This window comes from Xiphias gladius, chromosome 21 (assembly GCF_016859285.1).
Source record: "Xiphias gladius isolate SHS-SW01 ecotype Sanya breed wild chromosome 21, ASM1685928v1, whole genome shotgun sequence".
Lineage (NCBI taxonomy): Eukaryota > Metazoa > Chordata > Actinopteri > Istiophoriformes > Xiphiidae > Xiphias > Xiphias gladius.
In genome coordinates, this window is record NC_053420.1 from 30,767,556 (window position 1) to 30,820,268 (window position 52,713).

The 52,713-nt window shown below is 38.5% G+C and overlaps 2 protein-coding genes across 4 annotated transcripts; one reads left to right on the forward strand and one right to left on the reverse strand.

The window, feature by feature from the left end:
* Positions 1-9,533: 9,533 nt before the first annotated feature.
* On the reverse strand, positions 9,534-26,994 carry si:ch73-267c23.10 (serine incorporator 1). Of its 3 annotated transcripts, none has more exons than XM_040159729.1 (10): positions 26,723-26,994; positions 21,335-21,496; positions 20,551-20,744; positions 17,632-17,711; positions 17,363-17,500; positions 16,975-17,144; positions 15,323-15,413; positions 14,797-14,998; positions 12,995-13,222; positions 9,534-11,274 (listed from the first exon to the last, which is right to left on the reverse strand). In XM_040159729.1, exons 1-10 carry the CDS (start codon positions 26,759-26,761, stop codon positions 11,139-11,141), a joined length of 1,440 nt encoding a protein of 479 aa, XP_040015663.1. In that variant the 5' UTR covers positions 26,762-26,994; the 3' UTR covers positions 9,534-11,138. The 3 variants fall into 3 exon arrangements, with proteins under 3 accessions (XP_040015663.1, XP_040015662.1, XP_040015664.1); XM_040159728.1 differs by having other exon boundaries at positions 9,534-11,286; XM_040159730.1 differs by having other exon boundaries at positions 11,140-11,294.
* A 15,798-nt stretch (positions 26,995-42,792) lies between these two features.
* On the forward strand, positions 42,793-44,781 carry LOC120806969. The gene is made up of 2 exons (XM_040158540.1): positions 42,793-42,933; positions 44,014-44,781. Exons 1-2 carry the CDS (start codon positions 42,793-42,795, stop codon positions 44,779-44,781), a joined length of 909 nt encoding a protein of 302 aa, XP_040014474.1.
* Positions 44,782-52,713: the final 7,932 nt, after the last annotated feature.

Consider the following 52,713-nt stretch of genomic DNA (forward strand, 5'->3'; position numbering starts at 1 on the left):
GTATTTTATTTAGGGAAACTTTAGGTAACATTTTATTTTTATGGGTCTTTAATTTCTTACCATTTTTCTAATTATGTCTTAAACCAGGCTCAGACTACAGAAGTTTTAACATCTGATTTTGAAATTGGGTTGCATCACACACATAAGAAGAAACTTCAGTCTTCTCTCTAGTAAGTTTATTTAGTATAGCACCTTTCACAGAGCAAAGTCACAAACTGCTTCAAAAAGTTAAATTATCATATCAGCACTATAAATGTAGTAAAAAAAAAAACAATAAAATATAAGATTAGAAACAGTAGACCATACAAAATTGAAACAAAGGCCAGTTTGAATAAATGAGTCTTGAGCTGCCCTCTAAAGGCATCGACAGAGGCCGCAGAATGTACATCTATAGGAAGAGCATTCCGCAGTGTCGGAGCTACGACTTCAAAGGCACAATCACCTGTTGTTTTTAGTCGAGCATGAAGGAAAAACACGTCAGAGAGATACAAGTGCCTTAAATGAATCCTAAACTTGATAGGAAGTCAATGTAAAGATGATAGGATGGGAGTGATATGAGTAGTCTCGCTGGACCATGTCAACAGTCTTGCAGCAGCATCGCAGAGCATTTGTAGTGAGTCAAGAGATGATTTGCTGTGGCAGGTGAAAGGGGAATTGAACTCTAAACCATTCAAACACAAAACCCAAACTGCTGCTGCAGCAGCCAGAAGGTGGAAGAGAGAGAGAGAGCCAGGATCCCTGCCCCCTCTTTTTTTCCCCTCTCAATCAGACCAGACCACATACACCTGAGGGAAGAAGACAAGACATCATGAGTCAAGAATCATTTACACATCATAAAAAGTAGGGGAAAAGAGTGTAACACAACTGAAGAAAGGGACCCCATAGGGCAACCTGGGAAGTCATGCTATTTGAGGCAATGATAAGCACCTCAGTCATATCTGCAACTCAAATATCGGAAAATAATGGTGCATCACCCTCTACAGGTTATTATTAAGCTTATCGTGCCAGAGGGAGCAATCAGGAAGCAATGCACCACTTCACCTGATCTTACCTCCTAGTGTTGCCAAGCAACGGTAAACATTCTAGTTTCCTGGAAATAACTATGAAATTCATGGGGAAAATCTAGACCCAAAGAAGTACTCATTATTATTGATTTATTAATTGAAACGTTTTTCTTCATTCTATGTTGAATTGTGTGTTGTCTTGTAGGAAGGAGCCAAGGTGTAAGAAATGTATTAAACAGTACATTACCCACAGTTAGCAATCAAGCATGGCTTCCAAGGCCAAGGAGCATAAAATTAGCTAACTACAGCTTGTGGGGTTACAGGTTACGTTAGAAACCACGGCGCATCCTCTGAGTAGGACCTTCCCACAGCGTGGGAGCTGGTCGTAGATGCTACTTTATCAGAGTATAGCCTAATGTTAGCGGCTCTGTTCCGCTCTTTATTGGATTTGGGGAAATGTACACTCCAGCCACTTCAGCCAAACTCTTCCTCAAAGCTAGTGCCATGCTCAACAAACACACTGGTTAATCCTCATCCTAAAAGCCTTTTCCCATCTAACATTAAAAACTAAACATATTGTACTCTGAAAAATCCAAGCAATGAAGCAAAAATCTAACCTCTAGATCTAATCTAATCTAATAGATTTATGTTTGAATGAAATGAGGAAAAATGGAAGATCAGACTCTTACAAAAAAAGAACTAGCTTTACTGTGTTCTACATGGCAATACAAGAACAATGCTCTTTCTTTCCATGTCTTCTATATGGATCATGTTGAAGATGTGTATTTTTTCCTGGAACATGTAACTTCAGCCTTAATCTTTTAGTATGAGACCATATATGTAGCTATCAAGTGCATATTATAGAGCGCTTTAAAAGGGTTCTTGTTTTTAAATGTCAGCTGATGATTGCAAATTTTGGTACATCTGCCAGTTGTTATTGTGAACTTAATATTTGCTGTGCCAGAATGGAAAGCACTCCAGGCATAGTAGTAACCAAGGAAGGTAGGGTTTAGCAAACGGTCTACTGAACACTGTCTCTTGTTTTAACAAATTAGATAGTTCTTTCCAGGAAACATTTATTAGGATTAATTAACAATTATTAGGAAATTATTCAAAATTATCCACCCTGAAAATAAAACATCACCACTTTTTGTACAGTTTTTATGTGATTGTGGCTTATTTTCTTAGATATGAAAGAGTTTTCAGGAGAAAAATGTCTTTATACTAAGCAAAGCAAGATATTTAAAAAAGTTTTGTTTTGATGTCAATACAGAATGCCAGGCATGTACTGTCCAGACCTTAAGTAAGTATTCAGTATTCATTCCATGTGAAATAAAATAATGGATACTAACCATTAACGTGCCATGTCTCAGCTTTATTATGATTAGGTTTACATCAACATAGAAAGACCTATGTGGGAGATATAGCCCTTTTAACCCAAATTTTGGATGTTCAAAAGTAATTGGACACTTGGCTACTAAGTATTTCTTGGGCAGCTGTGTGTCGTTTCAACGTTAGTTCATGTAAGAGCTCACATGAGAGAGTCTAATAGACCACTTGTCATCAAACTCAGTTTGATAGATCAAGATGAAAGGTCATCCAATCAGAGCCTGAGTTTTGAACCGGAAGTTCCAAACCCCTCTCCTGGAAGCTCACGCCTCCCCGCCCCCCACCACTCTTCTAATCTCTTTAACCCCCACCAACTCCGCCGCAAGTCCTCCTCCCAACTCCAGTCCCAGAGAGTCCCCTCAGAGTATATTACAAGGTTCTCCTCCTTTTAGGCAGAAAAGAAAGGGTGAAATACAAAAAAGAAAAGAAAGACGAAAAAGGCAAAGAGAGGCGTCATTCCCAGGTCTGAGATGCCTGTCACAACGATTCAAGAATCACCACTGTGGCAAGCTCCCAAGAAATGCGTCCTGTATTTGTGCGGAACCCAGATGCCTCCATCTCACTCGCTTCAGGAAAAATCTGGGGGTTTTGTGTATAACTATTGCACCATCAAACACCAACTCTCATCAATTGAGTTTGTCACCCTGTCTTGTGGGATGTACCCATGAAAAACATCATAAACAATGGAGGGAGAGGGAGACAATGTCTTTCTCAACAAACAGAAATAACACAACTAAGAAACATCTAATAAAACAAATGCAAGAATCATAAAAAAAACATGAGATAATAAAGTGTTAAAATATCCAAGGGGTATGAAGGACTCTAATTTGAGGGCAGTTTGCAGTTCATTCCATTTAAATGGTGTACAGTGCCTAAAAATCAGTTCTGCCAAGATTAGTGGGTACAATATGGATGTCTATGGTTAAGAAGTTGCTGGATGGTGTTCTGTACTTACAAGATTTAAGGGGGGTTTTAAGTTTTAACAGTGGAGCTGTATAGATGAATATCACCAGATGATTATTTTCTTCTTGTCTGTAAGGAAGTCCATCCAACCTTGTGGTAAAGAGACCAAGAAGACTACGAAATTTGTCATTAGGGATAAAGCGTAAAGCACTATGATATACAGGATTTAGGTGCTGAAGTAATGATCGGGCAGCATGACAGTGCAGAATATCTCTACAATCAAGTACAGACATTAAAGTTGAAAGCACAATAGCTTTACAGTTTGAAAACAACAGCCTTTAATTCTATACAGGAAAGAGAGCTTGATTTTTAATTCTTGGGTCAAATGTTGAATTTGAATCTTAAATGACACTCTGATGAAGTAGTTGTATATGACTCAGCAATGGGGATGTAGGCACCATTTAAAGTTTTAATGGGGGGATAATCAGAGACTCTGGTGGAGGTTGAGAAAACCATGTACTTGGTCTTTTCTGTATTTAAAACAAGAAGTGGTAACTGGAAGTCATCACAGACCGACTAAAGACGAGCCAGGGCCTGGGCTGGAGCGGAGCCTGGGCCCTATAAAATTGTGTCATCTTCAAAAAATGGGTGTGGAAGTACTGAGTAGGAAGAAGGATGTTATTTATGTACAGTATAAAGAGAGGACCAAGGATAAGCCCCTGTGACAGCCCGTTTCTAATGGTAACCGACTTGACTGAGCTTTAGTGAGCACCTTCAGCAACAACAGTCTGAGTTTTCTCTGCAAGGTAAGAATGGAACTAACAGAGTTAAAAAGCATTATGCGATCAACTGTATCAAATGCTTTAGGGACGTCAGTGAAGAGAGCTGCACAAAACTGCTTGTACCCAGGGGAGAGAAAATTTTTTCAGTTACTGATACTGCAGCTGTTATGGTGCTGTGACCCTGGTGAAAACCAGACTGCTGTGGGGGGGGGATGAAGATGGAAAAATCACCTCAGATTCATAAGGTTCTACCTAAAAATTGTGAGTAGAGTAAATAGGACAGAATAAAAATTAGTTAAGGAGTTTGACCTAACACAAACCTAAAGGACGTGGTAAAAATTGTTTTTTAAGGTCAGCCCTTGTGACGGGATAGCGGCATGAGAAATTTCAAAAAAATTTTATTCTCCATTTTTGCATGTGGGTTATGCGTCTCTCTGTAAAAAAGTTTTATTTTAACACTGTGAAAGTGGCTGCCTTTTTATTTTTATTTTCATTATTATTTTGTAAATATTATTTCCATTGGTGCTCTCATCAACAAAGCAAGAGGCAGAGGCATCAGTGGTAGGCTACAAATGTTTCTCTAAAAGACATAAATTGTTTCTAAAGGTAAATCGCCGTTGTTTTTCAGACATGAATTCCCATAACTGGGAATATGCAACATTCTCTCAACTTCCTAAGGCTGATTACAGTGAGTAATTTTTGCTTTTTAATTTTTTCCTTCATTAAATGTTGTTAATGTATTAGATTTAGTTCTAAATCTAACTTCTCTATCTCTTTATGCGGCAGAGTGCTTGGGGGATCTCGAGGCATGCCCTACACCCTTAGGTCAACCCACTCGGTTGTCTCTAGTGGAAACTAACAAAGATGCAAATTGGATGCGAGGAACCATGAGCCACGGTCCAAACCGGGGGAAGAAGCCATGGAAAGCTGAAGTCAATTGATGTCCTGATTATCCTGCAGGTGAACTAAAGAAAGTCTTGAGGGAGGAAGGCTAGCACTTTTGTGGGAGGTGAAGAAGAACCAACAGTTGATTAAGCACTGGAAAATGCAATTTTGAGAGAAACTGCAGTGAGATTGCTGGTTTCTGGAAAAGCTGACACTAAACTGCACTGTTGGCTGCTAAAAAAAATAGATTTTTTTTATCGACATGATATAGCTGCACAGTTACCAACATTTATTTCGGTTTACATTCTGAAAATCTACTCAAATGGACTGGAAATAACATAGAAATAGTACACATATACAAATATAAATATACAAATGATTGTAAGTCAACATAATATCCTCTGAAGTGATCTCAACATGACTGTGTAGGTGTGTGTGTGGAGTCAGCTAGAACCCACCAACGGAAATAAACTGCAGAATGTCTCCTGACTAACATTGTACTAAAAAATATTTCAAGTTAAAACTGTTCAACTGAAATGTGTGTCTTGTATGTAGTGTGGAAACAGTATGTAGCAGCACTAAGATCTAACAAGACGAGTACAGAGACAAGTCCTTTGTCCGATGCAGTAAGAGGGTCATTTGTAACTTTCACCAGTTCTATCTCTTTGCTATGATGCACTCTAAATCCTGACTGAAAATCTTCAAATAAAATATTATCATGTAAAAAGTCACACAACTGGTTGGCAACAGCTTTCTGAAGGATCTTAGAGAGAAAGGGAAGGTTCGATATGGGTCTATAGTTGCCTAAAACATCTGGCTCAAGAGTAGGCTTTTTAAGAAGAGGTTTAATTACAGATGTTTTAAAGGACTGCGGTACATAGCCTGTTAATAAAGACATTGATTATATCTAGAAAAGAGGTGCTAACTAAGGGTAAATCTTCCCTAAGCAGCCTAGTTGAGACGGGGTCTAAGAGACAAGTTGATGGTTTAGATGAAGACATGAAGTTAGTTGGCGAAGGTCGATGGGAGTAAAACTGTCTAAGTATATATATCAAGTTTTACAGCTGTTTCTAAGGTTTCTGCGTTTGAAGATAAATTGGTGCCGGTTGAGGGCACGAGGTGTTGAATTTTGTCTCTAATAGTTAGGATTTCATCATTAAAGAAGCTCATGAAATCGTTACTACTGAGAACTGTGGGAATATATGGATCAATGGAGCTATGACTCTCTGTCAGCCTGGCTACAGTGCTGAAAAGAAACCGTGGGTTGTTTTTATTTTCCTCTATTAAAGATGAGTAATAGACTGCTCTGGTAAAAGCCCTGATGAAAATACATTAAAACAAATTTATAAAAAATAAAAGAAAGCCTTCTCTCCATCCCTCAGGGGGTCTGCAGTGTTGAGTATTCCATCGAGTTCCGGACTCTAGAAGCTGATTCCAGCTGGAAGGACGAGGCGCTCCAAGGCATATTCTTAAAAGGATTAAGTGACTAAATTGCCCTCCGTGATGAAACCATTAATCCTGGTGCTCTAATTTCTTTGGCAACTGGATTGGGTAACTGCCTCTGTGAACGGTGCAGGGAGAGATCGAGCCCCCCTTCAGCTCTCTCCTCCCCTGCCTCCACTAGATCTAGCCGCAGTCCTCCTTCTGCAGTTCCAGCAGCTCCCGGCGACTCCAGCCTCCTCTGGTGTCATCAGAAAAGCAAAATAATACAGATGGACTGTGGATCGCAAAGGGGAAACAAAATGCCTGCAAAAAAATACCCTATATAGAGAATTCATGGTATACAGAAATACATATAATAAATATAAATAAATTCTATTCACTTTCGAATTATATCTGAACTTTAAACAGGATGTGACGTGGAATGAGAATGACATTGATTTGTGTAGGTTGTTATTAAAAACAAATGATTAAGCTTATTAAATTAATTATCTTGATGTTTGGTAGTCGTTTTAAGTCGGCCATCTTCAACAGTGCGTTCCCGTAGTGGGGGTGCTTTTCACGGTAGGGGCCGCTCCACACGGCCGGAGCTCAGACGCTGTCGACTCGTCATGTTCACAAAGTTATGGCTCTGAGTGACTTTTCATAAAAAATAAAGTGTGAATAAAAAACATCTTCACGATAAAAAAGTACATTATGAAAAAGGCAAGGAGAGGACATACTCCTCCATGGTAGCAACTAGTCAGCTAGTTAGCTAGCTCTGCCTCTGCTGCCCCTTCCACAGGGCTCGGTTTGGTCTTCTTCTTCTGTTCAGTTTAATAGCAGTTGGCATTTGTGAATTTTGTCTGACACAGACAAAAGTAAGTTGATGTACAAAGTCTACCTGTTCAGATTAAAGCTGAGACCTGTCACTTTAACGTAGTATCCATTATTTTATTTCAAATTGAATGTGCTGAAGCTCAGAATCTGAAGAACAAAAAGTCTGTCCAAGTACTTATGGCCTGGACTTTATATTTGCACTGTACGGAACATTTTGAAAAAAATGTCCAGCTCTGCCCAGTATGCGTTCTCATGAGTTCTCATACCTTCTGTGACACATTTTATTCAACATCAAACTATTTCTACCGCACAATGTGAGTACTGAGGACAAATAAATGTCCTCAAGGTTTCTCCGAACACACACTAATGGGAAGCTCTGAGAGTCAGTGTGACAACGATGTCGACTAACATTAAAGCCATTTGAAAAACCTGGGAATTTAAACTGCTGCGCTTGTCTGATTACATATTTACAGTACACTTTCAGTATGGAATGTTGTCTACCTCTGACCAAAAACATCACAGACAGTAAACTGTGACATTTTCCCTCCTGTACCAGAGTCCTGTTGTGTCTCTGATGCCCGCCTGTTACATATCCACCGACTGTGGTACCTTCAGAAAATGTGCTGTGAAAACGATAGGTGAGGAGTTGCACCCGTAAACTAACTTAGACAAAATTTGGTTACTCGCGCTGAACATTGTAGATGGGCACATTACTAATGGAATTATACGATTCATGTTACCAGTTCCTTTTATGGCCCCGCCATATTTGTGAAACTCAACATTGATGTTTGAAAGATTGTGACAGTTAAATGAACTTTTTCATATGTCAACAGTTTTAGAGATCATCACTGCATTTACTCAAGGACTGTAGCTATACTAGTTGGAGGCACTTTACCAGAGTGTGTCAGTTTCATGTTACTTTATACTTCTTCTCCACTGCAGTTCAAAGGGAAGTATTGAATTTTCATTTCACAGGTTTAGTTACTAGTTGCTTCACAAATTAAGTATTCAGAAAATAATACATGTCCTTATAAAATATGACGCACCACTATAGATTAAACAACACAACAGTATAGAAAGTGGTTAAAATTAGCTCTACTTCAACCATCTACAACACTAAATGCTACTTGCACATGAATTAATCAGTAATAATAATAATAAAATAATATATATAACAGCATAACACTCTCTGGGGCCATTTTTATGTATGACTATCTTTACTTTTGATGCTTTGAGTACATTCTACTTTTGTGCTTTTACTTAACGTACAGGTAGTTAAGTACTTATTTTTTAATGCAGGACTTTGACTTGTGCTGGAGCATTTTTAAATTGCTGTATTGCTACTTCTACCTCAATAAAAATGATCTGAATACTTCCTCCACTGCTGCAGATCATTAAGAATGCAGTGCAATCACCCATTTGATCAACAAGACTATCTCAGTCCATCACTGAGTAATTTTAAGACATTTGTACTGTCAGAAATCTCGATGAAAGCAATAAGAAATACATATACTTTCATGAGAAAATGAACAGTGGATTTAGGGATTGTACAGTTTTGAGAATCATGATATTCATTTAACAATTGTGCCATAGCGACTGAGAAAAAACAACCCATTGTTAACAGTGGGTCAAATTACTATGTGTAATGTGAACCAACTGAATTTTCACCAACTCTAATTTCCTTCAGTTCTACCAAATGTTTTAGAGTCTTTCAGCTTTTGATTCGATTTTTTTGTGTTTCACAACTTAACCATTTTGCTGTAAAAAGCAACTGTCCACTACCTGCTCAGCAGCAAAAAGCAGACAGACACCATCAGAGACTAGCTGGTGGACATAGTGGAGCATTTAGCAGCTAAAGACCCAGATATTTCCCTCAAGAGCTGGTGGAGACCAAAATCCGAGCTAAAAGAGAGGGAATACTGCAATAGTTTGCTAACACATTAGCCATAACAACTCAACAAGGTGATAATATGTCAGCTGTTGTGTTTTCAGCTTGTTCTGCTGCCCCCAAGTACCTAAAAAACCAAAAAAAACCAAAACACTCCTTTAAAAACAGATTAATGAATTTGGATTTTTAACTGGAACATTAGTTTTATTCCATTTTACAATAAAAGTTTTAGAATTTTTTGTTTAAATGCAATGCAAACTTACATTCAAGTAAAAGTAATATTGATTCATTTTTAATGCATCAATGAACTACTGCTAACTATTTTTTTTTTTTTAATTTCTTGCACACTTCAGCTTCCACAGTCAGGATAAAATCAGAAAGACAGTTGATTAAATCATGACAGAGGCCCAGCTGTAAATCTGCCTTTATTCTTTAGAGTATTTGCACGATCGCTCTAAATCACAAAGTTCGATGTACAGACAGCCTCGCAAAAAGCCAAACTGCCTTATTAAATTCTTTTATTTACAAATAACACATACACACACAAAATTGTAAAAGAAAATATCATTAATTTTCAGAATACAGACATCTAATATTACTGTTCAAATTGTGTTCAAAGGTTAATTACTGGAAAATGCATTTTTTAAATGTAAAGTTAGTTTTATGAATTGTGGTTTAATATATTCTTCCATATGATATAATTACAATAGCTGACTGTTTTGTGCACTTATTAATACGTCTTTGTTCAAATATTTTAATCACTTTTGTCTGAATATAAGGAAACATACACTGCATTCTGTTTTGATGAGAACTAGTTTGATTGAAAGTATCACTTGATAATAACTGTTTTAACAGGCAACAATGATTACATTTCATTATTGAACACATAAAATAATGCTCTGATAAACATGGTGCATGATGAACTAGCTCATTTCTTTGCTGCAGAAGCATTCCTGAGACCTCGCATCCTGCAAGTAACACACAATAACGACAGCAAATCATGCTGACTTAGAAGGCATTTGTCCAGTGTTGGTGACTCATATAAATCCAGTTTGATTCATATTCTAAAACATATTTATACATTCAATTAACAGCGACATTTCTTACAACGGACTTTTTTTGGATTAGAAAAGATAACATTCATCACAAGCAAAATCAGAGAAAATATTAAAGCTTTTCCATGCTATTTGTCATACAGTGATGCACAGAAAATAAAAAATCATCACCCATATTAGCTAGAACCAAATATTTGGATTGTATCTGTGTGTTTAGTGACATTCTGTCACTGTATGGGTTGATTTTATAAACCGAAAATCAACTTTCACATCTTGAGACACCTTTACATTGATCAGAAATATTTGGCAGAAATTTAAATACATATTATTTTATTATTCAGTCATATTACCGAAATTTCTCATGTTTATCAGCTATGGTTTAATACACTCATGTACTTATTACTCTCAGTATATCCAAATATCTCAAACCTTTTACAGACTTATAAGGCATAGGAAGGCACAGCAGCAAACTATATCAGCTTACTACTGTATGCAATTCACAAACCAACCATCATTATTAATACTTGAATGAGGATGGTCGTAATACTGAAATGGAACATTCATATTTTTAAGCAGTGAAAAAAAAATGTATTTGATTTCATCTGAACAATCTTTGTTGTTGCTACAGCTTAAATTAAAAAAAATTAAAAATGGAATGCTTTTCTTCAAGGTGTGTTAAGAGCCTCAATACAAAATACGTGATTGTCATGGAAGTGTAATTAATGAGCAGCTGCTACTGACTGGTATAAAAGCAATCCAATAATTACCTGTACCTGAAGCACCTGTTATGGCACCTCTGAACCAGACCCAATTTTTTCAGTTAACTGAAACCAGAAATAATAAAATGAAACTCCAGCTAAAAGTATAAAAGTGAGTATATTCTGACAGTAATACAGAATATAGGCAATATGGCCCAAGTCTCTGTAAAAGAAAGAAGAGAAGAGGTTGGTAGAGGATAAATCGGAGTTGTTGATCAGCTGAAGTCTCGGTTGGTGAGGATCATGGGGGCCACCAGGGTCCAGATGTACAGGGCCAAACACAACCAACTGGAGGTGATCTTCACCCACACTGCTGGCCACTTGCTAGTTATGGTGTAGTCTGCATCAGGGCTGTCAGGGAAACTTTAAGTCTTTAAGTCATCATTAATTATCTATTCATCATGGAAAAAACATCTTTCATCTACAGCAAAATATGATGACAGAAAAGACAAGCTTTCAATCCAGGTATTTGATAGAAAACTTTACATGACTTTGCTTTTCTTTTTTTTTAAAAACCTGGATCTTAAGATCTAGAGATGCAGTAACAATGCTACAACAATCCAAAAGGGCAAGGAAAACCACAACCACAGCAAGTAGGTCAACGGGAATCCATGAAATTGGTCTGTAAATTGTAAAGGATTTTTAATAATTTTAACATTTGCCGTTTGCAACTTGAAAAACAGGTTAAAAACCTTTTTTACATTTTTACGTTTTACATGTGTTTTTTCATTCAGATGATTAGAGGAGTCTCTGAGGGCTTTGTCTAAAGGCCCTTTGTGTTTTTCATGCATCGCCGGCTGTTCAGTTTTCAGAAAGACAGATGCTTACCCTTGTGACTTAAGTGGTAATACAGAGGCACAAACTAGAACTAATGGGTCATGCTAACTTTGCACACACCACCTCTGTTGCAGATATATACATATATATATATATATATATATATATATATATATATATACACATATACATATATACATACATACATACATACATATATACATATATACATATACATATATATACATATACATATATATACATATACATACATACATACATACATATATACATATATACATATACATATATATACATATACATACATACATATATATATATATATATATATAAAATATACATACATGTGTGTTCACACACACACTAAAACACTTAATATACACTTTATTTGTGATATTTTTAAAAATTTTGATTTGTGCATTCAGTAAGAACTGAATGCACAAATCAACTGAAGAACTGCATCTACAAAAGACTTCAACTAGAAGAGATTCTACAAGCATCCTTACCAGGCAGAAACTCTTCCACTGTGGCCTGACAGGGCTGCCAAATTCATGAAAAGACCAACAAAGGCCACTATGTCCGTAGACATGGGACTTCAACGAAATTTGATGATTCTTCTACATATCATCTGACATCTACAAACTATCTGGAGTCTTTGAGATTTTTGGACAGTTTCTGTAACCAGCCTTACTCTTCAGAATCCAAGTTGGTTGTGAGTAGACACGTTTATAGGAATTACGAGAGGGAGTTGGTGTGATAGAGTTGACTGATTGTTGAAGTACAGCATCTGTAGTTAAAGCAAGATTTTCCTAGTCTTCATCGTATTCTCTCCAAGGCTTTCTTTGAAGTATGTAGTAGTAGATCGTGTGTCTCTAAGCCAGGTCCATAGATGAAGAATCCTGTTGGTCTAGACTCTGAAATCAACATTTCCCTAGCAGCAAAAGTATACTTGCAGCTTAAATAATTTCCAGCAACTACAACAGCTGTTACAAAAAGAAGGTAGCTGTGACTAACTAAAGTGTTTTCACTTAGTTCCTTCAAGTCAAGCCAATAAAGGTGCTAGTGAAAAGGTGGTGAGGAAGACTTTAAGAAGAAGACAGTTAATATCTGTACTGATCTCCTTCACCTCACCGTATTCCTGATTAAAAACTTGTTCTATAACCCAACACACAGGCTAATCTTTACCACTTTAATGTCAGGGCTGAACTGGACTCCTTTATTGGACCCAGAGTAACAAAAAGTATGTAGCATGCTGGGGGGGGGGTGTACTGACCTATACCAGTTGGTGAGGGTCATCATGATGTAGAGCGAAGCCAAGAAGAGCATGAAGTGGAAGAAGGAGTAGCTGTACTGAACCAGGTCCCGCTCATTGTCCTCCACCCGCCTGGGCCCTGTCGACTCCTCTGATAAGTCGGGGCTGCTGCCGCCCTCAGCCAAGATGGCTGAATCTTTGGAGGCCATGGTCAGCTTGTTCACTTGACTGGTGCTGGATGAACGAATGCTGTGGGAAAAACAGGATCAAATAGATAACTGTTCGTCCAGTTAGAAATAACAGAAATTACAGTTTTTTTTTTGTTTTTTTAACAAAGACCGTAAAGCACACACCACAACAATATATGAGAAAACAAAGTGACAAAACAGAAAAAAAATCTAAATTTTTCACACTGATAGAAAGATTTTATATACCTACCTAACTGTTTTACTTCTAATAAACTGAACTTCATTTCAAATTTCACCTTGAAGTCCATTAAATGGCTGTTTTGGAACATATAAAAGGTGGAGATGCCAAAAAGATGGAGAAATGTGAAAAACTACTTTTCCAGCATGAGACCTTTTGGATCTATTTTCTCAATACTTATTTATTTATTAGATTTATTAGTTTTGGAATGTTTTCAATTTTCTTAAAATATTTTCTAATAGTGTGATGTGGCTAGTGGCTAGTCTTTATATAAAGCTGCATTTCTCCCTCCTTCGAATCAGTGGGGTCTGTCCATTTTTGTCTACTTACATTTCGCCTATAAAATTTTGTCTATTTTGTATTTTTTTGTATTTTGCAATTTTGTATACTGTTGTTATTCGGTACCTCTCTTTTTTTTAGGAATATACTTCTTTACAAAAGATTCTTGTGCTAAAATAAGATAAGGTATACTTTGTGTGGTTTTTGGGATTTTTTTTTCAGGCACGGATAATGTATTTAATCTAAATAATTTATCGAGTCCTATCATGAATTGTACATATGATGACATCAGCATGATATAAGCAGTTTGGTGTCTATATACTTTATACCACGGTATACTGTTTTTGGGAGGTAAAATCCAGTGTGCAGATACTCTACTTTTTTCTACCTTTGATCATATCTGAAGAGCTTCCCTGGCAAACTCCAACTGGAGATAGAGTTTGCTTAGTTGTCATGGATTAGTAGATGTATAAATTTTAAATGTTCTTGGCTTAAAAGTAAAACTTCAAAGTTAATTGTTGACTTTCAAATCAGTGACTGGCAGATTAAGATCATGCACCAGAATGGATACTAAATGACTTTGGGTTGAGACTTAACTCAATGTCAATGCCTGGCCAAAATGACAACTCAACCAGAACCAACACCTGCTTACATTATTGCCATGTGAACATTTCTGGACCTTGTAGTTGACGGACTGAACTTATATAGCACTTTTCTAGTCTTATCGACCATCATCGACCGAAGCACTTTCAACCGAAGCACTTTACACTACTACCACATTCAGCCATTCGCACACACTTTCACACAAAGCTTTTCTATTCAGCGCTTTTCTATTCAAACGCATTCACATGGGAGTAATTTGGGCTTCAGTTTCTTGCCCACGGACATGTCGACATGCGGACTGGAGGAGCCGGGGATCAAACCACCGACCTTCCAGTTAGTGGATGACCCGCTCAACCTCCTGAGGCACAGTTTGTGGTGAAGTCTGTACCTGTGGCTATCCTGTACTCTGTCCTGTACCTGAAGTTTGTGAAGACTACCCAAATAGACTGACCACAGGATTGTTTGCAAGTGGTAGTTGTAATTTTTCATATCTTACCCAGGCGCAGTATGCCCACCTGGAGTAAAGGATGCACAGGACAAATATGACAAGCCCCACGATGCTCTGGGCGTCCCACCACTGCAGGTACGGGGACGTCAGGACAGGTTCCTCTGTACCAATGATCACTACAGCTGTCTGGTTCTCCATCTCCATAGGGGCCAGTGTGGGGGCTGCGATCTGCTGGAAGATACTCAGCAGGCTGGGGTTACAAGCTCGGTCTGAGTGGAGGAAAAAAAAACAAGCACAATGTTTGAATCTACAGCTTAGTGTGAACACAGGAGTGGTAACAGAGATTGACTGTGAAAATATGAGACCTCAGATGCAAATATGTTTCTGACTTTCACATTCTTGGGCAACAATTCTTGCAAACACAAGACATAAGATCCATGAAAGTAGCTTTAAAATTAAAAAAAAAAAAAACGCAAAGACTGATACATTGTCCTGTTTCTTGTTTAGGTCTAATAAATGGCTGTTATTTCTGCAATCCATAACTGCATCATTATTGTTATTACAGGAATATTTCAAGCAACCAACAGTCTCACCAGGCTCATTGGTCATGGCAGACCAGGTCAGAAACATGGTGTACAGGGTGATGATGGAGGACTGTAGAAGACCTGAACGTGGCTGAGACTCCTGGGGATACACACAGATAGAATAGTCAGAAATCACTTGCATGTTGAATTGGCAGCTTATATAAGCATTATTTCAAAAGGAAGGATAAAGAATAATATTTGAAGATTTTGGAAATAGTCCCTGACAACTGGGAAACTCCATTCTCCAAAGCCTGTAAGTGGACTTGTTTTGGAAATAAGTTGTGATCTAATGTTCATTGGTTAGTATTTGGAAAGAAAGAGATGACTGCATCCACTACAATGTCACAACTTTAAACACTGATGACTTGTGATAACTAATGTGTCGATATACAGTACATGTATTAGTTTTCTTTGTTTTCCTTTTCAACCAATTCAATTCAAGTCAAGTCTATTTTATTTATATAGCACCAAATCATAACAGAGGTTATCTCAGGGCACTTTTCATATAGAGCAGGTCTGGACCAGAATCTTTATAGTTATATTTACAGAGACCCAACATTCCCCCATGAGCAAGCACTTGGCGACAGCGACGAGGAAAAACTCCCTTTTAACAAGTAGAGACCTTGACAGAACCCGGCTCATGGTGGGAGGCCATCTGCCCCGGCCGGCTGGGTTGAGAAAGAGAGAGAACTAGTAATTCGATTGAAAATGAGACTGTGAGTTCATAAGTGAAGTTTAGAAATGGATATGGTAATTTATCCAACTTTGGAAGTCCAAAATGAGATATCACGTCCAAGCATAAGTCAAGTCAGTTTTATTTATATGGTCCAAAATCAAAAGTCAAAAATTTGCTTCAATGGGCTTTACAATGTGTAAAACAACACCCTCTATCTTTAGACCGTCAACTCAGCAGGCCTGTCAGTCTTTGGATTTTTCTGCATTTTTAAGCATTGTGTATGGGGCTGTAGTAAGAGTGACACTTTGTAAATAAAGATTTTGGAGTGTGGTGTCTTGTTTAATGCAAGAACAAAAGTGTAAGGAATTGATTAACAATCCGTAAAATGTGTCTGTTGTATTTGTCTTCTGTAAGACCGCTTTAAAGAGTTCCTGTTTTAAAATGAGTCACCTGAAAACATACACAAACTGTTTTCAACCAACTCACAAAGCCAAGGTTATCTTAAATTGCTAGCTAGGTACAGCTGATAAAATATTCCAGTGACAGTTACAATTTAATCAACAGTTGCTGTCTAGAAATGAGAACCTGTTGTTTACTTTTGTCTGAAATCAGGGACCCATTGTTTCAAAAATTACTAGAAAAATTTTGATGGTAAATCTGCCACTGTTATCATCGTAAACTGCATATGTGGTTTGCAAAAATGGAAAGCTTGACAGATGAAGCAACAGTAACCAAGGGGGGCAGTCTATTATTATTATTCTGTTCTTTTAACCTTTTATTCTTTTGTAAAGCACTTTTTGGAAAGGTGCTATATAAATAAAAATGTACTTCCTCACTGTATTGTGGTCCCTGTACATATGCTAAATATTACCAGACTTTACACGTATTCAGGATATTGTGCATGTCACATTTTTGCGTCGTTGCATCAGGACTGCTTATGCATGACTGAATATTTGACACTGAAACACCATTTTCTGTCACATACCTGTACTTTGTGCAGTACAGAGACCACAGAGGCCACAATGCAGAACAGCATGTTGAAGCTGATGAAGAACTTGTTGATGAAGCATCCATCAGGCTTGGTGTAGAAGATGAAGAACAGCACGACAGCAGTAAATGACAGGATGTAGCCGAGGATTGTTACCACCAGCAAAGCTAAAAATAAAGACAGGCAGAAATGGTCACTATTCATAAATAGGTATACAAGAAATCAATATATCTCACATCTTTGGTGTTTGGCCTGTGCATCAACAGGTTTTAAATGTTTTTGCTTATTTCAATTGTGAGTAGTTGTCTTTTTCCATTGTATATTGCACTGTGTCTGCATGTTTTCATAAAGAGCATGTTACTGGGCAACAGCTTGAGTCACTTACCTGCATACCAGCCCCTGGAGTTGCCAGTCTCCATCTTGTCTACCCAGGACTCATTCCAGGAGTGGGCAAAGTCCACCAGCAGCACCAGCTGGATCAGAATGAAAAAGAAAGCTCCACCAGAGCCCACCACAAACCATGCTGCAACAACAAACGCACATCGCTCATTTAATTACTCATCTATCGTATAATTATCAAACCTCTGTGTATATTGGATGTCATGATCTGAGTTACCAAATATATATAACTTTATATCAATATAAAGTTCTTACTGTAGGTAAAAGGCCCATCTGGAATGTAAAAGGCACCGACTGTAACTGCCACCAAGGCAGCAAACTTAAAGAACCAAAATCTGAAAACAAAATGTTAACTGACAATTATATTGTATACAAAATGCACATAGACATATCTGTAATAAAAAACTGCTTCTGCCAGGCAATTATAATATTTTTCTATTTTAAGAGTTGTATCAAGAGCATATCTGATAGTGATCCATTAAGTCAAACAATGTCCAAAGTGTTTCTTCTAAATACAACACAAAGAGGGTCACTTGATTATCAAATGGCAATAAACAGAAGAATTAAACAATTTCAAAGTTTAATGTGTGAATGTGTCACACATCATTGATCTAGCAGACGGACGGCAGGTCTTAATGTAACTGCAGATGATATTTGCTGAGGTTTCAGTATATTGGACAGAGAGGAAAACATGGAACTCAGAGACATAGAAAAAAAAAAACATTGTTTCCTCTCTGGTCTGGTCTCTCACTGTTTAACAGAGTGCATGCAGGAAAATAATGGTTTAGAGTCTGATACTTGCATTCTTACGCTCATTTGAAAGATGTGATTGACAGCTCCTCATTTTCAGTTTTCAATGATGATCTAACTTGTCCTGTGTAGTGGAAATGTACTAACCAACTGACTTCCTGCCTTATATGTCAACAGCATAAAGTAAATAGAATTGTTAGATTGCATCTCAAAAACCCATGTAACTGATTTACATAGGAATTCATTTAATGGCTGTTTTTCTGTTAGACATTTTATGCTATAATCAAATGAATGTATTGTTTTATCTTGTGAGGGCGAATTGTGTTTCCATTATAACCTGCATTATAAGAGCTAAAATAACAAAATGCCTTGTTTTACTTTAGTACAAAGAGTGGAATGCTAGTGGTCAAGATAACCTAAATAAAACAGAAACTACCTCATTTCAGATGGGAATGGTGAGAATAGTTTTGCCATGTCTTAACAAGCACTAACAAAAGGCCAAGAGTACAGTATACAAGTTCCTGTTCCTCTTTGCAAGTTTCAAAGAATAAGTGCTTTGAACCTTGCATTGTTGTACTGCTTCCGTTGCTCCATGTAATGAAGGAGTCTTGAACTCAGAAGTCTAGATTGAGACTTTGATTTAATTCAAGATTTCCATTACACTTGTCGTCACTGTGATTGAAAAGGAAGGTTTAGCCAGAATGCAAATGAAAATTCTACACACATTTATGTGAAAAATATAATGTAATTAAATAATATTATGTATAGGTTTTGGATTAAGCAACTACACTTACAAAGAAGCAAAAAAAGTTGAGCATGTTTCTTAATATAGTCTTATATTTTCATAGGTTCTAAAAATTCTAAAATGATTCAGACATAACATTAAAAAGGTACCTGCACACCATTAAGGGGATTTAAAGGAATTAACATGAATGAAAGGAAGTTGAAGTTTTATAATTTAAGGAAAATCCTAACGAGGAAGAGGTTTATGACTCTGTAAGAAAATAAATAATTAGTTGATTAGTTTATTAAAACTGTCAGCTGACTGGCATAAATAACTGACCAATTATTTGGCTTATACTTTATATTCATCAGGAAAAATACCAAACCTTTGACTATTCAAGATCCGCTGAGTTATTTCTCAGTTTTATACTATTTTAACTCAAACCTTTGCTGTGCATATTGGTGTATACTGTATATTGGACATCTACTGCCAATGTATTATATAGTATATGCATAGGCCCCATTGGTTTTAATATATTTATTGTTAGTTGGAAATTACAATTAATCATGTATCCAATAAATTGGAAAGCATGTACCAGTTACATTTCAACTACAATTCATGTTATAGTACAACTTTGAAAATATTTCTAAAGTAACGTTTTCAGCATCCCAAGGCCCTTTTCAGTAAAGCTGTTCAATCACATTTGACGAGTAGATCTCATGGATCACTGTGTCACAATATTTCCACATGCATGATAATCATGCAGTGGTACATGCAAGTCTTCTTTCACTTTCTGAATGTAAACAGTGTGAATCCCTCTCGAACCCATTTTTAGTTTTGTTTCTTTCCTTTTTTCGGAAATGTAATTTCAAAATGTTTATTAAAGAAAAGATAACAGTGTCCTCAGGGTTAAATATAATATAGGCCATGGTTATTGTAGAGTTGTTTTTTCCCAATAGCTTAAGAAAATGTAAAAATGCCTCAAAAGAAATACACAAAGAAAAAAGTTCTGACTCTGGGGATGACAATTCATGCATGAATTTGTTTAACGCACAATTTTCTTTTTTCATTCGTGGTCAGACCAAGTGACGTGATGGTTGTTACAATTTTTTAAACTCTGTGACCTATAGGATTAATCAAAAAATATAATAAATAGATTAGGTACTGTAGCTCAGTAATAAAAAAAGTTGCACCTGAAGTAAAGAATCTCAAGGCAACAAATGTGAATGTAGGACAAAGGTCACTTGATGAACAACATGTTGTATAACTTGTTACACCTCTGACCTGGTGTTCCAGTGCGCAGATGGAAAGGACGGAGAAAGCTAAAGTTCTTTTGGTTTCATTGAAGACTGACTGTGTGAGGTGGAGAAAAAAGGCCAGATTTTACTTTTTGCACTTGTTTTGAAATTAGTCGGGACTTTGAAGGTTGGCTTGTCCTCTCTTTCAGTTCATCTAAACATAAAAGCCTCTTTAAATCCACCTGATGTATAGTATGCCTGTTTTTGTCTCTGTAACTTCTACACTTGCAAAGTTTCAAAAAGTGAATGAAGGCTGGTAGATATCCGAAAAAGAAGCACGCTAAAGCTCCCCACATAAATGTAGTTTAGAAAGACATTTTAAACAGTGTGGTCAAACCCACCATCCCATGCAATGTGTTGTTAACAAAACGTATGTGTTGCTGGTGTTACTGCAGTCCTTACCCATTGTGGATGGCAGCACGGGGGTCTCTGCTGTTCTTGATGTTGATCATAAGAATGGAAAATCCCAGGAACCACATGCTCATGCCAAAGCAGACACGGTACACTGCCTTGTAGCCCACAAACATTTCACAGTTGACATCAGCCCGTAAGCCGGGGATAGAAGAGCCTGCCCCTTCTTTACAGAAGCCTGGGATCTACAGCAAATCAAAGGGATTCACATTTTAAATTTACAAAGCATCTATAAACAAGGTCGAGATGATCAGGAGTTGAAACTCATATGATGTTGTCATACAGTGTTGTCTTACATACTATGTGCAGCAGAAATCTTTTAACTGCAAAATATCCTGCACATATCACACATATCTTGGTCAATTCTCAAAAAAGAATAAAATAAAAATGAAAGAATCGTTATTAGAAATGTTTATGTATGTCACGTGTTTACATTAAGGCATATGAAAATTGGTCAACATGTGGTCATCTGATTTTTTTTTTAGTTCAAATATGGATATCGAAATTAGCCTCAAAATTCCTGTTGTGGTGGATATCATTCAAAGCTATAACAAGTGCATCTTGTGCCATCTCTCTGGGTCACTTATTTGCGTTGGCTGTTAACTGAGAACAATAAGCAGGCAACTACAGCAGAATTAATGCTTATCACACAAATGCATTCATCACACATAGGATTAATTCCCATTCTGTGTGTGTCACAGAAGTAGAAATTTACTGTGAATAGAAATGCATTTTCTATCCACACATTTACTGTATTTACATGATGCTCTCATACCCTTTTGAGCTGCTCATCCACACCTGGTGACAACATGATGCAAGCGACGATGGTCCCAAGCAGTAAAGTGAAGGCATAGATGATCCTGGTCACAGTGGAGTTTCTGCTGCTAGGACAGCAGCTACACATCAGACAGGTTGCACTGCTGCACAGGCATGGCACCTGAGGGCAAACAAGACCACGCATTTCAACATCTAAAAGGAGTAACATCTAGCGACAAATTTAAGGAAAAACCTAAACAGTTAGTGTAAAAACCCAAGGATACGGGGGCACATTATAATGCAATTACACATCCGAAACGTACTTTGGCTTTCACAGTAACAAGCTCTTAACCCAGCTGAACACCTATGGGTTTTAGATTATGGACTGAAGTGTTAGACAGCTGTGGTGGCAATTCTTTCTGTTCCATATAGTACCGGGAGTCAACTCTTGTTTTTCCGTAAGTTTAATTCGTCATCTGCAGATGAATAAGAAACTGTATTTTTATGCATCCGCCCTGAGGCATTATCTTTTCGGGTTGTCCGTCTGTTCTTCCGTCTGTCCCATTCTCGTGAAAGCGACATCTCAGGAACGCCTGGAGGGAATTTCATCATATCTGGTACACACGTTCACTTGGACTCAAGGATGAACTGATTACAATTTGGAGATGAGAGGACAAAGGTAGTTATGCAGGGGTCAGGGTTTTTTAATACCCGCATCTACCCAACCTGTTATGACAGCCAAACTGCTCCGCCCGACCGGCAAAAATATGCATTTAATCAGCCACCCGACCCGCAAACTGCCAACTTTTAGCTCTCTCTCTCTCTCTCCCTCTCTCTTTCTCAGGCAGATACAACATTGACTGAAAAAAGCACTTAATTTTGCTTATTCCTATTAATAAGAATTTGAATAATAAGAATAAGAAAACAGATGAAAGGTAGCTGCTGCCGCCTGCCGTGCGTCTTTCAGCACCAGGGAGGCATGGAGAGCAGCGAGGAGAGAGATGCTGTTCCTCTCATTAATAACAGTAGTAGGCTAGAATTTATAGCTTGTAGAGAGAGAGACCATTTTACTAATGCACCCTCCTGTGTGGGATAATTACCTTCGTAATCCTGAGCGCTACAGTTCATACATTAGTTAACAATTCAATTTTCTGTTTTACAAAGACAAAGAAAAAGCAAGCCGCTTGCATGTGCCTCAAAGAGAGGACTGACTGGGATTCATTTTGCCAAGAAACACTCATAGCTGCAAGCATGTAGGCCTACGTCAGCACATCTGATATATTATAATCAGTGGTGACCACATAGAACCTCCACATATCAAAACCAAACATCACAGTATGATAGTTTGGTAATGCAGATTATTGACAGCCCAGGCATAGGAGGACCGGCACCCTCCGGTGCGCGTGTGTGCGTGTTTGAGAGAGAGAGAGACAGAGAGAGGGAAGAGAAGGTGGACTAAAAATCAAAGTCTAGCGTAGTGCACACACTGTTTCTCTACGGGATTTAAACCTTAGTTGGAATGCTGCTGTGCCACTTTTTGACTCAACCTGCCCGAACTGTGATATTTTCTAGTAAGCCTGTCTGAACTAGTTACGGGTTGACCTGCGCATCACTAGTCAAAGGTCAAGGTCACCGTCACCTCACGTCCGTCCCATTCTCATGAACGCGATATCTCAGGAACGACTTCAGGGAATTTCTTCAAATTTGACACACACGTCCACTTGGACTCAAGGGTGAATTGATTAGAATTTGGTGGTCAAAAGTCAAAGATCAAGATCACTGCAACCTCACAAAACTCTTTTGGGCATAACTAATGAATTCATTTGTTAATTGTGACAAAATACACTGAATACCTTTTATTAAATTTCTTCAAAGTCTTCACTTTATATATTAAATGAGTCTGGACAGACATGGATGTAAACTGCAACTTGACTGGTTGGCGGAGGCGTAGAACCCAGAGGCTGTAATTCTAATTTCTTTAAGTTGTTATCCATTTGCACATACAAATTTACTCTTGACTGCTTTCATTTCTTACTCTTCAAATGACAATTCAACTGCTTTTACAACTTACTTGTCAACTGACATGTCAACCCTTTTCAATGCTTCCACTTCGACTGACACTTCAAACCCTGTCAAAGTTCTTCACCTTTGACAAACAGGTAAAAAATTCTTTGTCTCCTAGTTTATACACTTGACTATTGATAAGCTCCTTTCAGTACTTGGCTTTGAACTGAAGCTCAAACTGCTTTTAGCACTTTCATTCAACTAGTGAAATTTTATGAATTCAGTTCAACTTCATTCACAGCCTAAAATTATACTGAAACTTCAACTTCTATTAGCACTTCCATTTTAACTGCTAATTCAACTACTTTCAGTATTTGCAATTCCAACAACTTCAACTGTTGCACCATTTAAATTATTTCAAATGTTTCAACTGCAAAATTTAAGCAGTGAGCACATACACATTTTCTTCACAAAATTTAGGCTTTTGTAGTTATGAATTGATTTTGATGGTGTCCTTTCTTGGTGATACAAAACATTTTACAATAAATCAGTGTTATAATCCTGTGGAAGAATGTAAGGAGCAGTGAAATTTATCAACGCATAAAAAAAGATTCTCATGTCATTCTTTTCATCAGCAGTAGGTTGAGGCTAATGGCTTTTCTCCACTTGTAAATAGGCTAAATCAGATTGGACATGAGAGTAAAGACATTGTTACTGTTGTCTGAGCTAACTGTGGCAGAAATTAATGTATTATTTCCTGGTGAGAAATAAAGGTATTAGACTCAACTGAGTTTTAAGTAATTTATTGCAGAAGAAGAAGAATTAAAAAAAAGGGATTAAACAAGCCAACAAACAGAGTCACAGCAATACTATTCAGCCGAGTAGGGACAGAGTTCTTTCACCAAAGTTGGTTCAAAAGTCGGACAATTCCTCTGGAGTTGAGTAGATCTTTTTATAAATGAGTTTCATATGAGCTGGCAGTCAGTAGCCCCATAGCCATCGATGTGTTGTCTGCATAAGAGGCGAACTTTCCCATGTCTGACTAGCCAGTTCATTGGGGTCTTTCAGTTCCAGACAAATTACATGTCAGACAAGCAAAGTACAGTGCTTACACAGCAAAACTCGTAATTCAAAGCTATGAGGTTCAGTAATTTCTAATACACTAACTATTGGCTTGAATCTGCTATTTAACCTTTCTCACATTCAACTCTTGAACTAATATACCATCAGTACATGGTTAGTTTGCAAACCATGACCATGTACAAAAGAGAGTTTTCCAGTGATGGGGGGTGTAATATTCCCACAGGACGCAGAACAGAGAATCGACTGTTATGACTGACCTTACACATCAACTGCAGGAGTCATGGTTGCAGAACAAAATAATGATTAGACTGTGGATGGGTAGGAGGATTTGTACTCAAAACATTAAAACCGGCAGCTGGTTTTAATGTTTTGGCTGATCGGTGTAAAGGCAGATAAATAGGATTTAAAAAGAGCCCTTGTTGGACCTTTGTTTCAAAGTTCCTTGCACCAGATTGCTCCCTGTCACAACAATGGTGGTGGTAAATGCAAGGTTATGCTAAGATGGAGTGGCCAAAACTAACACCATTGGAAAATTGTTGAGTAGAGTCTCTGAGTTTTTTGACCTACTCAAACAGCCTTTGCACTAATTTGCCATAAACCACTATCTACACTGCTTTAGATGTGTGTCTCTTTCTGAAACTGACAACTGAGTGGAGTCAAGAGATAATGAGGCCCAGAAAAATTGTCAACAAGATAATGCCCCCGCCAGCCAGACAAGGTTGGCTTAGTACAACCACAGACTAAGCCAAGGTAATGTTGGCCAAATAACAACTCTTGACCAGCCAGGCCATGCGTTGGAGTGAACCAAAATAAACCCTGGAAATTTGTTCAGTGGCGTTAAGGTGACAGAAGCATGGTCTTTGACTATCCTTTACAGAATAGTACAGACAGGAGAAAGATAGTGCTAAAATTATTAGTTGATTCATTTATTTGTCAATTTGATGACAATTTTTCAAAATCCATTAATTGTTTAATTTATTTATCAAGTAAAAATCCCAAATATTTGCTTGTCATAGTTTAGAAATGTGAGATTTTGTTTGTTTTCTCTATTTAAAAATCACTGCAAACTAGTCACCTAGAATATTTGATTATTGGACAATTTTGGATGGATGTTTGTCATAATTTTTGAGATTTTTTATAAATTGTTTAGTTTTTAAATGAACAGATAAACTGATCAAATGACTGAATGAAGTGTTTGTGCTGTCCAGCACCTTAAGCCTTTCATCCTTATACAAGATGTTCTAGTAGTAATTGTCCTGACCCTAGCCATTTATCCAGAATGGATCCTCTCCCCACTTCTAGTTCCTTGCTCTAATGTTCTTCTCTTGCATTACAGAAATACATGCTGTCACCATTATCTGTCACCATCTTTTATGTTGACAATATCTTCTAAATATGGCCTTTGCTGTTGGCCCTGTACGACAAGGCTACAAAGCAGAGTTAATCCAATTAATCACGTGTAAGCAGATGACCAAGTGTGTTTGATTAACCCTTAGCTTTGCTGTGAGCTTCAAGTTCTGTCTGCTGTCCCTGACATTGAAAATATTCTTTAGCTAAGACTAACTGAACGCGGAACGACTAACATTTAGCGGGTTAGCTACAGGTAAGAGGTACAGGTAAGGTATGGTGTTATTGTAACATTTTACTGTGATTCAGTCCGGATAGTGAACAAGAATACGCATTTTAACTGTGTGCATCGGAAATCTCTCAGTAAAGCGTCAGTAGATATGTAGGCATACAGTATATTCTACGCATCTTCTTCAATAAATGCCAACCATTACGTGAGGTTCGGGTGACATGTCATTAGTTAGACATTGTAAGTTCAAGGTAGTGGTCCAAGTAAGCAGTGCGCAGCCATTTAAAGGATAATGAAGTAAGTGTCGAATTAAGCATATTCATTTATCTTAATTCATTCATTTAAAACTTTAGGTTCTATTATATATCTGCTCAAAAGCGCAAAAAGAGAGGAGGCGTGATTAAACCGCCAGGTATTTAAATGGAGTCCGGTTTCTGTTCTTACCCCCAAAATACAAGCTGCCGGCCGACTGAAAACAAAATTAATGTAGTAAATAGCTAGCGGAAGTACGCGATGTTCTGTTTTATCTTATCCGAAAGCGAGGAGGGGATTAAGTTTTAAAATGCCAGATATTTGACTGGAGTTTAGCGTCACGGTCTGTCCATACACTGCACTGTACTATGGAGCGATATTACCTGTTGCTCATTACTCTTCATGCCGTCACCCGATCTTACGTTCCCCATCCAATTTAAAACACTGGCGTTTGTTAATAACACAGTTCATACTGGCAATATTAGCACTTACCCAACTTGCGAAGGAAAAGGCCCCCAGAACAGCTCCCATGGCTGTCCAGTTTCAGTACAGGAGCGTAAATTCGTGTTCTTCCCTCCGGTATTTCTCGTCTGTCCCTCCAGGGTGGATTCCAAACACAGACCCGGTAAATAAAATGTTTCAGCGGTGAGGTAGCTGGAGGGGCCAGAGCAGGAGCACTTAAAACAGCTCAATGTACAACAATCTGAACCCTGAATACTAGTTCGGTGCTCTCTGGTTGACTTGCGAGGCACAGTTATGATGTTTTTTTTTCCGCTCAGTGCGTCTGTGAGCGCGTCATGCTGGGTTACGTCATTACGACGTTGTGAACTGAACACCTACCCGACCAGTGCGCCATATGGACTGAGCTTTTTGAAATCCATTTCAAAATGTTATAATTTAGAAACTCATTTGAATGTATATTACTTAGCTCTTAAATTCATCATTATTGAAACCATTTAATGTGAAAATATTGTAACATTCAAAAATAGTGGTTTATATACACTAGTTTATGTAGCCTACATACATGTAGAGCCTAATAGGCTTACAACTTATGATTATTTGTAATTTAATACATTTATTTTAATTAATTAATCTTTATAGGTCTACATAATGTCATGAAATAGTATAGAAAGTCATTCACAAATGCATAGAGCTCAAGGTGGCATCTTTAAATTGTTTGTTTTGTCCGACCAATAGTTCAAATTCTAAAGATATTTAACCTGCAATGATATGAAACGATGGAGAAAAGCCAAAAATCTTCACATTTCAGAAGCTTGAACCACAGAATTTTTGTCATATTTAGCTGATAAATGACTAGAATGATTACTTGAAAATTTTCACTTTTTTTCAGCTCTATACTTCATCTAGGAGATGATGTAAAACTGTGGGTGAGTCTCCTGAACAAGTGTGAGATTTTTTTTTAATTGATTCATATTTTCTTGGGTTATTTTATTATTCTTGTTTGGATATGCAAAGCTTGGTTTATTTTATCTTACTGTAGAGTTAACCCTACTCTTATTCTGTCTTGGATGTGTGTTATGTTTGTCATACTTCAATATGTTGACCCAAAAGGTAAATTCAAACTATAGAAAAAAATAAACAAAACATAACTATACAAGGGCAACTGTTGCATTCAAATTTACATATGCAGAATCTACAGATGTATGTTCCTTGATTATTTTTGTCAAAACTTGTAGGAATTTCTGGAAAGAATATCCTGTTTCCTACAATTTTCTACAATCTTTAGGCCTAAGTTTTACGTAAAGAAACGCTGTTTTTTTGTTCATGCTTTTAATTTGGCTTCATGAGTCGTGAAATAGGGCATTTGCCAGCTTCATGTCTCATGTAAGAACCAGACCAAACATGTACATGGCAGTTGCAAAATCAAAGAAACACCTCTGTGCGTGGAGGTTGGTTACCTTTGGGCCAAAGAAAGTAAAATCATGCTGAGGTGATGAATCTGGGAGAGTAGAGCACAATAGGAAACATTCTGAAATCATCAGTGATGTGGATTACAACACTATCATGTGGCTTCTTGGAGTTAAAACTCCTACCAGTCATCCACCCCTCCGTATACACAAGCTACAGTTCAGATTTGTGGAAGCTACTGTGAAATCCAGTTTTTCAAAGCTACTTGCTCTGGTTTAGACTGGAGAGACTCACCATTTTTGTCATGAGCCACATCCCTCCCCTGTATCTCACACATCCCCACTCATTGTCATTAGATTCCTCATCTTGTGAAGGCCAGAAGTGGATCCAGTTTAGCCTTGACACATGTTTAGTGAAAGAACACAGTAACGCTTAGGCCTCAAGCCTAAACATGACTGACTTCGATACATTAGCTGAAGATTGTTTTTAGCCAGAATTCAATACAAAATAATCACATAGTTCATTCTTAAATTTTTTGTGCAACCTGTATCTTAAATTGAGTTTACAGGTTCAACTCATGAAGTATTTATTCCCAAATACATTTAGAGAATGTGTGTGAAAGTGATTACATTTTTTGTAACAGATTTTAAAATACAGTAATATGGTCATGGTTATATTTTTTTATTTGGATATCCAACGGTTGTTACCTGGGGGAAAAAATACTCTTCAGGTCTATATTATAGCAACATGATCTACAAATATTTATACTTACACTGTGCTTAATACAGTTACAGCAACAATCTCCACTGAAACCTACAGCATCACTATTGTATGAAAAATAATTAAATTACATCAAAACCAAATTAGCACGGTTAGCAAATTATCACCACTGATGAGATTTCAAAATTTTCCACAATTAGTGGAAATTATTTTTATGTTGTGCTCCCGAGAGTTTTAATGATTATTTTGTTTAAGTAATGGTAAAAACCATGAGAACGTTTAAAAGTACACATTTGTTTAAATGCCACATGGTTTTATTCATTCATTATTTTTTGTTTTGAAGTAGCGATATAATGTGTGTAAGTAAAAATGTGTTAATTCATTTCATCTAATTTGAGTCCCCCATTAAGCATTTATAAGAGGTATTACAAACAAATAAATAATAAATGGTTTATAACACACTATAGTGCAGTTGTACACAGCTATAAGGATGTAATGGAGTACTGTAAATACACAACTAAAGTGGCAGACTCAAAATATTGCTTTACAGTCAATTGAAATCTTCAAGCTCCTCTCTTAGACAGTGAATATTATTAATTAGTTCACAGTAAATGATCAGCTCATTTAAACATGTCAGAGATGAAGCACACAGACTGGACAAGATCACTGTTTTAACAAAAAGACAATCTCCAGTCAGTGTATTTTCAGAATCACACTAACTTGATCAAATTGGCATGGCTGATGGTGAAGACAGAAAATATACATCCACAGGTTATAAAGGTTGTAAATATTTGTATGCAATTGATGTTTATAAGAATTATAAAGAGTATTATTGAAGAATCCAGTGACATGCAATCACCCTATAAGTTGTAGTTATCACATGCAGTTGACAATTAACTTTTTCCATGAATATGACCAGACTAATCTGGGACTGATCCGGTTATCATCTCCTGAAATAGCGCCCATATGGCAGCAGGCGTATCAGACTTTCATCGTCATGGTAACAATAATGAACAGAGTGTACCGCTGGTGTAGTACTTGGCTGTGTTCTTAGGATCATTGTCCTGTTGGAAGGTGAACGTTCGGCGCAATCTGAGGTCCTAAGCGCTCTGGACCAGGTTTTCGTTGAAGATATCTCTGTACTTTGCTCCATTCAGCTTTCCCTAAACCCTGACCAGTCTCCCTGTCCCTGCCGCTGAAGAACACCTCCACATTATGATCCTGCCACCACCATGCTTCATCGTTGGGATGGTGTTGGGCAGGTGATGAGCGATGCCTGGTTTCCTCCAGACATGATGCTTAGAAATTAGGCCAAACAGTTGAATCTCGTTCTCATAGTCTGAGAGTCCTTTAGGTACTTTTTTTTTTTTGCAAACTCCAAGAGGCTTTCGTGTGTCCTTCGCTGAGGAGAGGCTTCCATTAGGCAGCTCTGCCATAAAGTTCAGATTGGCCCTTCTCCCCCAATTGCTCAGTCTGGCCGGGCGGCAGCTCTAGGAAGAGTCCTGGTTGTTCCAGACTTCTTCCAGTGACGAATTATGGAGGCTACTACGCTCTTCTACAACTTCAGTGCAGCAGAATTTTTTATATCTTTCCCCAGATCTGTGCCTCGACACAATCCTGTCTCTGAGCTCTGCAGGCAGTTCCTACGACCTCATGGCCTGATTTCTGCTCTGGTGTGCATTGTCAGCTGTGAGACCTTATATAGACAGGTGTATGACTTTCCAAACCATGTACAATCAGTTGAATTTACTACAGGTGGACTCCAGTCAAGGTGTAGAAACATCTCAGAAACGATCGAGAGAAATGGGAGGCAGCTGAGCTAAATTTCAAGTGTCATAGCAAAGGGTCTGAATACTTATGTCAATGTAATATTTCAGTTTTCCTTTGTAATAAATTTGCAACAATTTCTAAAATTCCGTTTTCACTTTTTTAACTTCAAAGTGGTTGAGTCTGAATACTTTCTGAATGCAATGTATACTGTATATATAGGTTAACCACTCTGTATAAACTGGGAAGTTTAAGCTGAAGACATTTCTGTATATAATTATGTCTTAACAACCTAATTTTCCTGAAATGAGTGAAAAATATCACTTATGATTTTCAATCAATTAGTTAAAAATGCTCTATGAAAAACAGTCTATATAAACAAAATATAATGAGGCAAGTTGCTATACGTACATTAGGAAAATGAAACTTTAGAAAATACTTGAAACAAATGTATTTTTATTGACAATAAATTTGATTATTCTTTAGGCTCTGTGAATTTTTTTTTCACTAAAAATTAGACTCAAAGGACTCAATTACAGACTAAACTGACTGTAGATTTTGTAAAATAAACAATGCATTATATTCTACATGCAGATCATATGTTTTGTGTGAAAACTCCTATACTGCAAAGTAACTAGACACTGTAGCTGTTGTAAAAATGTAGTGGAGTAAAAAGTGCCATATTTCTCTTTGAAATGTTGTTGAGTAAAAGTATAAATTAGTATAAAATAGAAATAGGGTATAGTATAAGTATAAGTGCTGAAAACCTGAAAACTTAATTTCAGGACTGGAGTAAATGTAATTAATTACTTTCCACCTGTGCACTGAAGTCCATTATATATTACGTCAATGTTTTTGTTCCCAAAATGTCTTAAAAGTGAGATTCTACTCTAATTCCCAAATATTGATATAAGTGAAACAAATAAAATTCAAACCAAAGAAACACAACTGTATCACAATAAACTTGAAATCATGTGTTCAAGAGCTTAAATTAAAAGGACACATCTCACCTGTGATTGTCTTTAGGATTATCATTGTCTGTGTCTGGGTGCTTCTTGGAGAATGAATAACATCATAATTAAATTTCATAATATTTCAAAAGCAGAATGGTAAGTGCATTGAAATCCTCATGGTAGCAGCACAGAAATGTGAAAAAACAACGTTAGGGAAATGAAAGAATGTTTGATGAAACAAGAATGTTCCAGTGAGCTTTTAAACATCTTAAAATCCATAAAAGTCATAGCAGCAAGCTGAGAGCCTGCTTAGATTTAGTTTTTTTGCAGAGTTTCAAATGAAAACGAAAATATAGTTCTTCGTACCAGCATAAATACATTCTGCCTGGGTCTGCGGGAGTGCTGAGTGTGCGAAAAAACCCACCATGAAACATAGGTCATCTGGTGAGAAAGAGGCAGCTCATACTGTCTGGCCCAGTGAACTATTGTTATTGTATCAGCAGATGTTTGGGTGCACTTTTGGCTGAATGAGTCATTTACGTTTACATACGTCTTGCTAAATCACTGCCACTGTTTTCAGAGCCAGTTGAAAACACTGGTGGTCTGTGTTTGGTGGACAGATGTGGAGAAATGAGTTTGGCCAACTTTGAGGGTAAATGGAAATCCATTTATGACATTAAACTGAAATGTCAAAGAACATTTTCTTTGATGGGCTGAGAGTTGTGATGCTTTCTCTACACATTGTTCCAAAGCAAAGTTGTCAGACACAGTTAAATTCATTGTTAATCAAATTCACAGTTAATTTGTAAAGGTTAAATCGTTTAGAATTAAAGTTCCAGACTCAGGGCAGATTAAAAAACCCAATACGAACTGGCTTTGTTCAAGCATAATTTTTCTCGTTTATTTGTTTTTTGGGCATGTCATGCCTTTATAACAGCTGACTGAAGACATTTTTGGTGGTGAAGCATGAGCCAGGGGAGGGAGGGCTACACTCACGCCACACACACATATACACAGACAGACAAGGGAGGTGGAGACACAAGGGAGACAGGGAAAACAGGGAAACACAATGGAAAACTGAAGTCACAGCCTGAAACGTGACAGGAACCCCCTCTCAAAAGGCGCATCCTGGCACATCACCGGGCTTGTCAGGATGCTCCCATTGGAAGTCATGAGGGAGTCAAGTCAGTCCAGTCAAGACAATTTTTTTATTCCTTCATAAACTTATCTCAGGGCATTTTTTATAAATGGGTCTAGAGGAAGCTATGACTATGGGTTTGCTACTCCATTCCACATGTCAAGGTGTCCTTGAATAAAATACTGAACCTGTGCCGTCGGTATCTGAGTCTGTGTGTGAATGCGATGGATGAATGTGTGTGTGAGGGGGTCAATGTGGCATGAAGTGTAATGTTTGAGGGATCGATAAGTGCTATGTAAGTGCAGTCCCTTTACCATTTACTCTTTATAGTTATATTTACAGAGACACAACATTCTCCCATTAGCAAGCACTTGGCAACAATGGCAAGGAAAAACTCCCTTCTAACAGGTAGAATCTTTGAACAGAACCCGGCTCATGGTGGGGGGGCGTCTGCCCCGACTGGCTGGGTTGAGAGAGAGAGAAAGAGACAGAGAGAGGGGATGGAGAAAGAGAGCAGAAGGAAAGAGAACGTAGCACAATGCAGGTTCGACATAGAGATGTATCATAATAATAAGTCTAATAATAAAACTAATGTTAATCATAATAGGGCTAATAATAAGTCTAATAATAAGTCTAATAATAATAACAATAATAATAATAATAATGAAACTAATAATAATAATTGTAGCAGTGCGTGCTGAGCAGGATCATGGAAGCAGTAAGTTGTTTGCAGTCACAGATCCAGACTTGCAGAAAGCAAAAGAAGGAGAGAGCAGAGAGACAAGAAAGCACAAGAATTGATTAGATATGAATATTTATGGATGGGATGATTCAAGACAAACCAGACTATAAGATGGTTCCATAGTAGAGGCCCTGGTAACTGAAGGCTCTGCCTCCCATTCTACTTTTGAGACTCTAGAACCACAAGCAAGCCTGCATTCTGGGAGTGCAGTGCTCTGGGGGGTAATAGGGTACTATGAGCAAATTATATTCTGGATTTTACAGGAGCCAATGCAGGTTTTTGGCAACTTTTAGAGACGGGGTTTGCCAGATTTTGCAATGTAAGAACAGATCCTGATCAAAGAGAACTCCAATGTTTCTAATGGTGGTACTGGAGGCCAGGACAGTGTCAGGGAAGGAAGACAAATGGAAGGTTTGGTGTATTTTCATAGAAGGGGGTAATTCAAGGCATACTGCAGAGTGGTGCTCAAAAACTTGTTGGTTGCGGGCAGGAGAACAGCATTCCAAATCTGGCAACACAGATGGAGATTAGCCTGTACAGACAGTTCCGCCACTTCTTCCCCCTGTGCTGGGGTAGGAGAGGGGGGGTAGCCCATGGAGACTAGGAAAGGGGACATACCTGTGGGTGCGCTGGTGAGGCAGTTGTGGGCATATTCTATCCACGGCAGTTCAGAGTTCCAGGCGGACGGGTGGAGTGCCATCTCCACATCCTGATTGGCCTGGTCCTTCTGCCTGTTGGTCTGAGGGTGGTAGCTGGATGATAGGGTGGCGGTAGCACCCAGGGCCTGGCAGAAAGCCTTCCACACTTGAGAGGAGAACTGTGGACCCCAGTCAGACAGGATGTCGTGGGGTATGTGGAGCCAGAACACATGGAGCACCAGGAGGTCCACAGTCTCAATGGCTGAAGGGAGCAGGCAGTGGGTGCAGTAAGCCACCCAGAAGCTGATGGGCAGACTTGCTATGAGCAAATATGCAGCAGGCAGACACGAAGGCTCCGCTGTCTTGGATCATGGATGGCCACCAGAAGCCTTGTTCGACGAATTTGAGGGTGTGCTTGAAGCTGGGGATGACCGATGAGTTTTGAGGTGTGTCCGCATTGGAGAACTTGGGACATAGCTGAATCAGGCACAAACAGACAGTTAGATGGGCTTTACCCGGATCAGGATGGCTGCACTGCACCTCTCCAACAAGGGTCTCTACTTCCAGTGTTACTGCTGCCAACATGCAGGAAGGAAGAAGGATGGTATTGAGCTCAGACGAAGGTTACTCTGGGGCAGACTGACAGGATAGGGCATCTGTCTTAAGGTTATGGGAACCAGGGCGGTAGGTGAAGGTAAAGTTGATCTCCCCAGGAATAGAGCCCACTCTGCCTAACAGGAGTTGAGCTGTTTGGTGGATTGGAGGTAAGAGAGGTTTTTGTGGTGTGTCAATACAACAATGGTTGTTCAGCACCCTCCACCCCTCAAGGGCCAGAACCACTGCCAGGAGCTTACTCACATCATAGTTGTGCTCGGCCAGGTAGGAACGCTGGGAGAAAAAGGCGCAGGGATGCAGCTTTTGGTTCTCCCGGGAATCCTCGGAAAGGACAGCCCCCACACTTGAGTCCACCTCCACCGCAAACTGCCTGGAGGGTTGGTATGTGTTAGGACCCGGGCAGATGTGAAGAGCTTCTCAAGGTGGCTGAAAGCAGTGTCAACCTCAGGGGTCCAGGAATAGGAGGAGGCTGTGGAGGTGAGCTGGGTGAGAGGAGCTGCCACTTAGCTGAAATCCCTGATGAAGCACTGGAGGAAGTTCACGAAGCCAAGGAATCGCTGCAGCTGCTTCAATGTTGTGGGTTTAGGCTACTCTGCCACTGCCTGGATCTTAGCTGGGTCCGTTCTTCACCTGCCCCTGCTTCATTATATAGCTGAAAGAACATTGTTTTGGGATGTTGAAGGCTGTCTCTACTTGTTGCCTTCCCGGATCCGAATTAGGTGATAGGTGTTCTGAAGTTTCGATTTGGAAAAGACCGTTACATGTTGAAGGGACTCAATAGCAGTTGATTAGGGGAAAGGGATACTTGTTGTTGACACTGATGTTATTGAGGCCAAGGGAGTCGATGCAAGGGTGCAGAGAGTGGTCTTTTTTCTCAACAAACAAGAAGCCGGGACGGATTGGAGAAGATGAGGGTCTGATTAAGCCAGCTGCTAGTGAGTCATACGGTATTTTTCCATGCCGTCTCTCCCAGGAAGGGAAAGGTTATAAAGATGGCTGGAAGGCAAGGATCCACTGGGAAGCAGATCGATAACACATTCATATAGCTGGTGTGGTGGCTGAGAGACGCCTTGCTGATTATTAAAAACTTCAGCTAGTGTATGATACTTAGCGGGTACTGATGAGAGGTTGGGAGGCTCAGCAATGGGGGTAGCAGCAGATTCACTGGGAGCCAGGGCAGACTGGAGGAAGTGGGAGTGGCAGAACAAACTCCGGCTGACCACGGTGCAAGCAGGCCAATCAATGTGGGGGCTGTGGAGCTCCAGCCAAGGCAGACTGAGGACCACTAGAGAATGGGGAGGGGAGATGAGATGGAATGGATAGATTGGATGGAATGGATAGATTCCAGGTGGTTACCTGACAGGACAAGGACCAGGAGCACAGAGCAGTGGGTTATCTGAGCCCGAGCTTTCCATCCAGATCACTGAAGTCCATAGGCAGAGGAAGAGCCTCAGTGGTGAGCCTGGCCTGAGCAGCAAGTGTGGAATTGATGAAATTTTAATCTAACTTTTTGACGGTCCACCGGCCCAACAATGTGGCGAGATTTCTCCTGGTGCTCTCGATGGCTAGTCCGACTATGACAGATGGTTGAGAGAGAGCGAGAGAGAGAGAGAGAGAGAGAAAGAGACTGGATCAAGGAGGGGCTGAGTGAATCAATGTGCTTCACACAGCTCTACAATGAAGCAACCAGGGCTGTAGTCAAGCAAAGACTAAAATCATACTTGCTCTTCAACAAATCGATCAGGAAATCTTTAGATTTACTAAATTGGCCACAATTTAATAAATTTAGCTAAGTGGAAGCCTTATTAGCCTAAATGAATGGTAAATAAACATAAAAAAGCTAGATTTGCATCATATTAAAATATTTTAACGTAATTATTGCATACTGAAATGATAACAACTGACTCAGCACTGACCAGCGTGTACCTGCCCATATTCATATGATTTCTGAAAATAGAAGTAGATCAACTAGTGATCCGAGCACAAGAATAATTGACGAATTGAGTGTACGGTATATACCGTACATTGGGGCCTAATCCAGGAATGAGGGACAAGTGTTGATGCCGTAGGTGATTGGCAGGAGCCAGCAATAACATCGTACTATTGCTAACATCAAACAGCCACAACATTAAAACTGGTAACTGGTTTTAATGTTGTAGCTGATGATTATTGCATTGCATTCAACTACTGTACATTTTCTGCCACATAACAAGGTCTCTAAACAGTTGCTATTACCCTTAGATTTCAGGGCTCAACAACCCTGGCCCTTTGTAACCTCACACCTGAACTTTTGTAGAGCCTGGGTCATAATTCCATACTAAGGGATTTGTATGATATATGAACTGACATCATACACTGTTTTGGGAGTTAGTGTACAGAAGTACTGACTGTTTTCTATTAAATGATAGCCTACAATATGAGACATCAATCTAATAACTTATCTTTATGATTACAATGAGTTTTAGTGACCCTGTGTGATACATTGATGCGACCCAGGTCCAATTTATTTAAAAATGTTTGGGCTACAAATTTGTGCTCTTTTACACATTAGATGCTTGTTACTCAAACACAGATCCCTTCCCAAATGGGCATGACCAGCAATTTATTTTGAAAATTTGGTTACCACAGCCCCCGGCACAAACCAATGGACAACAAGGCGCAGCTGGCTGCAACATGGAAGAGAGAGTGAAAACATTATTTGTAGGAAGAATACAGTACCAGCAGGTAGAGTTTGGGCAAGCTTCAGTAATTGCTATTCACATGAGCTCCTCTCATCCCATTTAGAAGGAGCAACGGGGGAGAGAGGCTAGGGTCTCTGAGAGAGAGAAAAAGTTCATCTCCATTGTGATATGTGATAATAGATAACCAGCAGTAATCATATAACCTTTTATGATTACTCTAATCTATTAAGGAACAGAGATGATTAAAGGACGTTATCAGGGAAGACAAGTGTCATATTGATTAATGAAACAGGTGAATGTTTTTAATACTTTTGTACTGCTTTTATAATGTTAAACTTTATACTCAGGATTTGGACATGACCTCTGCTCCGGTTAACCTGTGCTTCTGTGTGGCTTGTGCAACATGTCAAAAGGGATGTAATTCCCGTTATGGAAAAGATAACCCTAGACAAACAATCAGAGCTAAGAGAGAAGGCATAGCCTGAAGAAGGAGTCAAACTTTCAAAAACAGTGAGCAGCAGTGGTAACACTCAGAACACCGGGCGTTGAGCTTCAGTAAGATCTATCTGTTTGTGTGTTCTCCCAAGATCTTGGTAAATAAAAAAACATTTTTACATCTCAAACTACTCTCAGACTCCGTCACTTCTCGCTCACATCAACCAACCCAGGAAAGTCAATCCGACTTCAACACCATCAACAATATAAAAAATACACAACACCCCAAAAACTAATATACAATGCCCCAAACATGTGGTCAATGCCAAAATTAACAGGCAACTGAGGTATGTTGGGGCAGCAGCTACTGGAATATCGGCAGGGCTCGTTATAGTACTGCAAACAATTAGGTCACACGCAAATTACACTGTCCTCAAGACTCATCATTAGGACAGCTACCCAACTCCAGATGACTTTACTGTAAACATGGTATCTGTGAGAAAAAACCTTTCTTTCCGATTTTTAGACAAAAACAGAACAATATTTACTGTTAGATCCTGGCTGGTCCTGTCACCGTGTCTGGAGATTTAAAAAAATTAAAGTGTAACTTTACCCAAAACTCCAAGCCTGACTCCACCCAGTCAGGGTGTAATTTTGAAAAATGCTAAAAAGTTACTGCAGAGAGCTCTTTTGAGATGGAGATCTTTTCCCCTCCAGAATCCCCTAAATTGGACATTAATGTGGTGGAGTACATTGGTGGCCCCGAGCTATATCAATTCAAGCCATTGGATCCAGGCCCAGTAATACCCGAAGCCGGAGCTCTGGAGCTGACCATGTATTAGAAGCACTTTCATGAAAAATGCCGGTTGCAAATGTACATTGCAGTGTTTTGCTATCAAGAGACCTGCTTTCATATGCAACCACTGCTGCACCATGAGGTTCTGAATGGAAAGAATGCAGTCCGGCGGTGCCTCTACAGATGTCAAAAGCACAAGTCCAAACCGTTGACCCAAATTTAAAAAATACTAAATAGAGGGTTAGCAAAAAAATAGTCAGTATATATTTGAAAATAAGCACGGTTTCACAGACTCCCACTCAAGGATGGGTGCTGAGGTGAGGTGTGCCACTCACCTCTTATTAGAGGGAGTTAACATTCTTTTTTTTAATATATATTTCATGATGTTAACTAGAGAACAAAATTCAAATTCATAGCAAATGATCCGGATCTGCACCAATTTTTAATGGGTTCTTCACTGGCCCGTGCCGAATCTCTCCCCTGAGTTTAGTGCAAATCAGTTCAGTACTTTTTGCTTAATCCTGCTGACAAATAAACAGACACAGGTGAAAACATGACCTCCTTGGCGGAGGTAGTAAGTCCCAAACAGTTGACTCTATGTCAGCATTGGTCTTGCAGGGTTCGGGATGAGTTAAAACAGTAGATGGCGTGTTGAGCCATTTTGAACCCATGAAATGCAGATTTTTTATAACTTTGTGAAAAAATGTCATTATCAACACCAGCATTGATGTGTTTCATCACAATACAGTCATATCATTTAGTTTACAGCTCAATAAACATGTTTAAGTGTTCAGTAATTCTTCAAGGAAGTCACGCTACTGTGTCATCATGTAAAATTAGGAGCAGCCCCTCTCTCAAATCAGAGACTGCAGATGAAACACACCTATCATTTCTGCTGTTGTGTTATGGATACAGGTGTTAAGTCTACTACCCATAATTGTGGGCAGCTCACTCATCACATAGAACAACAGTATTGATGTTCCTGCAGAACCCGAGTCACAGGATTACACTCCTGTGGATAATATTGTTGGTAATTTTTCTCAGTCTCAAGCTATATTTTGATGCACTCAAAACCTGCAATAAATGGAAAAAAGTGTGGCAAACGGAAAGAGGCAACACTTGACATAACTGAAAGGTGTTTTTTGATTTTGGAGAGGGGTGTGTGTGTCTGCCAAGTGAAGCGACAGAAACTGCCCTGCGTCTGTGTTTGCATAGGGGGAGGTCTGAGCAGGTTTTAATGGAAGCACGATTTTGTGACAAAATGAGCACCAAAATTGCAGTGCTCCGCTTAATTAGCATAACTCAGACTCAGCCGCCACTCTCCTCTCACATCGGCGCAAACACATTGGTTTTGTGCAGGGAAATTACCAAACAGCCACAGGCACAGAAAAATAGACTTGCGCCCAATGAAAATAGAGGCCAAAGAGTTTACAGTCATGTTAGCAGCTCTGTGAGGACATACTAATAGAAACTATGACAACTATAAAAGTCATTTGAAAAGTGAAACATGTTTTACCAGTCTCTGGAGGTGAATTAACATCCACAACAAAACCTCAGCACACAAAGACACACATACACACACACACACACACACACACACACACACACACACACACACACACACACACACACACAGCTTACAATTTCAAGGCCAAACTCACAGATCAAACTACTGTAGAGGCCCGCTGGGCTCATGTTATTGGCAGAACTCCAATTGGACGTTCGTTTAAAGGCCTGTAATTTTTTTCCTTGAGAAACATCCGTAATAGAATTTCATTAACTGATATGTACTGCTTTCTTTTGTGGAGAAAAGCTCATGCCAAGCCTGTGTTTTGTTACAAAACTGTGGTACCACTCATGTTGTTTTGTTACCGTGTGGTCTCCCATCTGGGTTTGAAAAAAAAAAGCTAAGGGACTCAAAGCCAGGGTTAAGCATTATCTATCATCTATTTCTGTCTAAACTCACCTTTTGGCTCCTTGTAATAGGGTTGCTATCTTGCTAATATCTGACCCCTTTACAGTGAAAAATAAAAGAAGAAACATGGAATACAGTCAACATATGTTACTTGAAATTTGGTAAATGCTGTTTAATAGTGATGTGAATCCTGAAATGTTTAAATTAAACTTCACCAAAATAACATGTCGCACCTGAAATAACGAAACATTATGCCGATAAAATTTCACAAAATTAGTAAAAAAATCAGATATTTCCAATCATTATAAACTTTATGAATATTACTTACTATGAAACACACACATCTCTCCATGTATGCTGACATGAATAAAACAAAGTGCCTACATTGCAAAAGATAAGTGAAGTTATGCTGACTTGTAGCGCTACAGTGACTTCCTGTTGACATAGTTCATTGCTCTTGGACATGCTTTCCTAGCAATTGAAGTTTTAATGATTTAGTAAATCCCTAGTTAGAGATTAGCTAGTAGTTACTAAGAACATAGAAAGGACTTTACTTTCAAATTTATTAATGGATTCATGAACAGCTGGTGCAACACAAACCAGAAAACATGGTCATTTACAGTATAAAGTATTTAGTTCTTCTCTAATATTTGTCTGAGTTTTGAGGATGTATTTAAGAAGTATCAAGTTAATAGTGACAGTGACCGGTAGTGGCATTATACCATTTTGCTTGGAATTATGGATTGCTTGTCCACCATCCATACAAATTCTGAGAGAACCTGAAGGTAATTGCTGTCATTCTGTAACCATGGAAGGTAAACTGTAACCATGCAGATTAACAAATTTAACTATAAACAGGAGTTTCTATTAAATATACAAGGGGAAGTTGCCTAAAGGACCTAAAACAAAGGACAGGTAGGTAGGCTTACGTATGTTGTATCACTTTAGGAATTCATCTAACTATAAGATTTGATATTGTGGACTAATAACATATAGGGTAATGTGTATTAACACTGTGTTAAATGAGTATTTTATTAATCTTAATTCTATTGATGTCAATTACACTGCCCTAATTAGTAATTATTAGCATTAAAATGTCTCTGAGCTAGCTAGCTTGTTAGGTTCATGTAAACTAAGTTGACTGTGTTTTTTTCTCACAGAGATTGCCAGAAAAACAGTTGTTCAAAATCTGGACATTAACTGGCCTTACTCTGTTGGCCTTACTACAATGTTAGTGACTTTATTGCAAAAGCACATACACATCCCAGTAACTTATGTAAAATTTCTACTATCATTAGCCACTTCCTTGCTTCATTGAGCTAAATGTCCAAAAACTCTCACAAGTGGTTAGCCTATGATTTCTACCATCCCCTTGGCTTCTAAATAGTTGCCCACAAGCAATTATTGAAACACTCACAATCGAGAAATATAGAATTTAATATTGTTAATAATTAAATAAAACAGTGTTTATCATTACACCAGAGAGCACAGAGCAGGTGGAAATATCACTTGTCTGCAATTTCAGATCATGTTGAATCTTTTATATAGAATTTTAAAGAAAGACCACATTTTGGATTTTTGATGTGATGTACTGTATTTCCTTGTGTAAGAGGACATTGTGGAAGGACATAGTGCAAGGAGAGTTCACTTTGCAGTGCTGTAGTTGACAGATGTGGATAGGTGTGTTGAAAGGTTACTGTGATTGGCGGGTTGGGTTTGGGCATGAGCTTGAATTTTGGAGTGGTAGTAGGCAGCTGGATTGTAGACACACTGATAATCTGTGATGATTTCATTGCTTGGAATTGCTATTTTCCTCCGCGGTTCACCATTCAGCATACAACAATCCAGGAAGTAATGTCTAGGATTTTGTTTTACAATAAAAGAAGACTGATCAGACTTTCTGTCTGTACAATGAATCTATGGAATAATGTGATACAGAAATATAACAGGGTAATACATTTTTTTTTTTTTTTTTTTTCCATTTCATACAATGACAATAGTGCAAAGTTAATTTTTCTCAATTTCAGTTACACTTTATGTCATTCACGGCATATTACTATAAAAACTGTCTCATACATTTCTAAAGTACTTTTGACGGTTGGGACCTGAAAAGCCAGTGATTGGTTGCTTCTCATATTTGGGAAACCTAGACTGTATTTTGGAACATAAACAGCCTCTTGATCCTCAGTCCATCCATTTTTTTTAACTTCCTGTATATGGCCTTTGACAAACATACTCTACATGACCATGCATTAGCTTGCCTTTACAGCTATGATTGTATGTTACAGTCACCATGGATGACATCGAGCTTGCCTGTACAAGCTCAGATGGATGTGGAGCCCAGGAGTTCAGGAATCAGATGGACACCCTCCCAGATATTCACAACCAAATCCTACAACTGCTTTGCACCAGACTTAGTGACAACTCCATCATGGTTAGTATACCATAAAGTAGAGCTGGGTACAAGCTATGTGGTCTTGTATTATCATATGTTATCATATGTATTTGGGCTTGTATAATACATTGTAAATTACAGTTAGAGAGGAAGGGGAGATGGATGGACAGGGAAGCTGCAGTTTTTAATATGAAACAATCTGTGATAGTTGCACAGTGCCATTTCCACTCAATTGCCAGAGCCCACACTATCTGCATTAGAATACAAAATGTGTACATTCAGCTCCATAGGTGACAATTGAATAGTTGGCCATGTTTGGGGGAGTGGCACAGTACATCAACTTGGACATTAATACCGAAAATGGTAGCATGTAAAAATAAAAAAAAAAGGGGGCGTGTTACTGTGGACATGTTACTAAATGTCCAGTATGATCAACAAATTAATGACTTTGAAGGCTAATCGGACAACAAAACACTACACAGCAGTTTATAAATACTGTAGACATAATTTTACAACCCTGAAGTTCAGGGCTGCATATATAAATATTATTTTCATTATCAATTAATCTGCTGATTATTTTCTCAATTAATCAATTAGTTGTTTTGTCTATAAATTGTCAGGAAAGAGTAAAAAAAATCTCCATCATCAATTCCCAGAGACAAGGTAACAGATAAACAACCAAACCAACATTGACACCTGCTTCATGCGACAATTGGCTAGATATGCAGAAGTATGAAAGTAGGCAAGATATTTCACTACTGAAGTACTTCTTTCATCTCTCATAGATGGAAATAAAAATAGATAGGCCTGCATTTTTCACACACTGCCAATGTTGTTCTGAACATGGTTTTAAAACCCCTTGTCCACCCACACAGGTGTTTTCACTTATGTGAATTATCTGACCAGAGCTCTTCTCAAGACTGTGTGGGGATGTACAGACTGTGATGGACTGATAGCTTTCTCACTCTCCTGTTAAATTTGGTGTTCCTGTTAGAGCAGGACATTTTACACCATTATCCACCCAGCCTCAACCTGACTAAAGGTCGAATTAGCCACAGTTATTGAAGAAAAAAGGACTTCAATCAAGTGATAATGAGCTGTCTTTTATTTATTACCAAGGTATTGCAAGAAGAGCTGCAGCTCATGCAGAGGAGCTCATACTACTTGGAAATCCAGCGAGACGATTTGGTACCAACTGCAGACCAGCAGCAGAACACTTTACATTTATCTGACAGCACAGTATGGTCTCTCATTGATCAGCGGAGGCTGCGGCATGCCCTCACCCAGGCTAACACCCAGGTGAAGCTCCTCCTCACTCTTCTTGGATTGCTTTACCAAGAGATCATCAGGGGCTGTCGGGAGCTGGAGGCCTTCATCCTTAAGTACAACCAGGGTTTGGTGGGCAGTGACACAGCAGCTTCCATGCAGCAGAGGCTCCAGCAAACCCTCCAGTATGTGAACGACTTTGAAAGAAGAATGACACAGAATCTTGGCCCACTAGACCTTCAGAATCAGCTAATCCCCAACACAGGCAACATCCCCATACCACAGCTCAGTGCATCACTAGCGATGAAAATGCCAGTGATATTTGACAGGTCCGAGTCATGTGTGACATCCAACTCTGTGTATCTGTTTTGGGAAGTCGCAGGCAAGCAGTTTCAGGAGTCGAACCAACCGTTTGAGATCCATGTAAAGAGCCTTAATCCAACCATTGATGGACATGGCCAGTTTTATAAATTGACATGTCAGTCATACAACATACAGGTCAACAACTTGATCTCTGACAGGTACTATCAGTGCTCTGTCAAGAGAATAGATGCTGTCAATTTGGTCTATGGACTGTGGATTGACAGCATCATCCTGAAGACCTTGGATATTTCAAAGTAAGAACAAAATGACCCTTTTTGAATATGAAGAGAGTGAAGAGAAATGACAGCCTTTGTATATTTACAAAGCAAAATATATTTGATGTACTTTATTGCAAATAAAATAACCTGTAGAATTTCTTGACCCAAAGACTGTTAAGTGCATGATAAAATGGTTAGTCGAAATGTTGCAACCTTACGCATTCTGGCATTTGTTACTCAAGTCAAACATGGATAACAAAGGCTGATCAAGGAACACATGGTAAATTCTATGGTTTGCTAACAGTAAAAAGGTAAGGTGATCTCAGAGATCGAATAACTTAGTAAAATAGCTGTAAATGTTAAATTTCAGAGATTAGGAGCTTGAAGCTGTATCTCAGTCATGTATTTTAATGTTTAAAAAGTTTAAAGTCATCCATTAGTCCTGCTTAAAGCGCCTGAAAACCTTTTTAGAGGTGGAAATTATTAATTACTTGCTGATTCGAATGACTGAATCAACTGTTCAGTTCGGTTAAAAAATTCATAGTTTTTGTCTGTCTAGTTTGTTTATTTTTTTCCCCTTAAGCTAAGTGGTATGCTGCATCACAATACATCTGCACATCATACATACAGTGGATTCAGAAAATCTCCAAACCCCTTCCCTTTTCGCAAACTTTATTGTGTTGTAGATTTCCTTAAATTGATAAAGTTGCCATTTTCACCCATCAATTTACACTTAATAACCCATAATGACAAAGTGAAAACATGTTTTTAGGAATTTATGCAAATTTAGTAAAAATCAAAAACTGAAATCTCTTTATGTCCACAATTTAACCACCCTCTAATGGCTACTGGCACTGGGACTGGGAACAGGGAGGCAAGTCTGAGAACTGTTGGGTGATTGGAGGAAGCTTATTTGGGGAAATGAGGGGAGTAACATGTCTTGGGAATAGTGAGCTGAGCCGGAGACAGAGGCCAAGGGTAACAGAGGGACGGATTTTGACAGTTATATAATGTTTTATTACATAATATACTAAATTATATTTCTATATTAATACAAACAAACACGCTTTAAAATATTATATTCTACTCTGGAGTTTGCTGTCATAGTAAACTGTGCTGTCACTTCACTTGAGATACTACAGTCCTATTACTTTAAGTGCAACACTGGTAACACTGGCTTTTCACAAAGTGTAAATCATCCCACTCACTGTTTTATTCACACCCTTTAACGAAATATAAGGAAAGAAATCCATTGTTATTTACTCCAATGCCATGTGTCAATACAATGGAGGACAGCTATCTCAACTTTACTCCCACACAATTTGATGATCTTGTAGTTAGTGCTGCAGCCTGACTCTTGACACTGTTGCCCCTCTGAAAAAGAAGGTAGTGAATCAGAGGAGACCAGCTCCATGGTACAATTCACAAACGCTTGCTGTAAAGCAGACACTGTGAAAGCTGGAAAGGAAGTGGCATTCCACCAATCTAGATGACTTTCGTCTATCTCAATTTATTGGTAGGATGGTGGATTTATACCAGTTTATTGTATAAGCAGAAATGTATGTATTGATGGTTTTGATAAGTTCTTTGGTTGATTTGTTTGGATTTTATAGGGGTACATGATTTCTTGATCTTACTAGCGTGGATACCTGTGATATTGTTGTTTTAGCATATTGCTGCTGCTGATGGTTCAATAAATAGTGCAAATAGTGGACCAGAGAGTGGATATCCTTGACTGGTGCCTCTGGAGTGTGAAAGTTTGTGACATTAGATTGTTAGTCATGATTGCTGCCCTTGGTTTGCCGTAGAATGTTTTAACCTGTTGTATGAATATCTCTCCAGAACCAAATTTTCCCAGAGTTTTTATAGGTCCAGTGTGTGTGTGTGTGTGTGTGTGTGTGTGTGTGTGTGTGTGTGTGTGTGTGTGTGTGTGTGTGTGTGTGTGTGTCCAGTTTACTTTGTCAAATGCTTTCTTGGCATCTAGTGAAAGGATGATAATTTTAGAGTCATTTTGGCGGGATATATTTAACAGCTTGAAAAGACAACGTGTATTATTTGGAGAATGTCTGCCTTTGACAAATCCAGTTTGATCTGGGTGAAATAGTGATGAGATAATTCAGGGTCAGATTCAGGTTGCTAGTGCTTTGCTGATAATTTTGATACCAGTGTCTCATAAAGAAAATGGGGCTGTAACTTGTGCAGTGTGTTGGGTCCTTATTTGTTTTGAGCAGTACTGAAATTAGTGCTGTGTTCATATGATAGGGGATAGATTAATTTTTTTTATCTCGTCTGCCATTCTTGTGAAAAGTGATGATAGTCTTTCCCCATTGAGTTTATAAAACTCAATGGGAAATCCATCTAGTCCAGGGGTTTTATTGTTTGAGATTGTTTTTAGTGCCTTTTCGTATTCTGTGGAAGCTAATGGAGTGTCTAAGATATCTGCTCGGTCTTTTGTTACTGAGGGTAATGTGATGCCATCTAAAAAAGTCTTCTATTTCTGCATAGTTTTTGTTTGAAAATGTTGTTTATACTTTGTGGGTCACTGACGATGTTCCCTGTAGAGTCTTTGATTGTTGATACCAGTGATTTCTCCTTATTGCATTTAAGCTGATTTCCTAGGTATTTGCCAGATTTGTTAATATGCTCAAAGTGGTTATATCGTAGTCTTTGTAACATGAATTGTGTCCTTTTATTATGTTTTACATTATGTTGTCGAGTTGGGTATTTGGCTTCTCTAATTTCTTTTAATGTTTGTTTTGTGGGGTTGGCTGCATAGGAACTGTGCAATTGTTTGAGTTTTTCCTGCAATTTGTTTTCAACTTCTTGTTCCTTCATTTTTTAAATGTTGAGTATGAGATGATTTTTCCTCTTAGTACTGCTTTATCTGTTTCCCAGATGAGTGTTGGTGAGGTCTTTTTTCTGAGTCATTTGTTTCCATGAAAGGTAAAGATGTGTTAAATTGCCACGTTCGGATGGTTTTCATTTCTGCTTTTTATGCATTATGTAGCTGATTGGATGAATGGTGAGGTCCGAGATATCTGCCATCACTGAATTGCTTGTTAAGAAGTAGTCAGTATGTGAAAATAGTCGATGGACTGGAGAGAAGCAGGTGTATGATGGGTTTTGTAGCTTTCAGCTTTCACCAAGTCCGAGATCTGCAATGTACTGTTCGATTATGTGTGTTGAGCACCAGTTTTTGGTACAATGTGAGGTTGTTGAACTATCTTCTACTGGGTTGATAACTGTGTTGAAGTCGCCACCTGTGATTATAAATTACAAATACTGAATTATTTCAGTATTTATTATTATAAATACTGAAATATCTTAAAATAATGTAAAGAAGTCATGATAGAGTGTTGGGTCATCTGTGTTTGGGCCATGGATACTTGTAATGGCTATAGTGATGTTAGTGATTGTCCCATTGATAATGACATTGCATCCTTCTGGGTCTGTTATGGCATGTATGTGAATTAGTGGTGTGTTTTTATTCATCAGAGTTAAAATACTTTTTTGGAGACAGACAGATGGACAGATAATAAGATGGGTAGCTAAATAGAGACAGAGAGAGAGAGATGTTCTGGAGTGTTCTGCATGGAAGGATTGAGGATTGAGGATTGAGTTGAGTTGATTTAGTTTTGAGTCATTTTTGCTTGGTTAAACATGATGCGGTCTCCTGGAGTGTGAAATTATCGTCAGGTGGTTAGGTTGCTGTCTCGATAAAGTTGGCCGTCTATGTTCTTCCCTTTTCATGGTACTGTCTGAGAATTGGGAGTAGCTTCTTTTGCTTTTCTTGGATTTCTTGGATTTATGGCATCCCATTATTTTTTCCTTTAAGTTCCCTTCCTCAGCTCGTTCTTTTTGCTTGACATGTTCAAATTTGGTGACAATAGGTCTTGATCTGCTCTTTTTTTGGCTCTGTTACGGTGAACGCGGTAAAAGGTTATGTTATTGACGGTGGTGTGTCAGCTTCAGGAACGATTGCGTGAATTCTTTTATTGCTTGTTCTGCGTTGTCTCGTGGTTGTTCTGATATTCCCATGAATATGAGATTGTCACGCATGCTGTGGCTCTGGAGGTCCAGTATGGTTTCTTTCACAGTTTTGTTTTCGTTTGAGATAGCGAGTGTATTGACAGTGAGTTTGAGTTCCTTATTTTCCACTTGTAATGTTTCAATTTTTAGATCGGGTATAATATGAAACTGTTTTTTAATTCTTTTATTTCTGCATGCAGTATTTCCAGGATTGAGAGTTTATTGCTAATGGACTCTAGCACACTGACCTCGATTGTTGTGATCCTGTCATCAGTTTTGGTGTACCAGTCTCGTCGTGGTTGTTTTTGAGACGGGCTCATGACATACAGCTTGTAGAAGTACTCGTCCAGGAAATCTTCTAGGTTATCCAGAGTTTTGAGTGGTAATCCATGGAAGATAGCAGGTCTGTTTTATTTGGTATTGTGGTTTGTTTCCTCTAGCAGCAGGGCGCAGCCATGATTAATGTTTAGTTGTTTCACAGTGTTCTCAGTCTCAAAGCTTCATCTCAGTCCTAACAGCCAATCATCTCACATCCTATGTACTTAAACAGTCTACATACCACAGGTCTTTAAGTTTGCAGTCATTAAACCTTTACTTAAAAAGCCCATTCTTGATCCAGATGTTTGAGCAAAGTATAGACCCATATCTTACCTTTGCTTTATTTATAAAATCATTGAAAAAGCTGTTTCAAACCAATTATGTGATTATTTGCATAGGAATGGTATGTTTGAAGATTTAGAGTACATCATAGAACAGAGACAGCACTGGGGAAAGTTACCAACAATCTTATCATGGCCTTAGACAATGGACTCAGCTCTATACTTGTCCTGCTAGATCTTAGTACTGCATTTGACCCCATCGACCACAAGATTTTATTACGGAGACTGGAAGTCATAATTATCAGATAGATTCTATTTTTTTCATGTTAACAATGACTTTTCTACGCACACAATCATTAGTCATGGAGTTCCACAGGATTCTGTGCTGGGATTGATATGTTTCACCCCATATATGCTTCTTTTAGGCAATATTATCAGGAAGGACCACATGAATTTCCATGGCTAAGCAGATGAAACCCAGCTGTATATATCTATGAAGCCAGATGAAACTAATCTGCTAGTCACACTTTAGGGAAGTCTTAAAGACATAAAGGCCTGGATGACCTGTAATTTTTTACCTTTACATTCAGACAAAATGGAAGTTATTGTACTTGGCCCCCAACAACTCAGAAAAAACATTATGTAATCATATAGTTACTTCGGATGGCATTACCTTGGCTTCCAGTTCTACTGTAAGGAACCTTGGAGTCATTTTTGACCTGGACATGTCCTTTGCCTCACACATAAAACAAGTTTCTAGGATAGCCTCCTTCCACCTGCACACCATTGTGGAAATTAGAAACATCCTGTCTCAAAAGGATTTCGACAAACTTGTCCATGCACTTGTTACCTCTAGACTGGATGACCATAATTCCTTATTATCAGGATGTCCCAATATCTCTGTGAAAAGCCTCCAGTTGATCCAGAAAGCTGCAGCACAAGTATTGACAGGAACTAGGAAAAGAGATAATATTTCCCCTGTGTTAGCGTCTTTTCATTGGCTCCCTGTAAAATCCAGGATTCAGTGACAAGAAAAACTCAGTGAAGGCCTGGTTTTCTGCATTAATTGGTCACAAAATGTAATCTAATCTTCATCTAAGTTGTAAGTATAGACAAACACAATGTGCTTAAGCTAATATCACACATCCAATTATAATCTTTCATGTCTTTATTGAACACACCCATTAAACCAGTGCTGTTGGAAAAAGTAAGTGAACCTTTGGATTTATTAACTAGTTGAACCTCCTCTGGCAACAACAACCTCAAACATGCTCTTCCAGCTGCTGTGGATCAGACCTGCAAAATATTCAGGAGGAATTTCAGACGATTAGGGTCATTTTCCTGCTGCATCACCCAACGTTTACTGAACTTCAGCTGGTAACAACCACCCATACATTATCCTGTAAGATACATTGATAAACCTGGGAATTCATTTTCCCATCCATGATAGCAAGCTGTTCAGGCCCAGAAGCAGTAAAGCCCCCAATCATGACGCTCCCTCCACCATACTTCACCTTTAGGATGATGTTTTAATGTTGGTATGCTGTGCCCTTTTTACACCATAAGTAGTGCTACATGTTCTTCCGAAATAATTCGACCTTGGTTTTATAAGTCAACAAAACATCTTCCCAATAGCATCGTGGAGTGTCAAGGGACTTTTTGGCAAACGTCTGGCACACAGTGATGTTTTTTGGAGAGGATCAGCTTCCTCCATGGTGTCCTGTCATGGACTCCATCCTCCATGATTTGCCTATGGTAGACTTATGAACAGAGGTGTTTACCAGCTCCAATGATTCCTTTAAGCCTTTGGTTGTTGCTCTGGTCTTCTTCTTTACCACAGTGAGCATTCTGTGTTGTGCCTCTGGAGCCACGTTAGTGGGCGCCCACTTCTAGGCAGAGCAGCCACAGAACTCAATCGTCTCCATTTATAGACAGTTTGTCTGATTTTGGACTGATTAGTATATAAACTCTTTGAGATGCCTCTGTAACTCTTTCCAGCTTGATGCAAATAATTCAATTCTTGGCCCTAAGTCTTCGGAGATCTTTTTTCTGAGCCATGGTTCACAGTGGTTCATGGTTCAACAGCAAACTCAAAATGTTTTATTGTTTTTTATAAGTCAAAGTAGCTCTAAACCCACACCTCCAGTCTGGTTTCACTGACTCGAATCCAGGTTTGTTAACTCCTGGCTCCACTTGGCTTCTGTCGATTACATTAGTCCATGGGTTCACATCCTTTTCCCAACCTACACTGTGAATGTTTGAATGATGTTTTCAGTATGCACAAGAACAACACAATGATTTGTGTGTTATTAGTTAAAATTAATTGTGTTTGGTCACAATTGTAACTTAGATGAAGATCTTAGCACATTTTCAGACAAACTTATACATCCTTATACACCTTCCTTTTTGATAAAGCTTATAGTTTGGGCTGACCCAGCTGAGCCCTGAACCATCCCTTAGTTATGCTGCAATGGGCTGAGACTGCTGTGGGAACTCCTATGATGCTTTAACTTTGTGTCTTCTCCCTCCCGTAGTTTGTGCTTTTCCTCCTTCCTCCTCCTCCTTATTATTATTATTGTTATTATTATTATGAATCGCTGCTGCTCTTATTATTAAAAACACTATTACACCTATAAGTATAACTATTATTATCATTCAGTCTGACAATGCTTGAATACAACAGTATATACAGCTGTTCTTGGTCTCTCTCTCTTCTCTCTCCCCCCTCCCCATTTCTCTCCTCTCAACCCAAACAGTCGAGGCAGACGGCCTCCCACCCTAAGTCCGGTTCTGTCGGGGTTTCTTCCTGTTAAAGGAAGTTCTTCCTCACCACCGTCACCAAGTCCTTCCCCATGGCGGGAACTGTTGGGTTTCCATTTCGAACATTGTAAGGCCTTGACCTCACTCTTTAAAGTGCCCTGTATCATTGTTTTCACATTCATCTGCTGAAGTGGGAACATTTCTCTATGCTCACTTATAACCTGCATATTCACACAAGTGTAAATTGCATACTTGTCACATACACTGGTGTATGTGAGCTCAGTGTATGTGATATCCGGGTCATATAGTAGGGATATCTTGTTTTGAATATTTGAAATGAACAATTTTTTTTTTGCATATCCATAGATTTAGGATAAATGAGGGAGGAAGAGCAGACGTAATTTGAAGTATTTTTAACATGTTAATTAATTTAATTTTTTTTTGGACATGATTGTTGAATTATTCAAAGCACAGTATTTTTATACTTTATATCTGGAGGGGAACTTTACTCTCACACAGTCTCTGACTGGACAGGCTTATGTTATTGTTTTCCAAAAGCTCAGTTTTTCTTGTCCTCTCACCCA

Excerpts from the sequence above, each read along its gene's own strand:
- LOC120806969 (XM_040158540.1), top strand. The coding sequence starts at position 42,793 with ATGGATGACATCGAGCTTGCCTGTACAAGCTCAGATGGATGTGGAGCC. Across the intron at positions 42,934-44,013 it reads TTAGTGACAACTCCATCATG|GTATTGCAAGAAGAGCTGCA; the intron begins GTTAGTATACCA and ends TTTATTACCAAG.
- si:ch73-267c23.10 (XM_040159728.1), bottom strand. The coding sequence starts at position 26,761 with ATGGGAGCTGTTCTGGGGGCCTTTTCCTTCGCAAGTTGG. Across the intron at positions 15,414-16,974 it reads CTGTACTGCACAAAGTACAG|GAGTCTCAGCCACGTTCAGG; the intron begins GTATGTGACAGA and ends GTGTATCCCCAG. Across the intron at positions 11,287-12,994 it reads ACCCTCACCAACTGGTATAG|TTTCCCTGACAGCCCTGATG; the intron begins GTCAGTACACCC and ends AAAGACTTAAAG.